General features: G+C 35.8%; 2 long non-coding RNA genes and 1 pseudogene across 3 annotated transcripts; all 3 read right to left on the reverse strand.

Moving 5' to 3' along the window:
• Nucleotides 1–21,452: 21,452 nt before the first annotated feature.
• LOC149219788 (protein TOPLESS-RELATED PROTEIN 2-like) lies at nucleotides 21,453–36,874 on the reverse strand (annotated as a pseudogene). Its single transcript, XR_016249604.1, has 15 exons — nucleotides 36,812–36,874; nucleotides 36,080–36,156; nucleotides 35,737–35,975; nucleotides 35,163–35,655; nucleotides 34,941–35,022; nucleotides 24,218–24,291; nucleotides 24,016–24,114; nucleotides 23,812–23,907; nucleotides 23,522–23,630; nucleotides 22,934–23,136; nucleotides 22,648–22,815; nucleotides 22,447–22,554; nucleotides 22,022–22,162; nucleotides 21,791–21,906; nucleotides 21,453–21,699 (listed from the first exon to the last, which is right to left on the reverse strand). The product of XR_016249604.1 is annotated as a protein TOPLESS-RELATED PROTEIN 2-like (transcript).
• Nucleotides 36,875–37,456: 582 nt separating this feature from the next.
• On the reverse strand, nucleotides 37,457–38,450 carry LOC149219789 (uncharacterized). Its single transcript, XR_016248721.1, has 3 exons — nucleotides 38,372–38,450; nucleotides 38,035–38,268; nucleotides 37,457–37,947 (listed from the first exon to the last, which is right to left on the reverse strand). It is a non-coding gene; the product is annotated as an uncharacterized LOC149219789 (long non-coding RNA).
• A 1,885-nt stretch (nucleotides 38,451–40,335) lies between these two features.
• Nucleotides 40,336–40,909, reverse strand: LOC149219790 (uncharacterized). The gene is made up of 3 exons (XR_016248722.1): nucleotides 40,831–40,909; nucleotides 40,664–40,740; nucleotides 40,336–40,558 (listed from the first exon to the last, which is right to left on the reverse strand). It is a non-coding gene; the product is annotated as an uncharacterized LOC149219790 (long non-coding RNA).
• Nucleotides 40,910–72,089: the final 31,180 nt, after the last annotated feature.

Raw genomic sequence — 72,089 nt, forward strand, 5'->3', positions numbered from 1 at the left:
ATCTACTCCTGGTGATTCCTCTTATACCAAGTCTCCTCACATCAGTGAAAGTCCATAAAGAGTAGGGAGCCTTCGCTGAAGTGATAGTGGGTTATTGCTCCATCATTGCCCCTTGACCTAGTAGTTGCTCTATAAGATCCCCTCCTAGTTTTAGCAGTAACACTCCCTACAGGGTAATATTGTTCCTTGATGGCGTCTCGAAAAGAATTCTTCCAAGTGTTTGTGGCTGAAAATAGTGAGGGTTCTATCTTGTCTCTTTGTTCACAGTAGGTTTTCCACCCGTCCTTGACATGGGGGGCAACTTTGAGGAGTGTAAAAGTAATCTTTTCCCTATTGGAAAAATCATGAACTAAAAAATATCCTTCTAACATATTTAACCATCTATCTATGACGTCTACATCTATCCAGCCTTCAAATATGAGAATGTCAAAGTTGACTTCTACCTTTAAGGGAGCGACGCCTCCAAAGTGGCTTCTAGGGGAAGATTCATCGCATGTGGGCATCCATCGAAGGATCTCATCAAAGGTGTCCATCATCGCGTTCCTTTGTAGCGAGAGGGCTTCTTCGAGCAATATTTTGAAAGGGTCTCATGCTCTTTCATCTTTCTTTTCTTTCACCATGGGAGGCCGTCAGGGTTTGCGAGGCCAGTCCTGCAAAGGTTCAACCAGTTCGAGCCCTAACGCCTTATACCTCGACCTCGTTGGGGACATGCAAAGAAAAACAGAGAAAGATCAAAGCACTCTGATACCATTGATCCAGACTTATACATGAACGAAACATAATACAAATATAAACATAAATTCGTCTTCATAATGGTCGTTGTACTTATATCAATGTGTATTTTATGGAAAAAAAAATTATTATTATTTTCTATCATGTTCTTCATGCTTTGTTTTGGTCAAAAGAAAATGAAAAAGGGCATGTTCTTCATGACCCTTGTAAAAGAAGCACATTTGAGTTTTTGAAAGGTGTCATTTGTCCCTCCATTTTGTGAAGTCCGCCCTCTAGAAAGACAAGTTGGCCTGCCCAAAGGAACTATCTCTTCACATGAACGAACAACTATATATTGACATCTATTCTCCATCTTTTGGCAATCAATTTGGGTCTTTTCTGTGGAAGACAATTCAAGTCTGTGGAATATAAATCTAAGGCACAATCTTTTGGTTAATGCGAGTCTTTTATGGCACCTTCTCTCTATGATGATCTGAGCTTCTTATGGCAGATCCCGAGGCACATAACCAAGCTTCTGTAGCAGATCCTGAGGCACATCACTAAGCTTCTATGGCAGATTTCTATGTACATAATCGAGCTTTTGTGGCAGATCTCAAGGTACATAATCGAGCATCCTGTAGGAGATCTTAAGGCACATAACTGAGTTTCCTGTGGCATATCTTGAGGCACATAATGGAGCTTCCTGTGGCAGATCTTGGGGCACATATGAAAGCATTTTAAGGACAAATTTGTGGAATAGTGTTGTGAACAATATTATGGATAGATGGAGGGTTGACTTGCCATTTGAATCACTAGTTAGTTTAACTTGGATTTCTCTTGTTGACGAAGAATGTATAAGGAAAGGATTGTTGGGTTTTCCCCTTATGGGTTTTGCTGTAGCCTCTAGCCTAATCTCTAGTGTCTCTTGTCTCTTATGCAAACCAAATAATAGTTGGGTGGACCCAAGGATGAGGGGCAGACCCAAAGATGATGGACGGACCTACCCATGGTTTTGGGCATGATGGTTTTCTGTCCATGGTATTTTGTAGATCCGGTCAAGGGAACTATGGTTATGTTCTAATCCAAGGTTAATGGATTGGGGTTTATGAATGCTTCGACATGTATATATATGTGTTGTAACATTGAAAGGAATATAATGAAAAATCAATCTGGTAGTCCTGGTTTTGGGATCCAGGGGAAAATCTCTGTGTATATTTGTTTTATGTTCTCGCCATTGTATATTTTCTGGTTTAAGAATTCGTTTGCAGGTAATTTCTGTACATGGTTAAAACCTACAGTATAATTGTTTGATGACACAAGTAAATGAAGTAAATGCTAAAGGAAAAACATATATAAACAAGTCACAAATAATTGTCTTGATTAGAAATTCATCTTTCAATCGAATTTCAACATGGTATTAGAGCTAGGATTGAAGATCTGGAAGACCGAATTAAAGAAATCATCACCGATTTCAATGTGAGTTTCTCAGTGGCACATTTCCCCTATATTATTTGTGGACCTATGGTGTTTACCTTCTGTGGAAATATGCTGACTTGGAAAGACATGTAAGGTATTTAATTCTCTACAAAAACCGTACGAATCAGAGGCATCTATCTGTGATACGAATCTAAGGGAGCTATGCAAAGTTGAGACAGTTATCTAATGCGAAGTTTTTGATGTTGACACAAAATTATGTGGTTGGTATAGAGGGATAAATTCGTGTTAGTCCTATCTTGAAGACTCTGATATGAGCATTAAGGAATCCGAGCTCCAAACTCTCTAAGGTTTTATGAAGTTCTTAAGATTGAAACTAAGTCCAAATCCACATTACAATCTATACTATTCAAATCAAGTGTTAGTCAATCTGGTCTATGAAAATCTGAGCATAATCTCTATGGTATGGTAGTTTAATTGCATCTGATTTTGTCAACTATGTCGAACTATTTCTAATTTAATCCGAACTAAGGAAGAAGTGGTCCGAGCTTTGTAAACGATCCTGGTTTTCTCTCTGAGCAAAAAAAATAGATATAGCCTCCTAATGGACTACAATGATTTGAACTTCTTTGGAACAGTGACATGATTGAATTTCTCCTTGAATCAAAGCCAAGTCTACATGTTTATGATCCCTGTGTAAAGACAAGTCCCTATGGTAGATCAATGGTATATAGCTAAAATGACATTGTTGCATCTTGGTATTGTAAAAGGACAAGTCTCCTTCTTACTAAAAAGGTTCAAGCTCTCTCATCCTACAGAATGATCAATTCCGAGAACTCTATCCAAATTATAAAACAATAACATGTCCTATGACATAACATCCATGAAATTCGAATTATGACACAAGATATGTTATGTTCAAATAACCATAAAGGCATTTCTTTTTCACAAAAATTTGAAGTCAAAAGTCTATAACAAAGAGAAGTATAATTGAGGATTTGATCCGTAGAAAACTATCTTGTTCTTGTTGACAAATGAATACTTGTTGTATGTACTCTTGGATCATACGAAGGACTGCGACACTTATGCAAAGTATTGAAGAGTTGAGCTATCATGATGAGAAGTCTAGGTTTGTTGTGATCTTTTCTCTTTGAAGTAGCCCAAGGAAGTTATAATATGGTACCACATTTGAAGGCAAAAATGGAGAATAGGTAAAGTTGAAGGGGTATGTATAATTTCTTGTTATCTTATCTCAAGAACTATGCATAGACCTAGATTAAGTTCTCTTGCAACTATTTTTTCAACTAGTATTTTAAATTTATATACCTAAGATTTTACTCAAATTTCAAGTGGGAGTACTCGTTGGATGCAAAATTTAATTCCTCATCCTAGGAGCACCCATGTTGCATACTTTCGATGGACCTTGTTACACGAAAAATGAGAAATACATGAAAAAACGTGATTGCAATAACATTTTTTTATGTATTTCTCATTTTTTGTGTAACAAGGTCCATCGAAAGTATGCAACATGGGTACTACTTGAATGATGAATAAAATTCATCCAATGAGTGTTTCCACTCTAAATTTGAGTAAACCCATAGGGAGATAAGTTGAAAATATGAGTTGAAAAAATAAATTTTCTTTTCTTCCCTCTAAAATTTGATGATGTAATAGAATCTTATTTTATTATTTCCACTATTATTTTATAATTTCCTTAGGAGGCCCATTTTAGACCTCAAAATTCCCCTAATGGTTGACAGGTCTTAAATACCTTAAATATTGAAGCATCCAGGGTTTGTAAACCCTAGCAAAAGTTTTAAAACTATAAGAATAAAACCCTAGGGCCAATTGTTTCTACTGAAAGAAGAAGCCCTAGCTCTTGAGAATGACATAAATGACATCTTGAGGACTAGGGTGATTACAGAAGTACAAGATTAAGATGGAGTTGATTTACTTCTCAAAAGACAAGTACTCTATATCCCCTTTCTTTAATTTCTATTGTTGATATTGTCATTTTGCTTAATTGTATTTGTTCTTTCTTAACCTCCTAATAAGGCTTATAGGTTAATGATAAGAATTGCCCAAACATTGGTAGAAAATGAAAGAGTTGAAGCAAAGAGGACTTTCTAGTGGTGGACATGAAGAAGAACCAAAGAGCTAACAACTTAAAGCATGCCTTGATTGATTGTAGATGAAATAGATGACAACATGGAAGCAAGAAGGTTCTCCCATTAAGAGGGAGATGATCATGTTAGGATGATTGCCTCAAGTTAGAAAAATTATCCCAGCATCTTGACAAAGGAGCCTCATAACTAAAAAATATTTTGCATTTTGGGAAAGAAGGATTCAAGTGTCAAAGGAAGAAATATGGACTTCAGAGGGTGCTAGAAGCATAATTTGACATGAAGTATGTTATGCTACAACTTAGGACTTGAGGATACATCGATTGGGTTAGCAGTGTTGATAAATACATATACCACTGATGGTTTGGATCTACTATGGTTTCTTGGAAAAGCATGAAGCAAGATTTTGTTGCACAAAGGTAGAAGATATGGCAGTTTGTACAATTAGCTTTGAAGCAGTTTGGCTTTGTAAAATGTTTGATGGACTATTTGACAATGTGTTGGATTCAATTGTAATACCCTATAAATATTGTTAGAGAACCTGGTTTTTCATGGAAGGTCGAAGCACTTTATGATTCAAGAGTATGGTGCATATAGGAGCCAAAAAGCTACAATAGATCTCCACAAATAAACAAGTAGTTGATGTAAGGGAAGTATGAATACTTCCAAGACAAGCTTGGGCTTGTGGATTACTCCTCTCAGGTTGAGAGGGAGTGAGGATGGACACCTTTGTTCTCCATGTGTCATGTACTATGGCCAGGACTAACAACCATAAGTCTAGTACATGAACACAGATAGGGAGAATGGTGGATTGGATAAGCATCATGAATCGACATCCTTGAGATATGTATTGTGACTAGGAATAACATTCGTAAGTCGAGTACATTGATCTGATATAAGAATGGTCTGGGGGTCAAGTTTTCCTTGTGTCAAGTATTGTGAAAATGGATTAGGAAATGATCTTGTGAGGACATACTTTGGTGAACCTAGGTGGAGTATGTGCTTTGAGAGGCGGTGGTGTCCTATTTGAATGACTCCCACCATTGTGCTCTGATCTAGTGGAGAGATAGAGCTTACTTGTCAAGACCTTGTTATTTTGACAATGTTGTTATGATGATGTCATCATCATTGATGCTTATCAATCTTTATCCTTTCTTATAAAAGTTTTCAACTTGAGAATATTCTGATGAGTCATTATGAATACCTCCCTAGTTAAGAGGGAGTGTTGAAATTGTAACTAGGTTCAGTCTTGATAACTGCCATTATACTTATATCAATATGTATTTTATGTAAAAACAAAAGAAGACAAATATTATTATTTTCTAGGATGTTCTTCATGCTTTGTTTTGGTCAAAAGAAAATGAAAAAGGGCATGTTCTTCATAACCCTTGTAAAAGAAGAAAATTTGAATTTTTGAAAAGTGTCATTTGTCACTGCATTTTTCCAACTCGACCCTCCAAAAAGACAAGTCGGCTTGCCCAAAGGATCCGTCTCTTCACATGAACAAACCATAGTTTTAAAAACCGGAACCTGTGACTGGACCGGTCCACCTAATAAACCAGGTTTCAAACTGGAAACGGTCAAATCGAGACAATCAGATCTCAATGAACCGGTTTTTAAAAAATGCATGAAATAATTAATTTTTAATGGAAACAACTTTTTTTAATACTTAAACCATGATTCCATACCAATAGGGACAAAATATGCAAATTTTTCTCATTTATATACCATATAAAGATGAATATATCAAAATAGAACTAACTGCAATAAATATCAACGAAAAAATACATAATCAATGAGGCTCTAAATGGATTATAAAGTTAAAAACAATGCTATAAGCTATGGTGCCATTAGCCTACTACAAGACTACAAGTCTACATATCAATGATAAACATGATCACTCCTCATCATGATAAAACTACTAGACACGAGATCATCAACAAGAGCTACATAAACATAATTTGGATCAGAGTTTGAGGATGCCTTGGCCTCATCTGCAACCTCACTAGTAGCACCAATAGCAATAAAGCTAGACATCCAACCCCTAGACATCCAATAGCTCTTTTTGCCTACTAGGGTTTACAAACCCTGGACACACAAGTGTCCAAAACCCTTGAATCGCAATGCCCTTTTATACAAGAGATGAAATACATCATTGTCATCAATCAATCAAGAAATTTTGTCCAATAATTTGTGTCTACCAAACTAAGTAGTTCGACTTCTTCAAAACATTGTAGCAACACCAACAACAAATGGAGCTCGAAAGAAAGGATTGCCATTTTAATGCTCTTTTATGCATTGTGTATACTAACCCATAAATCAATTAAGATGACTCTTGAGGACATTAATTTCTACTTTGTACCGTTGTGATTATTTATGCTTCATGACTTCAACATGGGAGAATTTATCACTTGAATTCATTCTACCTCAAAGAATTTTAAGACTTTAGAACTATGAAATTTATAAAACCATTAAAAACACTATGCAAGGATTGAATAACACTTGGCATTTCAAGCTCTAGAAGGATAGGATTTATGTTGCCTTCAAGTGTTCCTTGGGATAGGTTCCGCCAAAATTCTCCACAACAAAAAGTTCATTTATGAGATAACTTATGTTGTTGCCTTCTCCTAGAGGCTAGAATGACTCGTATTTAAGAAATGAACTTGACAGTGAGGTGATCATTACTGGACACTCAAAGGATCTTTGATCATATGGATAAGTGTTCTCCAAAAAATGTTGGACAACCACAAAGCAATGGCAATAAACCTTTCTTTTGAGTGCAGTGGCAATAAACCGGTTGGTTTATGACAGAACCGGCCGGTTTATGGGAAAATCAGTTGGTTCCTTCATAAACCAACCAGTTAAGCCCGATTTTTCTAAAACAAGGTGAAAGAGGGGGTCTAACCGAGTTTTTTTTGGCATTTTGGATGGTTTACCCAGTGAACCAACCGGTTTGACCGGTTTTCGGTTCAGACCGACCAATTTTTAAAACTATGGAACAAACAACTATATATTGGCATCTATTCTCCATCTTTTGGCAATCAATTCAAGTCTCTTCTATTGCAGACAATTTGGGTATGTGGCATACACATATGAGGCACATTCTTCTGATTAATGTGAGTCTTTTATGGCACCTTCTCTCTATGGTGATTTGAGCCTCTTGTGGAAGATCCCAAGGTACATAACCAAGCTTCTGTGGTAGATCTCGAGGCACATCACTGAGCTTCTTGTGGTAGATTCAAAGGCACATAACCAAGCTTCATGTGGTAGATCCTGAGGCACATAACATAACATTCAAAGGAAATATTTGTGGAACAATCTTGTGAACAATATTATGGACAGATGGAGGGTTGACTTGGCATTTGGATCACTGGTTAATTTGAATTGGATTTCTCTTGTTGAAGAAGCATCTATAAGGAAAGGATTGTTGGTTTTTCCGCTTGTGGGTTTTTCCCTGGCCTCTGGCCTAATCTTTGGTGTCTCTTGTCTCTTGTGCACTTTATTTATATCTCTCAAATGTGTAATTGCTTGATGCCATAAGTAAATGCTAAAGGAAAAACATATATAAACAAGTCACAAATAATTATCATGATTAGAAATTCATCTTTCAATCAAATTTAAACAACCAAGAATAATTGGATTCTCATTTCCTATCTTCAAGGCAATCGAAGAGGATAGCCCCAAAAAGGAGTCCATAAGACCTTTCTAGATGATAGAGCCTTTCTGAGAGGAAATAGAAAAGGATGATCTAAGCCATGTAGTGACAAATCTATTCTTTAAACACTTAGCCTTTATAATTTGTTGCCACAAACCAAATCCATTTTTTTTAACATAAAATTTCGATAGGGAACTAGCAACCTCCCCAAATATATGCAACAAACTGCAAACCACATATTTCATAAACTCATTGTTTAGCCTAGGGCCAAGATGTTCGGAGACCACTGGAACCGGAGTCTAGATCCCAAACTCCAACAGGATGCCTATCATTCCAGACTTACTATGACAGAAATGTCTCCAGGGACTTGAACCCAGGTGGATAGTATGACAAACCACCATCCCTACCATTCGACCCAAGCACCCCTTGATGACAGAAGCCATTTATTACTCTCCACAAAGTCTTCATAGATAGGGAAGTTCCAAACAAAAATAGATTCTTAAATGCCCAACCTCCAAAATATTTAGGCGGAGAAAGGGACACTCACAACTAACTAGATGTACTCCCTTCTCCTTTTTGCCAGTACACAAAAAACTAATGATAAATTTAGGGATTTTGAAAGTGCCATCCAATAAACATAGATACTTTCAAGGACAATTTACAAGTATCATACTTCCCCCCATAGAGAGTCACCTGAAATGCTAGTTAGAATTCTATGATCAACCTTTTTAAGGAGCCAAGTCTAATCCTCCTTTAAGTAACATTTCAATTTCAAGAAAAATCCCAGGTATTTAAGACCCTTGGAAATAAGCTCCACTACAAGGTAGTATGGACTTTATGAGATCGAGATTGTCGTCCCGAACTTTGTTATGGAAAAATGTAGATTTTTGCAGGCTAACCTCCATATCAGAGGCTTGACAAAAGAGAGATAATTCTGGCATAACATTCCCATTCAACAAAAGATCCATTTTTGAAAATTAAGATATTATCAACAAAAAGGAAATGAGTTATGTGCATTGATCTAGTCACTTTGGCCCCTTTTAAATTCCCAACACATTTGTCTTGAAGGATTAGTGTGCTTAATCCTTCAACTATTAAAAAAAAGTAGAGGAGAAAGGGGACAACCTTGTCTCAATCCCCTAATGCTTCGAAAAAAGTTGGAAGGGGAAAATCAACTTTGCGAAATTTGTTGAGGTTACACACCCCATGATCCAGTTGGTCACTTCCAGATTAAGGCCAATTTGAAGCAAAATCAAGTCTTAAAAAATTCCAATTGACTTTATCATATGCTTTGACCAGATCCATTTTCAAAATTAATGCATTTAGTTTTTTTAATTTAATAGAGTGGAGGGTTTCTTAAGCAACTCTAATAACATCGTGCATTTTCCTATTTGGAAAGAAACAAAATTGTTCTGAAGAAATCATCTTAGAAAGTTTTTCTCTAAGTCAAATGTATACAATATTTGCAATAATATTATATATCAAGTTACACAATGAAATCGGCCTAAAGTTATTAAAATTCTCAGGTTTTGAACATTTTGGAATTAGAGTAATAAATGTGGCATTAATAGCACCTTTAATTGATCCTTTCCTTCTAGCCTCCTCCACCATCTGTAAAATCTCATTCCCCATTAGAGCAAAGAAAGCTAGGTATAGCTCTATTGGCCACCCATATGGTCCGTGACTTTTATCTTTTGCAAACTATTTTAACACCCACTTGACTTCTTCCAAAGTTACATACCTGCGAACTCTAGCGAAATCATCCTCTGAAAAGAGCTTCGGAAAATTTTGAGTACTTGCAAGTGGGCAAAAATATTATTAATCTTAGGATCCGTAAAAAGATCCATGAAATGCTCCTTTGTTCTTAATCTCCCAAATAGAGTTGTGATTTCTTCTATATTTTGTGAACTCATGGAAAATAATTGTATTTCCATCCCTTGCCTTAATCCAAATAGCTCTACTTTTCATCCTCCATTCCTCTTCTCTCTATTTTAAGATTTGTGATTTTTTCTCTTGGTATTGTTTTACCTCTTCAGGGAAAATTATATTCACATAAGCCTGAAAAATTCTTTCAAATTTAGATTCATTATGTATAAGCTCCGCTTTCTGATCTTGTTTTAAGCTTATTCCATTCCTTCACTTAAGTTTTTAAAATTTCATCTTATACACCCAACTTTCCATGGCTAAGTCAAAAGCTTTGTTTGAAATCTCTTGCCAACTCTTTCTAATCAGGGCAACCAAAGACTCATCTTCTTGCCATGTGGGATTGGATTTGAAAGGATAATGTATCTTATAAGTATCAAAGTCTAATTGGAGGAAGATTGGGGAGTGATCAAAATTGTTTTTTGGACAAGTCCAAGTTCAAGACCTACCAAGACTTTTCAAGAGGGACTCAACTACAGGGAATATGTCTAATCTTTTAGCTATCCACTCTCATCCACCCTGCCATTTGTCTAGGTCAGTCTCATAGGGGAAGGCCTGACATCAATAAGGTTAGAATCCTGAATCAATGGAGAGAAATAAGGAGCTAAGGGGTCAACCGGGGCCTAGCTCCCCAAATTTTAGAAACCAAGATGGTGAAATTGAGGTCCCTAGCAAGAATGATGCGCTGATCAAGTAGAAGACCACTCTCTTGCAATATGTTCCAAAAATTGTCTATTATCATAAGGTGCATAAAGTTAAGTAGCTTTATGGAGGTGTTCAGTCAGGTAGCCTTCCAAGATATGAACCCATGAAAAGAAAGACTTAAGATCAACAACATTAGGATTCCATGTAGTCAACAAATCCCCTGATAAACCCACAACATCAATAGCATAAGCATTCTAGCCAGACAAAGCTTAAAAAAATAACCACAAGCTTTGCCCCCTACCACCATTGCTTCCTGAATAAGGAGGATAAATGAAATCTTTGAGGGATTTTTCCTTACGATATACCCCCACTCCCCTAATATTGAGCGACATCACTATCACTTGTGAAGCATCCATTTCAAACTTTTCTACCAATGAAAGGAGTGAGGTTTAAACTTTCTTTAAAGGAGGGGGATTGAGGAATTCAAGCAGAGTCTGAAGAGAACCACATGCCAACACCAGGGGAGGAGGAGTCTAAGGGAGTAGAAACAGACCCCAGATGAACAAGCAAAGTTCGAAAAAGGCAAACCAGATGAAGAATTAGTGAAACCGCTGGTGAAAAGAGAGTACAATGGAACATCCGACTTCCTTAGCATAGGGTTAACAAATATTTCAGGACTAGAGAGTGTCGCAGGAGCCCTAAGTTGTGGAACAAATTTTTGATTAGTCTTCGAAATTGGTTTTGACAGATTGCTAAAAGATATGTTGCATTGGTTTTGGGGACGAGGGAACAACAAGGGGTTGGACTAAACATAATAGGCATCCCCTTCTCAATAGATTTTGCAAATATTTACAATTTGGTTTTTTAAAGGTATTAAATTCTTATTTCAAATTAAGAAGGGGATTGAATAAGAATTTGGTTAAACATTTAGTGCTCAATCTAGTAATTTCTCTCTAACAGTTTGGGATGGTGGAAACACTTCCGAATGATGACTGTGTTAAACATAATATGCACCCCCTTCTCAATAGAATTTTCCAACATTTACAATTTGGTTTTTTAAAGGTATTAAAGTCTTATTTCAAATTAAGAAGGGGATTGAATAAGAATTTGGTTAAACATTTAGTGCCCAATCTAGTAATTTCTCTCTAACAGGTTGGGATGGTGGAAACACTAAACTTGAATGACTCCTTGAAAGAACAAGAGCAATAAAGACAAACATAAGCATTTTAAAATGTTGTATTTTTTGAATGACTCCTTGAAAGAACAAGAGCAATAAACACAAACATAAGCATTTTAAAATGTCGTATTTTGGTGGAAACACTAAACTTGAATGACTCATTAAAAAAACAAGAGCAATAAACACAAACATAAGCATTTTAAAATGTTGTATTTTGGTGGAAACACTAAACTTGAATGACTCCTTGAAAAAACAAGAGCAATAAACACAAACATAAGCGTTTTAAAATTTTGTATTTTGAAAAAACAAAAGCAATAAACACAAGGATTAGCCTTTTAAAATTTTACATTGAAAAACACAAAATCCGTTTACAAACACACCGCTGAACTCTGTTTGGAACTTCCCTGAAATTTGTTTGAATTTCCCAAACAGTTTGGAAAAGTTTCCCAAAAGTTCCAAAAGTCTCCGGAACACAAGGCCGCAGGCTATAGGTTAAAAATCTTGGAACCAACACTACCCCTAGAGTTAACCTGTATCTGCCAAAAAAACCCAAGCCCAAAATCCTCTACGGGTCATGACGTACACTTTTCTGTTGACAGAGCATATCGACCAGCTGCACACATGTTAAACCTGTATGTGCCAAAACCCAAGCGGGCCAAAATCAAAAAAATTCTGGCACCAACAGAGCTAGGGTTGGGCAGCGGCCATCACCTTGGTTTTCAACGAAGCTCTCTATACCAAAAGACTGAACTAGGGTTCTCACAGCCTGTAGCGGATTTGAGGTAGGATTTGCACAAACCAGCCGTGGGCCAAAAACCCAGACGCCAAAATCCAAAAAACTCTGACACCAACGGAAGTAGGGATCACCGGCTCGGAACAAATGGTTCACTATGGCTGAGCTAGGGATCGTCATGATAAAGCAATGGTTTCGCAGAGGCAGAGAAAAACTCGGAGCGAAGGTTGCTCAGATCTAGGGTTTCGTGAGTGAGTTAGGGAAAAGTCGGAGCATAGAGCAATGGTTTCGCAGAGGTAGGGAAAAGTCGGAGCTAAGGTTGCTCAGAGCTAGGTTTTCCAGAGCTTCATAGCGGTTTGCACAGAAAAATCGATAGCTTCTTCTGGAAAACCAATCTAAAAATGATAGGCTATCTAAAAATCGATAGCTCATTCTGGAAAACCTATCTAAAACTGATAACCTATCAAAAAGCCAATAGGCTATCTAGAAAACCGATAGCTTATTTCGGAGAACCTATCAAAAAGCAGATAGGCTATCTAGAAAACCGATAGCTTATTGTGGAAACTTATCTAAAACCGATAGGCTATTTGAAAAGTTGATAGCTTATTGTGGATAACCTATCTAAAAACCGATAGGCTATTTGAAAAGCTGATAGCTTATTGTGGATACCCTATCTAAAAACCAATAGGCTATCTGAAAAGCAGAGAGCTTATTTCTGATGACCTATCTAAAAACTGATAGGCTTAGATAATCTATTGATGATAACTAAACCAACAGATAATTTATCGCAGATAATTTATTTGCAATTGCTGAGAACTTATCTTAACAGACTTATCTGCTGAAAAGGAGCTGCCATTATCTTCTGGCTTTGGAGCATCTGTGAGAGCTCCATTCCAGCGTGCAATTTAATCATGGTTTCCTCTGAGCCTACAGATATCTAAAGAGAAACTCTGCTGCTCTCCGTCTATGGCGGGATTTGTAGATGGCTGCAAAAGGGCAAACGGAATGTGTCTATTGCTTTTACTATGTCAAAGCATAATACCTCCTGGTAGATCGTAGAAGTCAACTTGCAGTGATGTTAGAAACCCTCGCATCACTGAGAGAGAGAGATCAGCTTAACCCTTGATCCTTCCGGGATGGCAAGAGCTCTGCTGCTGCCGAAGGCTTTCATTTGGATGTGGATGGTAGCCGCCGCAGTGAAATTGATTCCAGCTCGTATTACCACTGCCATGCTTGGAGCTATTCCTTAAGACATTTATTTTTCCATGGCCCGAAGAAACGCCATGGTGTCTGCAATGAAGATGACCAAGTGGTTTGATCCAGAAATCTCATTTTCTTATAATACAAATTGCAAGTTTCATTGAAAATTAATTTTAATATTAAAATTATTAAAATAAAAATGAGAATCGATAATTTATATAATCATAAATATGTGCAAACGGCCTACACCACATCCTTCCTTCCACCCTACACATTCACTTTTAACTTTAATTTGAATTTTTTATAGCAATATTGACATATATTAACAACTTTAATATTAATACAGTGATATAGGGTTTAACGGTAAGTTTCGCGGGGTGAAACCCACGAGATGAGGGTTCAAATCTCATTGAGTATATATATGCCCTGTTGTGTCTCCCTATAACGGACGTCCCCTAGGTTTATAGTGGCAGCGAGTTAGGATATTTGTTATTAAATTAATAAAAATTAACATAATTTTAATATTAAAATTATTAAAAAAAATGAATTGATAATTTATATAATCACAAATATCTAACAAAAATTTGAATTGAAACCATACATAAATTCACTTTAATTTGAATTTTTTATAACAATATTAACATATTTATTCTTAATTTTTTTACAATAACAATGATTACTTATTAACCGAGATTAATTTTAATATTAACAAAAAAGTAAATTGAAACAATACATAATTTATAGTGAATTGAAACAATACATATAGTTTATAAAATCATAAAATAAGTACAAAATTTATAACAAAAATCATAGAATAAGTACAAAATTTATAACAAAAATCACAAAAAAGTAAATTGAAACTATAGTGAATTGAAACAATACATATAGTTTATAAAATCATAAAATGAGTACAAAATTTATAGCAATTTTTCTCTCATGTTTTTAAAAGTTTCCTAAATTGAATAAATGTAGAAAAGGATACTACACACTCTCCTCTCCTATCATGTGTTGTTTCTATGATGCCTATTTTGTCTGATTAATAGCCTCAAAAAAATAAGAATATTAGGGATTAGGGCTACATCTTGTTTTGAAGCTCTTTAATAAGATTAAAAAGTTAAAAAGTGCATCCATTTAATATTAAGTCATTAATCATTAATAGCCTCGAAAAAATAAGAATATTAGGGATGAGGGTTACAACTTTGTTCTAAATCTCTTTAATAAGATTAAAAAGTGCATCCATTTAATAAAACTTTTGAAAAGAATGCAAGAATGTTTTCCAAGGACAATGCAATAATTTTTTTCCAATTAGAAGTTTGGAACCACATATTTAAATGAAATTATAGAGAATATTTTCATGGGCCATTCGTACATTTTAATTAGAAGTTTGGAATCACATATTTAAATGAATTTTATAGTACAAAGTACATGAGAGTAATTACTTGAAACAATTTGTAGCGGTAATGATTCATTGACTCTTTACTTTCTTGAATGGAGTACTTGAGTTATCCAAAATGGAAAAAAATAGTAATGTTTGTAGTGAGTTGTTTTTAATATTGGATATATTGCTAGTATTTCTCATCATATTGTGCTAAATTTCTTGCACATAATATTAAAATAATATGCTTAAAACTATTAAGTAATTTATTAAAGAGAAATATTAAGATAACGTTTCTCTTTTTTTTTTTTTCCCTCGAGACTACAAAAGTATTTTTTTCCTCTAAGACTACAAAAGAGAAGGATAGGAAAAGGCCCAATGCAAATTCAACCATTTAATCATTATTAATAATAACATTCATTTTATGTTCTTTGTTTTTATTATAAAATAAAATAAAGTTTAGAGAAACAATTACAATTACTTATAATGAAGTTATAAAGTATGGGTCTTAGTTTTCATTTTACAACAAGTTACAATTTGCCCAAAATGGACATGGTATTTACAATGAGAACACATGCTAATCACATTTTCCAACGTATTATTCATTATTAGAAATAACATTCATTTTATGCTCTTTTGATTTTATTATTATAATTAAGATGAAGTTGAGAGGAACAATGGAATTGCACCAATAAAGCATTAACTTGGTCAATACTTTGTCACTATTATCAATCAACATGCACCTTGAAAATCTAGTTGATTAATGGTCTAACAATGACACCTAAAAGAACATGGTAAGGCATTACAATAGTGACCCAACAAACAAATTGATAGGTTGTGGTTGGCTAAACACAATCATTTTGAAAATAACACAGTGCAATAATGTGACCAAGCATGGTGAGGTATTAAAAGACTAAACTTATTTAAAATAAAAAATGGCAATGGATCTGAGGATAAACCAATACTAGGGAGAAATGAAATTCACGCACATGAAATGAAATATTTGTAATTTCAATATTTTAATAAATAAAAAACCAATAAAACCATATAATACTCAAACCGTCATAATTTTGATATTTAGCTATTTGACACAATTATTTTCAATAATGTCATTTTAATGAGTTAGTAATAAATAGTTTTCATTTAGTTATATCAAACATTTTCCAATTAGTGATAAATTTTAGCTTTTCCATTTATGATTAAAGTTGAAATGACATTTTTGAAATGCATTTATAAATTTAACATGTTGATTACAAAACATCAATATGCATACTTACTATCAAAATATTATTTATTTTTTTTTCCTTTATAAAGATGAAATGTTTATATAACCCTACTTCAATTTAAGCATAATAATAATAATAATAATAATGTACAATGTTGACTTGATAACCCAATTCAACAAGTATTCTAACCAGACTATACAACCCAAATCAAACCAACTATAAAAATTTATAAAATGCGGCAATTTAAGGACTAATGTTCACTTAATCATTCATCTTAAATCATATTTTAATTCACATAAGAGGTTTTTCGTTATATACCAAATATTACAACAAATAAAAACATGTCAATTGAATGCTTAATTTCTAAGTATCAAGTGATTCTAAGTAATAAAAGAAGATAAAAGAACTAATATCATGTGTCAATTACAATCTTATTGCTGGATTTTAGGATGTGAGCGATGAGTACTTGTTTAAAAAATAAAAAATTGGAATATAATAATTGATACTTGTATGTTGTGTTTTTTTAATAAATTTTTGGGCATTAATCATTGCTAACTCTTATTGCTAGAATTTAGGATGCGAGATAAGTACTTATTTAAAAAATAAAAAATTGGAATATAATTGATACTTGTATGTTGTGCGATAATTATTTCTCTACTTGTTTTAATAAATTTTTGGGCATTAATCATTGCTAACTCACCACGTTTCAACTTGGATAAGAAAGTTAACCATACTTATTTAAAAAATAAAAAATTGGAATATAATAATTAATACATGTATGATGTATGATAATTATTTCTCTTATTTCTTTAAATAATTTTTTGGGCATTAATAATTGCTAACTCATAACATTTCAACTTGGATAAGAAAGTTAACAAATTTTTCCAACTACTTAGGCTAAACCTAAACCTAAACCCAATAGTAATATGATATAGTTTTTGTTTCAAATATTTTATACAGTGTTTCAAATTAATATCAACATTTTTATTATAAATAAAGTTAATGACTTTAATTTATTTTATATTGATTTATAAATTTAAAAATATATTTTTAAGATTTAAATTATAATAAAGAGAAATAAAGTGCGGATGTGAGATTGTTGATATTAGACCAACTCACAAATATATTTATGTTCACAAGGCACAAATCCAATACAATAATATTCATAGGCACAAAACCATTACAACAAATGCTTATCATATTACCAACAATGACTTGAATTTTGGATGGAAAATATTAAAACCATATCCTCAACTACCTAAATCATAATTAACCCCAATTATTAAACTTTCAAACTTCATTACAAAACCCTAATTAACCTCAATTATTAAACTTTCAAACTTCATTACATTTGTATTGTTTGCGAACTAAAGTGACATATATTTATGTTCACAAGGCACAAATCCAATACAATAATATTAATAAGCAGAAAACCATTACAACAAATGTTCATCATATGTTACAAGCGAGGATTTGAATTTTAGACTTATTGTTTGAGAACTAAAGTGACAAATATATTTATGTTCACAAGGCAAAAATCCAATACAATAATATTCATAAGCACAAAACCATTACAACAAATGGTCATCATATATTACAAGCGAGGATTTGAATTTTGGATGAAGAAAATTATAACCATTTTTCTTAACCACCCAAACCCTAATTAACCTCGATTATTAAATTTTAAAACTTCATTCATTTATATTTGTATTGTTTGAGAACTAAAGTGAGGTTGCTGATACTACCAATCCACAAATATATTTATATTCACAAGGCACAAATCTGATACAACAAATGCTCATCATGTTACGAGCGATGATTTGAATATTTGTATTGTTTGAGAACTAAAGTGAGGTTGTTGATACTAGACCAATCCACAAATATATTTATATTCACAAAGCACAAATCTGATACAACAAATGCTCATCATTTTAGGAGCAATGACTTGAATTTTAGATCAAGAAAAGCATAACCATTTCCCTCAACCACCCCAACCCTAATTAACCCAATTATTAAACTTTCAACCACCCCAACCCTAATTAACCCAATTATCCCTCAACCACCCCAACCCTAATTAACCAAATTATTAAACTTTCAGACTTCATTCCCTAATTAACCCAATTATTGAACTTTCAGACTTCATTCCCTAATTAACCCAATTATTGAACTTTCAAACTTCATTCCATTTGTATGGTTTGAAATGACTTTTACTTTTTATTTGTATTTTTTTGAAAATAATTTTATTATTTAAAATATGGAAAAAAGACATCGCACATTTGAAACACTTTATATATTATCAAATTTCATTCCATTTATACTTTTCAAACCCTTTATATATTATCAAATTTCATTCCATTTGTATTGTTTGAAAACAGTAGAGTTTGAGAACTAAAATGAGGTTGTATATGGTATCAACACAACAACATTATTTCGATATTATTAAAAATACCGAATGACAAATGACATGACATTATTTCAACATTATTATTAATACAAACACTATTCCAAACATTTTGAAATTGGTTGGAATCTCTCCATCTTGTAAATAGCATAAAAATATTTGCAACTACCAAAGCCTCCCATGAAGCTGATATCCAAAATTTGTGATATTACAACTTCAGAAGGTAAGGATCTCATCTCTCCCCTCAGCAAGGGGATAAAAACAAATCACAAAGGCTGCAGCGATATGAGCACTATCAAATCAACTGAAAGTTTTTTGCTTTCTGTAAATATTTGTATCAATATGTTCAACTTGTAAATAGCATAAAAACATCTGCAACTACCAATGGCATAAATGAAGACTCTTATTAAGGAGATATAACTACCAATGGCATAAATGAAGACTCTTATTAAGGAGATATAACTACCAATGGCATAAATGAAGACTCTTATTAAAGAGATATCAGTCAGATATTACAACTACAACTTCAAAATCTGATACCCAAAATTTGTGATATTACAACTTTACAAGGAAAGGATCTCATCTCTCCATCTCTCCCCTCAGCGAGGCCGAGAAAACAAAACACAAAGGTTACAGCGATGTGAGCATTATCACATCAACTGAAAGTTTTTTGCTCTCTGTAAATATCTGTATCAATATGTTTAAACCAATAATCTCATCAAACAAGAAAGTTCATTGAGTCAATGGCAGAAACAATATGTTTACCCTAAATAGTGATGACTTAGCCACAAAGTAGACGTTGAGTCAATTGCAGAAACAATATGCTTACCATAAATAGTGATGATTTAGCCGCAAATTAAACGTTGAGTCAATTGTAGAAACAATATGTTTACCATAAAAAGTGATGATTTAGCCCAAAAAAAATTAAAACACATGCCAAATAAGCCATCCTTGACTCAGCCAAAAAAGCCATTGTTGAGTCAATTGTAGAAACTCATGTATAATTAATGTTTTCTCAATTGAAATATTTCAATATCATTCGGTATTTTTAATAATATCGAAATAATGTTGCCTGAATGCACATGAACATATGAAAAAAAACTCATGTGGTAAAAAGAACAGTTTCGAATACAGACACTGAGAAACCCGAATGAACATTCATAAATTATGCTCCTATGACCGACTTTCAATTTTTACATGACCCAGAAAAATCAATGGCCAGGATTGTGCCTAGATACTCATTTTTCATTTACATTGGCTGAACAATATCTGATGAAAATTACAATCTTGATAGAATTCCAACACAAGCGAGGTATTTCATTGACAAGACGCTACCATTATTCATGTTATTCTTGTAAATAAAGAGTACACTTCAAATTGTTCTTATGTTTCCAATGAACTAATAAAGGTATTCTCGTAAATAAAGAGTGCACTTAATTATTCTTATGTTTCCATTGAACTACCTTGAGGGTGGTTCCCAACCTTGGTTACTTAATGTCGGACAACCTTGAGGGCTGGGATCCTTGAGGGTGGTTCCCAACCTTGCTTACTTAATGTCGGATTTGATCCGACAGTTCCATTATCTGGGGAAGTCCAAACATAAAATAATATCATAATATGCCTGGTCAAAATCCAAATCTAAAAAATTGATGTATCAACCATGACAGAATGAAAGAGCCCATTTACCTGTTCATTCCTGATGGTAAATATGTAGAAGGAGCAATGCGACATTAAGGCCTCAAGTTTTCTATATCAAACACTCCAACTGCACTATGATAGAAGCTCAGAAGCTCGCATAAACTAGGACGTTGTCACATGAGTATATGGCACTTGAAATGGGAGCAGATAGGGAATCATGAGGAGACCACTGCAATGCAACCATGTAACAAGGTCATCCAATCAGATACAGAAGGTAAGTAGCATTGTCTATGTTTGAATTCAACAATGCTTACACGTGCTTACATAGAAACCAGCGCTCCAACTTGGAAGCATCATATATTATTATATAGTAAAGCTGGCTTTCATGCACAACCAAGAAGTGAATTTGATCATTATGAAATTGTACTCTTGTATCCCCATTGGTGGTGACGATCTTGGAAGCATCATATATAGCAAAGCTGGCTCTCATGCACAACCAACAGGTGAATTTGATCATTGTGAAACTGTACTCTTGTATCCCCCACTGGTGGTGACGGTCTTCCTGGTTGTACTGGTACAACTTTTGACTTTCGCTTGTCCCACCCATCTATGCCCCAGGGACATAACTGCCAAAAGACGTGGTTGTGAGTATATGAACATTTCCACTCCATAAATTTATGTAAACTTTAAAGTGAACATCACGGAGTTAGACTATATTTAATAAGAAAAGAAACCATTCGCTTGTCCCACCCATCTATGCCCCATGGACATAACTGCCAAAAGACGTGGTTGTGAGTATATGAACATTTCCACTCCATAAATTTATGTAAACTTTAAAGTGAACATCACGGAGTCAGACTATATTTAATAAGAAAAGAAACCATATACCTGGGCATCAGCTCTAGAAGATACCAACACATTCAAAACATGTGAAAAAGCCAGGCCTGTGTTTTATTTTTGGTGGCCCTTGAGCTTTTCTTTTACCTATAAAAATGGCCAGTTCAGAGCATGCCACAGGCAGCACCTCATCAACTGTATATTTGAATTGATGAATTCTCTATGCCAATTGCAATGATGTTATTGTCCTAAGGGTGGAAACCCAGAAAAGTGGCTGCCAGAGAAGGTGGCATGAAAGTTGTCATGACCTGGAAATATATCACTAATTAACATCCCATGAAACCACTGATTTAGATAAATTGGGAGCCTTTGAATTAGATAAGGAACATTACATTCAAATTGAACAAGGAGACCTTGCCACTGGAAGCAGACATTACATAGGAATCATTCTTAGACAAAGCTAGACAAGTAGCAACTTCTTCTGGATTTGTATCACCAACGTCATTATTAATAACAATCCCGCTAGCTGGCTGCCACATCTGTGTTGGAATACTCGCTGCAGACGGTGGAACAAAATACGAACTCTTAGTTACTCGTCGATTATTACTACATAAAATACAGCTGCAAATTATATATCCAAAAGTATAACAAACAAACAAATAAATAAAACAAGCTAAAATAAAAAGGAAGCAAACAACAAATACGAAAGAACCCCACCTTTCCGGATGGATTTCGGTCACTCCGCAGCCATTTGCATAGCTTATGGAGAGCACTGGATGTCAGTGCTAAGACAACAACACCGGAATTGGTGTATATCAGTTTTACCACCTGCAAGAAATAGCACATTACTTGTTTGGACCAATATCGACAAAATTTGTAGCACAAAAAATTGTAAAGTATGTCAACCTTTGGTGTTTTCTGTAATAGAGGGATGATTGCATACCTTGCTAGCATGCATTCTGTCAGGAAACTTGAGAGACCTACACTGACCTGAATCAGTGATCTCAGTCAATTTCCAGTTCTTGCTCTTGTCTGTGACCTCATCTAGAAGCCTTCGTTTAACATCTGGGGTCCCACTGTCTGTCTATACTACTCTGCACATATGTTGTCTCGAGTGTCAGATAATTGTTAGACATCATTGATAATATCATCCTATTCCTATAAAAGATATGCCAAAATAATGGCTAATAGAGCATGTGAACGCGGAAAAGAACAAAATCCTATGCTATATGGAAACTCGAAAGCAACAATATCTGGACTCTGAGTGAAAGTTTAGAAAATGATAAGATATATGTAACAAACTAAACTGAATAATGCTGGACAAATATGCTAGATTCTAAAGAAATCACTCTAAGAGAAAGCTCTTACAAAATTGGTCATTGACAATGCAGGTGGAAGTCTGTCCGAACGTTCTACAACACTGCGAAGGGAACCAGGAGCAGTGACTGCAGGAGGCATGGCATTCGCAATTGAAGTCTGCATAGTAAAAATGAACTAGTTAGAGTTTAAACTTTACCATTAATTAGTAGTGCATGTACACAGTAAATGTGCATGGAAGAAGCAATTTACCTTTGTTGCCATTGTCTCTGGTGGCACCCTCGTTCCTTCAAAGGATCTACTCTCCAGCATGCGAATTAAGTGAAATCCGTCTGCGTTGGGTAAGATCTTTATGCCATTGTCATTCGTTGTGACTGCCAACAGGGAACCATTTTCGCTGAAACGAAAGCGAGGACTAGCCTGGGTTATTTCGCAAATAACACGAGGATTATACATTGAGATGTGATCAAGAAAACTTGAAATAATGTTTTGAAACTCTAAAAATAAACCATTCTCATTTCCAAAAATAACTTCTTACCGAACTACCATCAACATCAATTGTTGTCAGGATGTTGGTGTTATCCATGTCCCATAACTTTATTTGAAATTCATCACCAGCTGCCAAGAACCTATTCCTGGTTGTCTCAAATTGCAGAATATGTCCGCTTGATTGTTCCCTCACTTTCATTCCACTCAACCAGGTACGAATCACCATCTTTACTTGTTCCACAGGAGAAGAGCCTAACAGAAAATACAAATGATTATATACTTCAGAAAGGACATGGACTTGACACAGCAAATAGAAAATTGGAGAAAATAAAACTCAGATCCACATGAAGACACTTATACTTATCATCTCTTTTAACACCGGTCCTAATACCATCCATCTTGACTTCCTACATCCATTGCTTATTTTAACTACAGAAAGGTCAAGGATACAATTTGATCATTTACCTCACCACCCGACAACACCTACATCTCAACTTCTTCAAGCATGAAGTAGTGCCCATAGCTCCAGGCTAGGGGTTCAAGGCAGAAGGAAGAAAATGCGTGCATCCAACTGCTTCATCTCTCTCTCTCTCTCCAGCTGGTACAAACAAAACACCATTCCAAGTTAACATTTTACCTTGTTCCATCAGCACAATAAGGCCCGGAGCATTATAGTCCACCCTAGATCCCGCAAGATCATACAAGCAGGCTTTGATCTTTCCATAAAGAGCTGTACAAAAAATAAACTGCATACAAACAAAGAATCATAATCCATCTATCTTTAGTGCAATAAAGTATTTTTCATATGGCCAAAAATTCACAGAAATTCAAACATCAAACAAAAATAGAATATGCAATGTAACTTCAAAACAACTAGTCCTCAATTGAAATTCACATAAATTCTTCAGGACTCAAGGAACAAAGTACCTGAATATTTTCTTACTGGTAAGGACAAACAGAACATACAGCTGCTTCATGACCTTCAAATGTGTACTGCTTTCGACTAGTGACTGCATCCCACACCTACAAGCACAGACAATATTTTTTTTTCTTCTTTTTTTTAATTTTCATATACAGATAAGTAAACGACAACTATTAGAATGAGTCTTGACACATGATAAAGCAGATTACCTTGATGGTCTTATCATCCCCACATGTAATTATTATGAAGAGATAGTAGCTAGGGTGTGAAAAAGCAATATCATTCACACCACCAGCATGTGCGTCAATCTGTTTAAATTATATCAATGTTAATAAATTATATTTTCAATACAAACTTAATTTTACAGACCTACAAGAATGTACAGATTGGCCTTTAAGCATGTAAGCAAACCTCTAGATGTTGTCTCAAATCACCTGCCTCAGTATAAGAATATATGTGAACTATACGCTTGGAAAACACAACTCCTATAACACAAATGCAGGCATGTCAGTATCTGAATAGAGGGCGTAGCACACCATTATATTGGTGCGCAACCAACCAAAAGGAGACCAGAGGCATTTGTAGATGGCATTATTACAAATCACTCACATTGATGTATAAAGAAGGAAATGATATCAAAGCAAATTATTAATGAATAAGAGTATATATATTAAGTTACTAAGGACTGCCCCATCTGGGTTCCAAATACAACGATTCACTGATACAGTTGGATTTTTCACAAGAGCAGACTAAGAAAACATAACAAAACATGTATAACAGTTTACCTAAGGCTAGCGCTAATGATCAACTCCAGTAAAGAACTCTAAAACCTTTTCAAGATCAATTCATACATGTATATTTTTCCAACTTAAATTACATAACTAATTTATGAAAAAATCATCTACCTGCAAACGTTAAAGTTCCTGAAAGCTAATTTTTTTTCGAGATTCCACTTCCCAAATTGCAATGTCACCAACATTTGTTCCAACTGATCGATAAATTCAGCAATCCAAATTTGAACCACTAGCCAGTGTGAACATATTTATAAATATAAAAAGTACATCTTCCAAATTGACTTGAGGAATTTATTTAAATGAAGAACTGTATTGAATGGAATTTGAAATCACCTAGCAGAATTGTTTGCTGCTGAGGATGGAAATCCATACTCATAACATTTAAACCTTGATTGAGAGTTCTTGCCTCGTTCCAAAATGAAGAGGGCAATATGTAACAATGCCAACTAGTGAATAACAATGTGATACCTAAAAACGAGGGCAATATGTAACAATGCCAACTAATGAATAACAATGCGATACCTAAAAACATTAAACATTCCCAGTTACTCAAAGATGTAAGGCCTTGTTAATTCTCTTTCATCATATAACATTTATTCAAGTGGCCCAAGGTTATAATGTTGGAAGTTAATAAATTAGAAAATTACTTTGTATTATTAGGAGATGGAAAAGTATCAATTACTAATTATGAGATGATCAAACTTAATTGCTTCGCGCAACTCAGCACCCATAACAAGAGATGAGCAATAAATTGACTAGTTCAGACTATCATGAAGGATGATGGCCTTCATCCAAGATGTTTTCCATGTATCACACACAACGAAATATCTTCAAGCACCTTTTAACTTTGATAATGGAAATTAGCAAATTACTTTGTATTATCAGGAGATGGAAAATATCAATTACTAATTATGAGATGATCAAACCTAACTGCTTAGGGCATCTGAGCACTCATAACAAGACATCATCTTAAACTTAATTGCTTGGGCATCTGAGCACTCATAACAAGAAGAGCAATAAATTGACTAGTTTAGATGATCTTGGCCACCATGAAGGATGATGGCCTTCAAAGTTCATTCAAGATGTTTTCCATATATCACACACAACAAAATATCTTCAATCACCTTTTAACTTTGATAAGGGATGACCCTATATCAACATGTATTTGCTAATCTTACTCTTTAGCTCTTTTCTCTTTCCTTTTTATCTTGCTAGGATGTATTAGAAATTTTCCTTTGATTCTACATGAATAAAGGGACACTTCCCACCACAAATGCCTTTGTCAACATTCTCTAGTCCAGCTTTGATTTTGGCCCATTTTCCTTGGTGTTTGAAAAAATTTCTTTCCACTTCAACACTTGTGCCTCCAAAAATGCTATCAACACATTTAGCCCTCCATTAGGAGGATGTCCAGAACCTCAAGACTCGGGAGTTGTGGAAGAACTATGGGTCTACTCAGATGCTAATATAGGGGAGTACTACAAGGGAATTTAATAAGTTGAAAGAAGCCATTAAAGAAACCGACATTGAACATGATTGACTTCGCTAAAACTCAAGAATTGAATAAAATGTAGTAACTCTCAGCATCCACCACCAATTGCTGACAGATTAAATCAAGCATAAAATAGATGGACAATAGGATGGAAAGGGTATTTCGAGCAACGCAATCCACGTAGGAAGATGTTACAATCATAAGCTTCTCAATGGATTTGCACTAGATGTATTTCGAGTAGAGCAATCCACGCAGGAAGATGTTACAGCCAAGGAGATCAAAGCATTGCTGCTGCAAACTGCAGACAATCAAGATGGATTGTAGTAAATATAACTTATTACACACCAACAAATGCCCTTTAATGATTTCGGTCAGAATTTAGACAAGAACATATTGAATTCCCATGGTGGGAGACCCCTCTCTAGAAATATTTTGACATAAAAAATCAAGCAGACTTACTCTGAGAACTTGTGATAGGGGTTAGCTGAGATAGCTTGTGAAATTATTTGATAAGAAAGAGATTTTGTTGGGCATGAGAGTTATCAGTCTTCCCATTTTTTTGTCTACGAATTCAATTCATATTTTTGCAACATCACACAGGTTGGTAGTTATATACAATAGCTTTGCCAATCTGTTGAAAATGTAGCGAGCAAGGTCTTCCAGCTTGTGCGTTAGCCAGAGAAGACCTCAAATCGTCCTCATGAGTAAGACTTCAGTTAGGATGAATTATTTCCAATTTACTAGAATGATCATCAAGTTAGCATGCATAGAGTTGGAGCTTCAATTATAGAGGAGTCTTTATCTCTAGTATTGATTGGAGAGAGCACGAGTTAAGAACTCTAGTGATGATTGGAAGGAAAGCAAGTAACACTCTCAGTTAATTAGCTATCATAGCTCAAGTTCTAAATTAAGTTGGGCCTCCTTGAATGGATTGAAGTTCACCTACAAAGAGAGGACGAAGGCACAAGTAAATCACAAAGGTTTGTGACAAGACATAGCTCACAAGTTAATGTGAGAGAGCCTTGATTATGGAGCGTAGGAATTGTCCTAAAGAATAGGAGGCACAAGTGCGCTAGAATTTAGGAGAATTGGTTGTGCGCAGGTTGAATGGCGCTAGGTCCTAAAAAATAGGAGCTCAAGTGCGCTAGGAAATAGGAGATCAATGCAAGGAATAAGAGGCTCAAGTGTGCAAGGATGGAGCAACAGAATTGAAGCAAGACAACAAGGTTTGCAGAGCAAGTCAAGGAGGCAACAAAGGAACAATTGTGTGCAGGAACCGATATTAGGTAGTGATCAAGGCAGGCTAAGATCAGTTGCATCAGTTGAGAATTGTGTGAGAAGCAGAATGATTTCTCAAGAGAAACAAATTGGTTTGTAATAAAATAGCCACATCAAGCAAGCCGATTTTCCCTCTTGGGTTTCCTGAGAAAAATAAGTGTGTCAATTTGTGTGATGTGCTTTTATCTCTATGTTTTTATTATGCTGCTTATAAGTTGTTAAGAGGCTTTGTATCTAAGTAGTTGCAGAGTTTCATGGAAATTTAACATGGTATCAAAGCAGAGATCAGTATAAAAACCAGCACCAGATTGACCAGTTAGTGGACAACGCAGATCATGAAGAAGGCTTGTGCAAGAGTTTGAAAAGAAGAGTAGTTCTTTGGATAACAATATGGTGTTCCAAGCACTGAGGTCAGATCACAATTTAGAAGGAGCCTCGAATTTTTGTGCATGGAAGGAGCGGATGTTGGAAGATAATAGGGTGCTCAAGTATGTGAAGCAGGCAATACCTCCGCCTCAAGATGACCAATAGTTGATCCAACATAACAAGAATGACACCAAGGCAAGGATGATCATTCTTGAGGGGATCAAAGATCATATTATCCCTCATCTCCATGAGAAGAAGACAACATATCATATGTTTAAAGCCATCTTAGATATGTATCAGGGTTGCAGTGATGCCAGGATGCTTGCTCTCAAAGAGAAGCTAAGAAGTATCTAGATGACCAAAGGAGAGCCCATCATCACATATATTTCAAAGTTCACTCACATTCAAGAAACTGGCTAGCTTCAAATAAGGCTGGAAATAGGGCTTTAAATTGTATAAATCACTGTGTTTTCCAATCTTTTGTTTTATGTTGTTAGTGGGCGTCTTATTCTGACTCGATCTTCTTCACTTCATTCGATTCCTCAGTCAACGAGGCCATCCTGGGCGCAACCACTGTGCCAGTGTGCGTTTGAGCTATTGCGAGCTGGAAATAGAAACTGGATTTTCTAGACATGGGTGGTACTACATTGAATGTATTAATGCATCAATCCTAGAACCAGTTGTTGACTTTGTTTACCTTGTGGACACAACGACAGTTCGATAGCCAATTCAAGAGCGAATTGACCGAGTAAAAGGAGGCCCCAAAACCTGTCAATAATGAGACCGTTTAGGGAGAAAGTCTCTCTAGCCGGAGGGAGGTGGAACCAGGCTGAGAGTGTCATGGGAGCTATCTGGAAATAGACAACTAGATCAACGCCTAGCCTACCGTCTTATAGTCGAGGATCGCCCCCTTTTTTAATAGAGAGGATCCCTTTCAAAAGAGAGAGCAACCGCTGTCATTGATAAGCTAGTAAAAAAGCTAGAATCACTTGAAACCCCTTGAAAATAGAGAGGGCGATTTATTCGCTTAGGAGGTATCACTTCCCTATGAACCCTTCTCTTTGAAGGAACTGATGGATGCTGGGATAGCCCACAGAAAATTAATCTTTAGTAGATCAGGTAATGTATTCAGGGAGGCCATGCCCATATAGCTCCAAATAAGCCGCCACATAACCCGGTATGTTAATCGGTCCATCCATTTCGACTTTATCTCTCTCGAGCCTCAAACGGGTTTGACCAACTTCGTGGGTTTCTTTCTGCCAAGCCTAACGTTTGCACACCACTGACTCTAGATTCACTGGGTACCAGCTTCTTAATCGGGTGATTTCAGCCAGCCCTTGGTTTTGACCAGCTTTGTTTGAGCTAGATGCAAGCCAATTATCTCTAGCCACTACCTCCACGTTCACCATGCCTAACGATTTCAACCAACCCCGATTTCTTTGACCAACCTAGATTCTCCCAGCAAGCAAGAAGTAAGCCTCGGTTCTTTTATTAGGCAGCTTTTGTGTTCGACCAACCCCCTAGCTAGCTTGATTTCTTTGTCAAGCCATGTTCTTTTGTCGAGCCTCAACGAGCAATCGACGATGTCCCACCAATCATAGGGAAACTTCCAGAAATTATCTAGCTTAAATGGTATAGTTTATTAAGAATCAAATTCACTTTAAGTGCCTCGATGAGGAATAATATATCTTTTTCTTCCCAGAGCAAATTTATTATATGAAACTAGAGAATGCAGATGTTTTCTATCACTAGGATCCGAGCCAATCCAAGTATCCAAGCCGATCATCCCAGGTAGGAGCCCTGTGTTCCATGGGGGGGACAACTACAACAACTAAAATGGTAGCTACAACAGATTAGGAGTCTTTGTTTTATGAGTCTTTCTGGGGTTGACCTACCGGCATTCTGGCAGACAAACTGCCAATGTAGTGTGAAGTGAGTCGGTTCAACGGACAGATAATGTTGTCGTGTGAGGTGCAATAATTGATGAGAAAATGTTTCTTATACACTTGTAGGGTTCTTAAGATGCTGGCTAGGATCAATCACTCGATAGAGGAGGTGTATGCAAAAGTGTGCTACTTGGTGGTTTGCTTAAGCTTTAGGAAAGAAGAATTCCCCTGGCAATTACCCTGCTTTAACTGGATAGAAGATCTACCCATGAGGGTTGGTTGGATAGAATTGTTACCCTTGCTATTTACCCAATGAAACTGGACAGACGCATATACCCTTGTCTTGTATGGGACGGGACTTGGCTTCATAACACTTCTCTTATGGGTTAGACCCAACCGAACCTTAGAGGAGTAGTAGATTCATGATGATGCATCTCCATTCAATAAGCCCATATCGAATGAAGCACAAATGTTGAAGGAGTGGAGTGGGTGTGACTATAGCAGACAGTGACCTTGTGAGTCTTACGCTTCTGGGACTTCATAAGTCTTTATATAGTTTCCAGAATGCAGTAAGTGGCAAAGAGAATATTCCTAGTTGGGAAAGGTTATGGAGTGATTATGTTTAAGAAGAAACCTAGAGAGGGATGAGAGCTGGTAGAGAAGCTCCAGCAGAAGATGAGGAGAACTTTGCCTTGGTTGGCAAAGGTAGCATAGCCAAGGGAAAGAAGGGCCAAGGAGAGGTCGAGTCTTGTCAGAAGGGTGAGAAGAAGAAGGATCTAAGCAAGATCAACTTCCATTTCCATGACTTCGGACACCATGCCACTAAGTGTCTTAATTGGAATGAGTCTAGTAAGGATCATGTGGTTGTAGAAACTAAGGTAGATGAGGTCGAGTCTTGTCAAAAGGGTGAGAAGAAGAAGGATCTAAGCAAGATCAAGTGCTTCCATTTCCATGAGTTCAGACATCATGCCACTAAATGTCTTAATTGGAAGGAGTCTAGTAAGGATCATGTGGTTGTAGCAACTGAGGTAGATGTGTTTTCTTCTCAGCTCGAGAAATATTTCTCATTGATAGCTTGCATGGCAAGCTCAACAAACAACAGTGTATGGTATATTGATTCAAGAGCATCCTTCCACATGACCGGGAACAAGGAGTATTTCAGCCACTTGAAGGATAGGGACATGCAATTTCAGATTGAGCTAGGAGATGATGGAAAGTACGCAACTAAGGGAGTTGGTAATTGTCAGTTTTGAGAGGGAGTCAGGTAGCTCTCTCCATCTCAAAGATTTCCTCTATGTTCCAAGCCTAAAGCAGAACCTTGTTGCAGTAGCTACCTTGAGGACAAGGGTTATGATGTCATCTTCAACAGAGGTAAGGCTCACCTCCATAACTTAGCTTCTAGATGTAAGAAGCAAATAGGTGTAAGGAAGAGACAGGCACAACCTTGAGCAACAAGGCGAGAAGTGCGTAGAATAGAGACATGAGGGTTGAGGAGAGCATAGATTTGAGGGAGTCCTAAGAGCACGAGCATATTAGAGCTCAAAAGGAGCCTCATCCAGTATCACAGTTTGAGTCTCGGCTAGTCGGATAGTGGGCTGGCCAACAAGATCATGAGTTTGACTTTAGTTAGGATGAGTTATTTCCATTTTATTGGAATAATCATCAAGTTAGAATGCATACAGTTGGAGTTTGAGTTAAAGAGGAGTCTTCATCAATTTGACTACAAAATGAGGTGGTAGTTAGCAGTTCAGTTAGAACAAGTTAGTCTTCAGTCTTGATTGAAGGAAGAGTGAGTTAGATATCCATTGTTGATTGGAAAGAGCATGAATTAACAACTCCAATGATGATTGGAAGGAGACCAAGTAACACTCTCATTGAACTCATCATCAGAGCTCGAGTTCTAAATTAGGCTGGACCTCCTTGCATGGATCGAAGTTCACCTATAAAGAGAGGACAAAGGCACAAGTAAATCACACTGTTTTGTGCACAAAAGTTTGTGACAAGGTAGAGCTCACGAGTTAGTGTGAGAGAGCCTTGATTGTGGAGTGCAGGAATTGTGTCCTAAAGAATAGGAGGCACAAGTGCGCTAGAATTTAGGAGAATTGGTTGTGTGCAAGTTGTATGGAGCTGCAAGGTCCTAAAAAATAGGAGCTCAAGTGCGCTAAGAAATAGGGCTAGAAGTGAGCTATGAAATAGGATACAACACAAGGAATAAGGGGCTCAAGTGCGCAAGGAAGGAGGTAACAGAGGAGGAATTGTGTGCAGGAACCAAGATCAAGTGGTGATCAAGGCAAGCCAAGATCAGTTGTATCAGCTAGGAAATGTGTGAGAAGCATAACACTTTCTCAAGAGAGACAAATTTCTTTGTAATAGATTCAGTTGCTCCAAGAACAATTAATAAAATAGCTACATCAAGCAAGCAGTTTTCCCTATTGGGTTTCTTGAGAAAAATAATTGTGTCAATTTGTGTGATGTGTTTTTATCTCTATGTTTTTATTCTACTGCTTATAGGTTATTAAGAGGCTCTGTATCTTAGTGAAAATTAACTAGTTTCAGTTTTCAGTTATTCATCTAATAAGTTACAGAGTTTCATGGAAATTTAATACAACCATGGTAGCTTACGATTTGTTGCGTCTAATGAAAACAAAAGGGCCATGGAGCAATGCACATGTTGGGTGATGATTTCAGAAATATTTGGAACCTGCAACAAGATTAGGCCACCCATGCATGTGAGGAGAATCACTACAAAAAATGTTGGTTTCTTTATGTTTATGGACAATATAACTCTCGTACACCTTGCCAGTTACCAAATCCGACATAATGAATCTCATAAAATAGGACTTTGGTGCACAGTTTTGGTCAATGAGTTGCCATACAAGAAAATGGTTATCTTCCACACAGGTTTTTCCCTAAAGCTAATGCCGCTTATACAAACTTTGGGTCTGTGATTATTTTTGGCTAGAGATTGCTTTTAGCTTAAAGAACTCCAATACAACGATGGTATTTTCATACCTATTGTGACTTCTTCCTTTGTTTGTTCCATGGCTATAAATATCATTCCGTTTTATATTTGTATGTAGACATTGACCTCCCATCTCTTCCATTGTGCTAGTGGGGACAATTGATTCAAACACCCAACCATGTATAAAGTCACAAAGTAATGTTAGATGCTTTGGCGGTATCAAGCTCAATAGTAATAAGGAAGATACCCTTAGAGGGAGAGGACTACAATGAGATCCTAGCACCATTGTTGGATGCACTATTATCAGATTTATGAAAAGTTTGCTTTCTCCATGACATTTAAAAAGAAGCATTCTTGGAGCTCCCTCAAGGCTTTGAGGCACATAAGAAGAGTCTCATGATTTCAGACTGAAGCAAGTCCCATATGGACTCAAGCAAGTCCCTTATGGACTCAAGCAAGTCCCTTGGACATGGCATGTCTAGTTTGATAAATATCTAATGCAGACTCCGACCTCTCTTCAAGGTTGAAGGTATGTCCTTAATGTTTGGTTTGATATATCCTAACAGTTTATTTCTGACAGGATCAAATCATCTCTGTGTTCAATACCAGAGGGATTGATCTCTGAGCCCTAATGGATTATAAGTGTAATAGAGAGATGATGAGGACTTCCTTGTTAAGGGAAGTACGCTGTCAGAGACTTTGGCATGATGATTTACACTAAAGAAGTTGAGAGAGACTCCTCTTCATATTCAGATTTGATCGATCCCATGATGAGCTAGAAGTCAAATGAATTCTTGCTTTGTAGTATGAACCAAATAGAGCTTGGATATGTATATTGGGTTGATGCTAACCATGTGCTGAGATATCTACATGAAACAATTAATCATGGAATGAGACACACTATCCGAAACTTGCTGGATACATCGATGCTAACTGAGATTGAAAATGTCGTTGACAAGAAAAGCACATTCGGGTGCTACTATAGCTTGGGGTCTACCATGATTTCCTGGATGAGACTGAAAATGTTGTTGGCAAGAAAAGCACATCCGAGTGCTGCTATAGCTTGGGGTCTGCCATAAGTCTGTTGATTTGAGTACGATTGAGTCAGAGAAAATTGTTGATAGCATGGCTAGCTACGAGGACGCGTGATTGAAAAAGTTCTTTCGAGAGTTGTTTGAGCATGCGTTAGTATACTGCGATAATATGAGTGTGATCTAACTTTCAGAGAATCTCTTGTTTTAGGACCAATCCAAGCATTCCAAGATTAGATATCATTATATATGGGATATGGTGTAGAGGGAGCAATGAGGCTTCAGTAAATGCGCTAGTCGCTGACATTCTCACCAAGACTTTGTCGAAAGGGAAGTTCTTGGTCTTCAGAGAGCAGCTTGGATTGGTGTATCTGACCCTCTTGGGAAAGGGTCATAATTGATCGAAAACACTGAGCTATGCTCTTCCCCACTATTTGAGATCCCAAGGCAGGAATGGAGCCAGAGAGCTCCTAGGGTTGAGGGAATTCTAGAAAATAGGACAGTGTGTAATCCTTACCTTTCATGGTAAGTGGTATCTCATTCTTGTCACTTATGACAAGTGGGTATCTCCCTCCACCATCAAGTCTGAGACTTGATAGAGTACACCCTAATATGCATCCTACCCACAAGCTAGGCTTGTTGGGACTACCATTCATTTGGACAATGGGTGAAGAGACTTGAGATAGTGTGTGATCCTTACCATTCATGATAAGTGGTATCTCGCTCAAGTGATGGGATGCAAGTGTTCCACCACTCGACTATTGAGGGTCAAGGTGGGAAGATCAACGAACAATAGGATAGTGTGGGATCCTTACCTCTCACATTATAATTTTTCTATGGATTGATTACATCTGTGGCATCACGACATCGCATAGAAACTACGTGACTCACATATTTTCCTATGGTCCTCTCTATATACTCCATGGCTCGCTAAGTGTTTCTATGACTCACACAGTAACTCTATGGTTGGAAAATATCTAAGATGGCTCGCTTCTTTATCAAAAGCATATTTGTTGTGGCAAACATACTCTAGGTTGGATCATTTGTGTTATGGTTCGCTATTCTATTGTACAATGGCTCTTTGTTCCTATAGCTCGCTACCCATGACATGATTCCTGTGTGGCTCGTACACATATGTCTTGTGGCTCTCATAAGTCCACAGTGGAATCATACATAACAGTGGAAACATTAATCTCAAGGGCATCACTCTATCATCACAACTTTTAAAGTAGTACCCTGACAAAATGATAAATCATTGTGCAACTAACAAATATTTCAGTGTATTAAAGGACAATAGTATTGTGTAGGAGAAAAGTATGCCTCACCCATCCTCTATGCTATGTTTGTAGACTGTCTAGTGCATCTTCACCACTTGACCTGTGCAGACCATACAATTGTAGTTGTTCGCTACATAAAAAAGATCAATATAGTTGACTATGAGAGTATATATAAAACATATAATAATTTGAATAACAAACAAATGGAGCTACAAATTAGTGAAAGATACTTTTAAGTGAAGTGCATTGCATATAGAAATGTAGACTCACCTTCATTTATGAACGGTAACCTCAATTTTTTTTGTCTTCTTCCTTCATTTCCGTTTCCGCACCCAACAAACAAAACCAAGCCCAAACTACAAAAAACATTAAAAAAAACAAAACAAAGGAAGAGTACAACACACCCAACAAACGAAACCAAGACCAAACTACAAAAAAGGAGAAAAAAATGCAAACAAAGGAAAACGAGTACAACACAGCATGGCCATGCTCAAGCTCAACAAAACAAAACATGCAGACAATAACAAAGAAAAATTGCAAACATCCCCTCTGCACATCATCTCTCCTGCGATGTGTTGTCCTCCACTGAAAGGGAAAAACAAGTGGGTTGAATAAGCTTAAAATAAACAAACAATTAGTAATGCTAAACATATTTCAAAACCAATAATTATTCATAATAAAAAACACAACTCCCCTAGAGTTTGTTTTATAACAATGGACACTATTTGTATTCCACTTGCCCGTGCTCATCAAAACAAACCATCTACAAAAGATAAACCATAAGATATTAGAATCGTTATATAAGTTAAACTAGATAGTACACAATAATTAATAAAAAACACACCTTTCTTTGAGATCGTTATATAAAAGGGGATAGTCCACTTCAAATTTCATGTATTCTTGCTCATTGGAACAAGCCATCTGCAATAGATACACAATAAAATATTAGATTTCTAATAAAAGTCAAACTAGAGAGTTTGAAGGCGTGAACTTAAAAAAAAAAAAAAAAACATGTAGACAACAACAAACAAAAAACTGCAGACTTCCCCTTTTCAGATTATCTTTACTGTAGTGTCCTCTCCTCTATTGAAAGGAAAAAAAGGTGGGGTGAATAAGGTTAAAATACAGACATATAGTAATATCAAGCATAATTCAAAACGAATAATTATTTATTATACCAAACATACCTCATCTAGAGTTTGGCATATAAAGATAGACATTCCCTTTTGTATTCCACTTAATTGTGCTCACCAGAACAATCCTTCTACAACAGATACATAATAAGATATTAGAATCATTATACAAGTTAAATTGAAGAGTTGAATGCAACAATCAATCATAATGTGAAATATACTGGTCTTTGAGCTTTGTTATATAAAGGAGGATAATCCATTTTGTATTTTACATATATGTGGTCACTGAAATCAGCCATCTATAGTAGATACAAAATAAAATATTAGAATTCTAATAAAAGCTAAACTAGAGAGTTGAAGGCATGAACTTGTGATGTCCATTTATATTCCATGCTAAATCTCAAAATATATAAGTTTTCTATACTAGACATAATTCTATTAAGAATAATGCAATCAATGTTATCGTAAGAGAAATAATCCATTCTGTAAGAGGTATCTAAGCATATTTAAACATATTGAACAACAAGAATCCTAGCAGTGTCTACTAGCACAATGGTTGATTAGTCGAAAGCTCAAGATGCTTGCTTGCTCGACCTTACCATTCTCCTCTCTAGGGCACGTTGTCTAAGGATGTGCGTGTGATGTGGACCCAAAACACATATAAATTTAAACATACCATTTTATGTATATCATCTGAGTGGTACTACTTGAGAACCATGCTAGAAGGAGAAAACATTGAGCTCACAAATAATAATAACACTATTGTTGGAAAAAAATATGACTCACCCATCCACTGTGCTGCATCTAAATTTCCTAAGATATCATCTCCACTCGACCCTCCCAGAAACTACAATTGTATCGTTCCATGCACAAAGTATTATTATATATGAGATCATGAATAAACGATGAGAGGTTAAAGAATAAATATACAGAGCGATGAATTAACCATACACATAACTACCTTCCCTTGGCTAATATTCTAACATTGGCAATCATGAACAATATTCCCTAAACATGTGAACCCCAGTGTAACATTTCCATTTCTTTCATATAAAAGTTCTATGAAAAAGCTTGAATCTCACACCCATGAACAAGATCATACTACCTCGAAAACATGACAAAATGATGAATCATTGTGCAACTAACAAATATTTCAGTGTATTAAAGGACAATAGTATTGTGTAGGAGAAAAATATGCCTCATCCATCCTCTGTGCCATGTTTGTGGAATGTCTAGTGCATCTTCACCACTTGACCTGTGTAGACCGTACAATTGTAGTTGTTCACTACATAAAAAAGATCAATACAGTTGACTATGAGAGCATATATAAAACATATAATAATTTGAATAGCAAACAAATGGAGCTACAAATTAATGAAAGATACTTTTAAGTGAAGTGTATTGCATATAGAAATGTTGACTCACCTTCATTTATGAACAATAACCTCAATTTTCTTTGTCAACTTCCTTCATTTCTGTTTCCGCACCCAACAAACAAAACCAAGACCAAACTACAAAAAAAATTAAAAAAACTAAAAAACAAAACAAAGGAAGAATACAACACACCCAACAAACGAAACCAAGACAAAACTACAAAAAATGAGAAAAAAATGCAAACAAAGGAAAACGAGTACAACACAACATGGCCATGCTCAAGCTCAACAAAACAAAACATGCAGACAAGAACAAAGAAAAATTGCAAACATCCCCTCTGCACATCTTCTCTCCTGCAATGTGTTCTCCACCGAAAGGGAAAAAAAGGTGGGTTGAGTAAGCTTAAAATACACACATAATTAGTAATGCTAAACATATTTCAAAACCAATAATTATTCATAATAGAAAACAAAACTCCCATAGATTTTGTTTTATAACGATGGACACTATTTGTACTTCACTTGCCCGTGCTCATCAAAACAAACCATCTACAAAAGATACACCATAAGATATTAGAATTGTTATATAAGTTAAACTAGAGAGTACACAATAATTAATCGTAATAAGAAACACACCTTTCTTTGAGATTGTTATATAAAAGGGGATAGTCCATTTCGTATTTCACATATTCTTGCTCACTAGAACAAGCCATCTACAATAGATACACAATAAAATATTATATTTCTAATAAAAGTCAAACTAGAGAGTTTGAAGGCGCGAACTTAAAAAAAAAAATGTAGACAACAACAAACAAAAAATTGCAAACTTCCCCTTTTCACATTATCTTTACTGTAGTGTCCTCTCCTCCGCTAAAAGGAAAAAAAGGTGGGGTGAATAAGGTTAAAATACAGACACAGATAGTAATGGAAATCATAATTCAAAACGAATAATTATTTATTATACCAAACATACCTCGTCTAGCGTTTTCCATATAAAGATAGACATTCCCTTTTGTATTCCACTTGTGCTCACCAGAACAAACCATCTACCACAGATACATAAAAAGATATTAGAATCATTATACAGGTTAAATTGGAGAGTTGAATGCAACAATCAACCATAATGTGAAACATACTCGTCTTTGAGCTTTGTTATTAAAGGAGGATAATCTATTTTGTATTTTACATATATGTGGTCATTGAAATCAAACATTGGTAGTAGATAAAAAATAAAATATTAGAATTCTAATAAAGGCTAAACTAGATAGTTGAAGGCATGAAGTTGTGATCCAACTTAATTCTAGTCCATTTATATTCGATGCTAAATCTCAAAATATATAAGTTTTCTAAACTAGACGTAATTCTACTAGGAATAACACAATCAATGTTATCATAAGAGAAATAATCCATTTTGTAAAAGGGATCTAACAGTATTTAAACATATTGAACACCTAGAATCCGAGCATTGGCTACAAGCACAATGGTTGATTGGTCGAAAGCTCAGGATGCTTGCTTGCTCGACCTTACCATCCTCCTCTCTAGGGCACATTGTGTGGGGGTGTGCATGTGATGTGGACCAAAAAAAACACATAAATTTAAGCATATACCCTTTTATGTATTTCATCTAAGTGGTACTACCCGAGCACCATGCTAGATGGAGAAAACATTGAGTGCACAAATAATAATAACAGTATTTTGTTGGAAAAAAATCCATGACTTACCTATCCTCTGCGCTACATTCCTAAGATATCATCTCCACTTGACACTCCCAGACACTACAATTATAGTCGTTTCCTGCACAAAGTAATATTAGATATAAGATCACGAATAAACCACAAGAGGTTAAAGAAGTAATATACAGAGTGATGAATTAACCACACACATAACTACCTTCCCTTGGCTAATATTATAACAACGACAATCATGAACAATAATCCCTGAACATGTGAATCCCAGTGTAACATTTCCATTTCTTTCATATCAAAGTTCTAGAAAAAATCTCGAATCTCACACCCATGAACGAGATCATACTACCTCGAAACAATGATGAAATAATAAATCATCGTGCAACTAACAAATATTTCAGTATATTAAAAGGCAATAGTATTGTGTAGGAGAAAATTATGCCTCACCCATCCTCTCTGCAATGTTTGTAGAATGTCTTGTGCATCTTCAACACTTGACTTGTGTAGACCATACAATTGTAGTTGTTCGCTACATAAAAAAGATCAATATAGTTGACTATGAGAGCTTAAATAAAACATATAATAATTTGAATAGAAAACAAATGGAACTACAAATTAGAAAAAGACACTTTTAAGTGAAGTGCATTGCATATAAAAATGTTGACTCGCCTTCATTTATGAACAATAACCTCAATTTTCTTTGTTTGCTTCCTTCATTTCCATTTTCGCACCCAATGAACAAAACCAAGACCAAACTACAAAAAAACATTAAAAAAACAAAACAAAGGAAGCATACAACACATCCAATAGACAAAACCTAGCCCAAACTGCAAAAATGAGAAAATAATGCAAAAAAAGGAAAACAAGTACAACACAACATGGCCATGCTTAAACTCAACAAAACAAAACATGCAGACAAGAACAAAGAAAAAATTGCAAACATCCCCTCTGCACATCTTCTCTCCAGCGATGTGTTCTGCATTGAAAGGGAAAAAAAAGTGGGTTGAGTAAGCTTAAAATACACACAAAATTAGTAATGCTAAACATATTTCAAAACCAATAATCATTCATAATAGAAAACACAACTCCCCTAGAGTTTGTTTTATAACGATGGACACTGTTTGTATTCCACTTGCCCGTGCTCATCAAAACAAACCAAATACACAAGATACACAATAAGATATTAGAATCGTTATATAAGTTAAACTAGAGAGTACACAATAATTAATCGTAATAAGAAACACACCTTTCTTTGAGATTGTTATATAAAAGGGGATAGTCCATTTTGTATTTTAAGTATTCTTGCTCACTAGAACAAGCCATCTACAATAGATACACAATAAATATTAGATTTCTAATAAAAGTCAAACTAGAGAGTTTGAAGGCATGAACTTAAAAAAAACATGTAGAAAACAACAAATAAAATATTGAAAACTTCCCCTTTTCACATTATCTTTATTGTAGTGTCCTCTCCTCTGCTGAAATGAAAAAGGGTGGGGTGAATAAGGTTAAAATAAAGACACAGATAGTAATGGCAAGCATAATTCAAAATGAATAATTATTCGTTATACCAAACATACCTCGTCTAGAGTTTGCTATATAAAGATAGCCATTCCATTTTGTATTCCACTTACTTGTGCTCACCAGAACAAGCCATCTACAACAGATACATAACAAGATATTAGAATCATTATACAAGTTAAATTGGAGAGTTGAATGCAACAATCAATCATAATGTGAAACATACTCTTCTTTGAGCTTTGTTATATAAAGGAGGATAATCCATTTTGTATTTTACGTATATGTGGTCGCTGAAATCAACCATCTGCAGTAGATACAATATAAAATATTAGAATTCTAATAAAAGCTAAACTAGAGATTTGAAGGCATGAACTTGTGATCAAACTTGATTTCAGTCCATTTACATTCCATGCTAAATCTCAAAATATATAAGTTTCCTAACTAGACGTAATTCTACTAGGAATAATACAATCAATGTTATCGTAAGAGAAATAATCCATTTTGTAAGAGGGATCTAAGCATATTTAAACATATTGAGCACCCAAAATCATATCGTTGTCTATTAGCACAATGGTTGATTGGTCAAAAGCTCAAAACGCTTGCTTGCTCGACCTTACCATCCTCCTCTCTAGGGCACGTTGTGTGGGGGTCTGCGTGTGATGTGGACCAAAAAAGCATATAAATTTAAACATACCATTTTATGTATATCATCTGAGTGGTACTATTCGAGAACCATGCTAGGAGAAAACATTGAGCACACAAATAATAATAACACTATTTTGTTGGAAAACAACATTACTCACCCATCCTCTGCGTTGCATCTACATTTCATAAGATATCATCTCCACTCGACCCTCCCAGACACTACAATTCTAGTTGTTCGCTGCACAAAGTAATATTATATATGAGATCACGAATAAACCACGAGAGGTTAAAGAATAAATATACAAAGTGATGAATTAACCATACACATACCTACCTTCCCTTGGCTAATATTATAGCAGCAACAATCATAAACAATAATCATTGAACATGTGAACCCCAGTGTAACATTTCCATTTCTTTCATATCAATGTTCTAGGAAAACTCTTGAATCTCACACCCATGAACAAGATCATACTACCTCGAAACCATGACAAAATGATAAATCATTGTGTAACTAACAAATATTCCATTGCATTAAAGGACAATAGTATTGTGTAGGATAAAAGTATGCCTCACCCATCCTATGTGCCATGTTTGTAGAATGTCTAGTGCATCTTCACCACTTAACCTGTGTCGACCATACAATTGTAGTTGTTCACTACATAAAAAAGATATATATAGTTGACTATGAGAGCATATATAAAACATATAATAATTTGAATAGAAAACAAATCGAGCCACAAATTAGCAAAATATACTTTTAAGTGAAGTGCTTTGCATATAGAAATGTTGACTCACCTTCATTTATGAAGGTGAACCTCAATTTTCTTTGTCTGCTTCTTTCATTTCCATTTCCGCACCCAACAAACGAAACCAAGACCAAATTACAAAAAACATTAAAAGAACAAAAAAACAAAACAAAGGAAAAGTACAACACACACAACAAACGAAACCAAGACCAAACTACAAAAAACGAGAAAAAAATGCAAAAGAAAGGAAAACGAGTACAACACAGCATGGCCATGCTCAACCTCAACAAAACAAAACATGTAGACAAAACAAAGGAAAAATTGCAAACACCCCCTCTGCACATCATCTCTCCTGCAATGTGTTGTCCTCTGCTGAAAGGGAGAAAAAGTGGGTTGAATAAGCTTAAAATACACACACAATTAGTAATGTTAAACATATTTCAAAACCAATAATTATTCATAATAGGAAACACAACTCCCCTAGAGTTTGTTTTATAACGATGGACACTTTTTGTATTCCACTTGCTCGTGCTCATCAAAACAAACCATCTACAGAAGATACACAATAAGATATTAGAATCGTTATAAAAGTTAAACTAGAGAGTACACAATAATTAATCGTAATAAGAAACACACATTTCTTTGAGATGGTTATATAAAAGGGGAAAGGACATTTTGTATTTCATGTATTCTTGCTCACTGGAACAAGCCATCTGCAATAGTTAACCAATAAAATATTAGATTTCTAATAAAAGTCAAACTACAGATTTTGAAGGCATGAACTTAAAAAAAAACATATAGACATCAACAACAAAAAAATGTTGCAAACTTCCCCTTTGCACATTATCTCTACTGTAGTGTCCTCTCCTTCGCAGAAAGGAAAAAATGTGAGGTGAATAAGGTTAAAATAAAAAAAAGATAGATAGGAATGGCATGCATAATTCAAAAAGAATAATTATTCATTATACCAAACATACCTCGTCTAGATTTTTCTATATAAAGATAGACATTCCATTTTGTATTCCACTTACTCATGCTCACCAGAACATGCCATCTACAATATATACATAATAATATATTAGAATCATTATAAAAGTTAAATTGGAGAGTTGGATGCAACAATCAATCATAATGTGAAACATACTTGTCTTTGAGTTTTGTTATATAAGAGGATAATTAATTTTGTATTTTACGTATATTTGATCACTAAAGTCAACCATCAGATACAAAATAAAATATTAGAATTCTAATAAAATCTAAACTAGAGAGTTGAGTCATGAACTTGTGATCCAACTTAATTCCATGCCATTTCTATTGCATGCTTAATCTCAAAATATATAAGTTTTCTAAACTAGACATAATTCTACTAGGAATAATGCAATCAATGTTATCATAAGAGAAATAATCCATTTTGTAAGAGTGATCTAAGCATATTTAAACATATTGAACACCCATAATCCTAGCATTGTCTACTAGCACAATGGTTGATTGGTCGAATTCTCAAGATGCTTGCTTGCTCGACCTTACTATCCTCCTCTCTAGGGCACATTGTGTGGGGGTGTGTGTGGAAGGAAAAAGCATATAAATTTAAACATACCATTTTATGTATATCATCTAAGTAGTACTACCTAGGAACCATGCTAGAAGGAGAAAACATTGAGCACACAAATAATAATAACACTATTTTGTTGGGAGAAAACATGACTCACCCATCCACTATGTTGAATCTACATTTCCTAAGATATCATCTCCACTCGACCCTCCAAGGCATTACAACTGTAGTCGTTTGCCACACAAAGTAATATTATATATGAGATCACTAATAAACCACGAGAGGTTAAAGAATAAATAAACATAGTGATGAATTAACCATACACATAACTAGCTTCCCTTGGATAATATTATAACAACGACAATCATGAACAATAATCCCTGAACATGTGAACCCCAGTGTAACATTTCCATTTCTTTCATATCAAAGTTCTAGGAAAAATCTCGAATCTCAAAACCACGAACAAGATCATACTACCTGAAACTATGAGAAAATGATAAATCATTGTGCAACTAACAAATATTTCAGTGTATTAAAAGACAATAGTATTGTGTAGGAGAAAAGTATGAGTCACCCATCCATTGTGCCATTTTGTAGAATATCTAGTGCATCTTCACCACTTGACTTGTGTGGACCACACAATTGTTGTTGTTCACTACATAAAAAATATCAATATAGTTGACTATGAGAGCATAGATAAAATATAAAATAATTTGAATAGCAAACAAATGGAGCCACAAATTATCGAAATATACTTTTAAGTGAAGTGTATTGCATATAGAAATGTTGACCTCACCTTCATTTATTAACAATAACCTCAATTTTCTTTGTTTGCTTCCTTCATTTCTGATTCTGCAGCCAACAAACGAAACCAAGACCAAACTACAAAAAAAACATTGAAAGAACAAAAAAACAAAACAAAGGAAGAGTAGAACATAACCAACAAATGAAACCTAGACCAAACTGAAAAACGACAAAAAAATGAAAAAAAAGGCAAACAAGTACAACACAGCATGGCCATGCTCAAACTCAACAAAACAAAACATATAGACAAGAACACAGAAAAAATTGCAAACATCGCCTCTGCATATCATCTCTCCTGCAATGTGTTTTCCTCTGCTGAAAGGGAAAAAAAAGTGGGTTGAATAAGCTTAAAATATACATACATTTAGTAATGTTAAAAATATTTCAAAACCAATAATTATTCATAATAGGAAACACAACTCCCATAGAGTTTGTTTTAAAACAATAGACACTGTTTGTATTCCACTTGCTCGTGCTCATCAAAACAATCCATCTACACAAGATAACCAATAACATATTAGAATCGTTATACAAGTTAAACTAGATAGTACACAATAGTTAATCGTAATAAGAAACACACCTTTCTTTGAGATTGTTATAAAGAAGGGGAGAGTCCATTTTGTATTTCACAAATTCTTGCTCACTGGAACAAGCCATCTGCAATAGATACACAATAAAATATTAGATTTCTAATAAAATTCAATCTAAAGAGTTTGAAGGCATGAACTTCAAAAAAAAACATGTAGACAACAACAAACAAAAAATTGCAAACTTCCCCTTTGCACATTATCTCTATTCTAGTGTCTTATCCCGTGTCGAAAGAAAAAAAGGTGGGGTGTGTTAGTGTCAGTCTTTCCAGCCTTCCTCCAGTGATCAAATATGCTCTTACAAAGTGGTCTCAGAGTGTCAAGGCCAAATTTTGTCATTTCAGTGAGTCTTCAAGCAAAATTTGGTCACTAGGCATTAGGTCTAGGGTTTGCTTTCACTCCTTCTAAAGTTGTCCAAATGGCGGTCCATGTCATCATTCAGCTGAGTCTATCATCATTCATAGGGTTTTCATTATCATCTCAGTGTCTAATGAGTCTTTTTACACCTTGTCCATGCTTCAGTTGCGCCTAGGTAAGGTCATTTTCCTCTCCTAGGGTTTTGAGGGCAATTTCTCTTGGACGGTCAAATCATCGGCAAAACTTGTATCCTGATGTTCATACACCTTCCCCTATCCTTAAAGTACCTTACCAAATGCTTCCCATCACTGAGATCCCCCAAATTCCTCATTTTTGCACAAACCCTAGTTTCTAGCTACAACCTGGCAATTTTCTAGGTTGGGCCTGTGTTTTGCCCTTTTGGACCCCTTCCCCTCACTCAATCCCTGAGATTCCACTTTCCCCTGATTCCTAACATCCCTCCCTACTTCCAAAAATTTCCCCAAGAATTTAGAAGCCCCTTATCCCCTTCATTTCGCTTCATTTCGACAAAATTCCTTGTTTCACACATCGGGGCAAGTTTCACTCAAATGATGTTTCAGAGCAATCAAAGATGAATTTTACAAAACTGAGAGAGGTTTTTGTCCACAACATGCCAAAGAAGAAAAACCTCCTTCACTTTTTGCACAGATGTCATGGTTTTAGAGAAATGTCAAAATTACAATCGTCGGATCCAAGGAGGTTGGCCAAGGCACTAAAACGATGGAAAAGGCCCGATCCACTCCAAATTTTGGCCAAATCCTTTTTGACTGAGCATGGTACTTGATTGGGGACTCTCGGCCCAAATTTCAAGAAATTTGGAGAAAATTTTGTCATTTGTGAATTTTTTGTGCCAAACACAGGTTTTTCTCCCTGACGGGTCTCACCCTCCGCGCGACCCTTTCATTTGGCAACTCTGTTCCGGGAAAACTCAGCATTTCTGGATTTGTCATGAAAATTTACACATGCTCACCCATTGCCAAGAGATTTTATGAAGTTTTGGGCCTCCTAAAAGTCAAAAAACAAGCAAAAAATGACTTTCTGCCACATTTTTGACACACAGAAAGCAGTCTTGGGAGATTGCAATTTTGGAGGGGCAAATGACCACCAAATTCAGAAATTCCACTTGGGTTGGAAAGTAGACATCCAGACCTTTCCAAAAAGCCTACTATTGCCTCATTTGGACACCTGGAAGTGCCCCAAAAGTGCTCTCAAAGGCGCGCGACCCGTCAGGATTTGGCGCACGACCCATCAGGCAAATTTCACAATTTTTCACCTACAGCTCATGGATTCGCCCAGCTTTTACTAGTTTTGACTTTTGATGGGATTTTTCACCCTCTTTGATGTAATTTATGTATTTTTATGTTGATGTGACACTTATTTACCTATTCTAGAAGATTCATTCATGAAATAGCAAACATTTAATGAATGAATTGGTTTCCTAGCTTATAGAGGCAAGTTGTTTTGACTGCCTAGATTTTAGTGCTCAGTTTAGAATTGGTTGAAACAGCTCCTAGAAGGATGAGCTCGACCCCTAGAGGCAAGGAAAGATGTTAGATTGCCTATATTATGTACTTTCTTGGTCATTTTCATGGTTGGACTCTTGAGGGAGAAGCTCTTATTGTATTACTCACTATATCTCTGCAATTTTTGGCAAAGGAAGACCAGGGTTTTGCAGTCCTTTTTGGGATTCTTGTGGTCACATGTATTGATGATGTATTTCTCTTTGTACTTGTAAGTGTGTTATGTGAAATCATTTCCTTACTTTTCCTTCTGCACATTAGGCAAATGAAGTGTTAAAGTAGAACTCATGACTGTCATGCTCTGCTTTTAAGTTTGCTTAATATCAATGTTTTCGACTGTTTAAAGGGAATTCAAGGTTATTGCTTGCTCTCTTTAACTCCTCACCGGTCATTCTCATCCATCCATCTCTATTAAAGGCATCAATACTGTCTCCTACCTCGCCCCAAAGAACCCCCTGCAGAAACTGTGTCCAATCCCCGCACCTAAAATTGCCATTTCCCCAATTTTCCACCAAAAACCCTAAAAATCCCAAATCAACCCTTTTGATCAGTTTACTAGCCTAAAATCAGTGTTACCCTATTGGTTATCTCGCCCATTGAAGATCTTTATCGAGATAGACCGGAGAGAGCCCTCTCCTGCCCCGTAGGGCTAGCTACGAGGCTAAGTGGTTTGATGTTGCCTTGAGGTTTACCTTTCTCAGCCTGAGGTGAAATTTCAAGCACTAACAGGGTGAATAAGGTTAAAACAAAGACACAGATAGTAATGGCAAGCATAATTCAAAATGAATAATTATTCATTATACCAAACATACCTCGTCTAGAGTTTGCTATATAAACATAGACATTCCATTTTGTATTCCACTTACTCACACTCACCAGAGCAAGCCATCTACAACAGATACATAATAACATATTAGAATCATTATACAAGTTAAATTGGAGAGTTGAATGCAACAATCAATCATAATGTCAAACATACTTGTCTTTGAGCTTTGTTATATAAAGGAGGATAATCCATTTTGTATTTTACGTATATGTGGTCACTGAAATCAACAAAGTAGAGTAGATACAAAATAAACTATTAGAATTCTAATCAAAGCTAAACTAGAGAGTCGAAGTCATGAACTTGTGATTCAACTTAATTCAAGTCCATTTATATTCCATGCTATATCTCAAAATTTATAAATTTTCAAAACTAGACATCATTCTACTAGGAATAATACAATCAATGTTATCGTAAGACAAATAATCCATTTTGTAAGAGGAATCTAAGCATATTTAAACATATTGAACACCCAAAATCCTAACATTGTCTACTAGCACAATGGTTGATTGGTCGAAAGCTCAAGATGCTTGCTTGCTCAACCTTACCATCTTCCTCTCTAAGGCACCTTGTGTGGTGGTGTGTGTGTGATGTGGACCAAAAAAGCATATAAATTTAAACATACCATTTTACATATATCATCTGAGTGGTACTACCCGGGAACCATGCTAGAAGGAGAAAACATTGAGCACACAAAGAATAATAACACTATTTTGTTGGAAAACAACATCACACACCCATCCTCTACGCTGCATCTACATTTCCTAAGATATCATCTCCACTTGACCCTCCTAGACACTACAATTGTAGTCGTTCGCTGCACAAAGTAATATTATATATGAGATCATGAATAAACCAAGAGAGGTTAAAGAATAAATATACAGTGATGAATTAATCATACACATAACTAACTTGCCTTGGCTAATATTATAACATCGACAATCATGAACAATAATCCCTGAACAAGTGAACCCCAGTGTAACATTTCCATTTCTTTCATATCAAAATTCTAGGAAAAATCTCAAATCTCAAACTCATGAACAACATCATAATACCTCGAAACCATAACAAAATGATATAATCATTCTGCAACTAACAAATATTTCAGTGTATTAAAGGAAAATATTATTGTGTAGGAGAAAAGTGTGCCTCACCCATCCTCTACGCCATGTTTGTAGAATGTCTAGTGCATCTTCACCACTTGACCTGTGTAGACCATACAATTGTATTTGTTCACTACATCAAAAAGATCAATATAGTTGACTATGAGAGCATAGATAAAACATATAATAATTTGAATAGCAAACAAATGGAGCCACAAATTAATGAAAGATACTTTTAAGTGAAGTGCATCGCATATAGAAATGTTGACTCACCTTCATTTATGAAAAATAACCTCAATTTTCTTTCTCTGCCTCCTTTATTTCCATTTCTGCACCCAACAAACGAAAGCAAGACCAAACTACAAAAAAATTGAATAAAGGAAGAGTACAACACACCCAACAAACTAATCCAAGACCAAACTACAAAAAACGAGAAAAAATGCAAGACAAAGGAAAAAAGTACAACGTAGCATGGTCATGCTCAAACTAAACAAAACAAAACATGCAGGCAAGAACAAAGAAAAAATTGTGAACATCCCCTTTGCACGTCATCTCTCCTGCAATGTTTTGTCCTCCACTGAAAGGGAGAAAAAATGGCTTATATAAGCTTAAAATACACACACAATTAGTAATGTTAAACATATTTCAAAACCAATAATTATTCATAATAGGAAACACGACTCCCCTAGAGTTTGTTTTATAACAATGGACATTGTTTGTGTTACACTTGCTCGTGCTCATCAAAACAAACCATCTACAGAGGATACACTGGAAGATATTAAAATCGTTGTATAAGTTAAATTAGAGAGTATGGAATAATTAATCCTAATAAGAAACACACCTTTCTTTGAGATCGTTATTTAAAAGGGGGCAACCCATGTTGTATTTCCCGTATTCTTGCTCACTAGAACAAGCCATCTACAATAGATACACAATAAAATATTAGATTTCTAATAAAAGTCAAACTAGAGATTTTTAAGGCATGAACTTACAAAAAAAAAAAAAAAAAAACATGTAGACAACAACAAAAAAACAATTGCAAACTTCCCATTTGCACATTATCTCTATTTTCGTGTCCTCTCCTTGACTAAAAAGAAAAAAGTTGGGGTGAAGAAGGTTAAAATAAAGACATAGATAGTAATGGCATGCATAATTCAAAACTAATAATTATTCATTTTGTATTCCACTTACTCATGCTCACCAGAACAAGCCATCTACAACATATATACAATAAGGTATTAGAATCATTATACAAGTTAAATTGGAGAGTTGAATGCAACAATCAATCATAATGTGAAACATACTCGTCTTTGACCTTTTTTATATAATGGAGGATAATCCATTTTGTATTTTGCATATATGTGGTCACTGAAATCAACCATCTGCAGTGGATACAAAATAAAATATTAGAATTCTAATAAAGCTAAACTAGAGAGTTGAAGGCATGAACTTGTGATCTAACTTAATTCCATTCCATTTATATTCCATGCAAAATCTCAAAATATATAAGTTTTATAAACTAGACGTAATTCTACTAGGAATAATGCAATCAATGTTATCGTAAGAGAAATAATCCATTTTGTAAGAGGGATCTAGGCATATTTAAACATATTGAACACCCAAAATCCTAGCATTGTCTACTAGCACAATGAATGATCAGTCGAAAGCTCAAGATGCTTGCATGCTCGACCTTACCATCCTCCTCTCTAGGGCACGTTGCGTGGGTGTCTATGTGTGATGCAGACCAAAAAGCATATAAATTTAAACATAACATTTTATGTATGTTATCTAAGTGGTACTACCTAAGAACAACGCTAGAAGGAGAAAACATTGAGCACACAAATAACAATAACACTATTTTGTTGGAAAACAACATGACTCACCCATCCTCTGCACTGCATCTACATTTCCTAAAATATATCATCTCCACTAAACCCTCCCAAACACTACAATTGTAGTCATTCGTTGCACAAAGCAATATTATATATGAGATCACTAATAAACAACAAGAGGTTAAAGAATAAATATACAGAGTGATGAATTAACCATACACATAACTACCTTCCCTTGCCTAATATTATAACAACGACAATCATGAACAATAATCCTTGAACATGTGAACCCCAGTGTAACATTTCCATTTCTTTCATATCAAAGTTCTAGGAAAAATCTCGAATTTCACACCCATGAACAAGATCATACTACCTCGAAACAATGACAAAATGATAAATCATCGTGCAACTAACAAATATTTTAGTGTATTCAAAGACAATAGTATTGTGTAGGAGAAAAATATGCCTCACCCATCCTCTGTGCCATGTTTGTATAATGTCTAGTGCATCTTCACCACTTGACCTGTGTGGACCATACAATTGTAGTTGTTCACTACATAAAAAAGATCAATATAGTTGACTATGAGAGCATAGATAAAACATATAATAATTTGAATAACAAGCAAATGGAGCCACAAATTAGCGAAAGATACTTTTAAGTGAAGCACATTGCATATATAAATGTTGACTAACCTTAATTTATGAACAAAAACCTCAATTTTCTTTGTCTGCTTCCTTCATTTCCATTTACGCACCCAACAAACGAAACCAAGACCAAACTACAAAAAAATTAAAAGAACAAAAAAACAAAACAAAGGAAGAGTACAAAACACCCAACAAACGAAACCAAGACCAAACTACAAAAAACGTGAAAAAAATGCAAAACAAAGGAAAACAAGTACAACATAGCATGGCCATGCTCAAATTAAACAAAACAAAACATGCAGACAAGAACAAAGAAAAAATTGCAAACATCCCCTCTGCACATCATCACTCCTGCAATGTGTTGTCCTCCGTTGAAAGGAAGAAAAAGTGGGTTGAATAAGATTAAAATACATACACAATTAGTAATGTTAAACATATTTCAAAACCAAATAATTATTCATAATTAGAAACATAACTCCCCTAGATTTTGTTTTATAATGATGGACATTGTTTGTATTACACTTGCTCTTGGTCATCCAAACAAACCATCTACAGAAGATACACTATAAGATAGTAAAATCGTTATATAAGTTAAACTAGAGAGTACGAAATAATTAATCCTAATAAGAAACACGCCTTTCTTTGAGATCGTTATATAAAAGGTGACAACCCACTTTATATTTCACGTATTCTTGCTCACTAGAACAAGGCATCTACAATAGATACACAATAAAATATTAGATTTCTAATAAAATTCAAACTAGATATTTTGAAGGCATGGACTTCAAAAAAAATCATGTACACAACAACAAACAAAAATTCTAAACTTCCCCTTTGCTCATTATCTCTACTGTCGTGTCCTCTCCTCGACTGAAAATAAGAAAGGTGGGCAGAATAAGGTTAAAATAAAGATAGAGATAGTAATGGCAAGCATAATTCAAAACGTATAATTATTCATTATACCGAACGTACCTCGTCTAGAGTTTGCAATATAAATATAGACATTCCATTTTGTAATCCACTTATTGTGCTCACCAGAACAAGCCATCTACAACCAATACATAATACGATATTAGAATCATTATACAAGTTAAATTGGAGAGTTGAATGCAACAATCAATCATAATTTGAAACATACTCGTCATTGAAATCAACCATCTGCAGTAGATAAAATATAAAATATTAGAATCGTAATAAAGCTACACTAGATAGTTGAAGGCATAAACTTTTGGTCCAACTTAACTCCATTCCATTTATATTCCATGCAAAATCTCGAAATATGTAAGTTTTCTAAACTAGACGTAATTCTACTAGGAATAATGCAATCAATGTTATCATAAGAGAAATAATCCATTTTGTAAGAGGGAGTTAAGCATATTTAAACATATTGAACACCCAAAATCCTAGCATTGTCTACTAGCACAATGGTTGATTGGTCGAAAGCTCAGGATGCTTTCTTGCTCAACCTTACCTTCCTCCTTTCTAGGGCACATTGTGTGGGTGTGGGTGTGTGTGTGATGCAGACCAAAAAAGCATATAACTTTAAACATACCATTTAATGTATATTATCTAAGTGGTACTACCCGAGAACCATGCTAGAAGGAGAAAACATTGAGCACACAAATAATAGTAACACTATTTTGTTTGAAAACAACATGACTCACCCATCCTCTGCACTCCATCTACATTACCTAAGATATCATCTCCACTAGACCCCTCCCAGACACTACATTTGTAATGCTAATGGAAAAACCTGTGAGCAATTTATGAAACCAATGTTTTTCCATTAGCATAAAAAATTCTGCCAGCCTGTATGGAATCTCTCTTTAACACTACATTTGTAGTCATTTTTTGCACAAAGTAATATTATATATGAGATCACTAATAAACCACGACACTAAAGAATAAATATACAAAGTGATGAATTAACCATACACACAACTACCTCCCCTTGGCTAATATTATAAGAGTGACAATCATGAACAATAATCCCTGAACATGTGAACCGCAGTGTAACATTTCCATTTCTTTCATATCAAAGTTCTACGAAAAATCTTGAATCTCACACCCATGAACAAGATCATACTACCTCAAAACCATGACAAAATAATAAACCATTGTGAAACTAACAAATATTTTAGTATATGAAAGGACAGTAGTATTGTGTAGGAGAAAAATATGCCTCACCCATTCTTTGTGCCATGTTTGTAGTATGTCTAGTGCATCTTCACCAATACCTGTGTAGACAATACAATAGTAGTTGTTCACTACATAAAAAAGATGAATATAGTTGACTATGAGAGCATACATAAAATATATAATAATTTTAATAGCAAACAAATGCAGCCAAAAATTAGCAAAAGATACTTTTAAGTGAAGTGCATTGCATATAGAAATGTTGACTCACCTTCATTTATGAACAATAACCTCAATTTTCTTTTTTGCTTCCTTCATTTTCGTTTCCGCACTCAACAAACGAAACCAAAACCAAACTACAAAAAACATTAAAATAACAAAAAAAAAAAAACAAAGGAAGAGTACAACACACCCAACAAACAAAACCAAGGCAAACTACAAAAAAAATAAAAATTGCAAAACAAAGAAAACGAGTACAACGTAACATGGCCATGCTCAAACTCAACAAAATAGATACATAAGAAAATATTAGATTTCTAATAAAATTCAAACTAGAGAGTTTGAAGGCATGAACTTAAAAAAAAAAACACATAGACAACAACAACAAAAAAAATTGCAAACGTCCTCTTTACACATTACCTCAACTGTAGTGTCCCCTCCTCCACTAAAAGTAAAAAAGGTGGGGTGAGTCTTAAGGTTAAAGACACAGATAGTAATGGCAAGCATAATTCAAAACAAATAATTATTCATTATACCGAACATACCTCGTCTAGAGTTTGCTATATAAATATAGACATTCCATTTTGTATTCCACTTACTCGTGCTCAATAAAACAAGCCATCTACAACAAATACATAATAAGATATTAAAATCATTATACAAGTTAAATTGGAGAGTTGAATGCAACAATCAATCATAAGGTGAAACATAGTCGCCTTTGAGCTTTATTATATAAAGGAGGATAATCCATTTTGTAATTTACGTATATGTGGTCATTGAAGTCAACCATCTACTTCAAATACAAAATAAAATATTAGAATTCTAATAAAAGCTAAACTAGAGAGTTGAAGGCATGAACTTGTGACCCAACTTAATTCCAGTCCATTTATATTCCATGCTAAATCTCAGAATATATAAGTTTTCTAAACTAGATGTAATTCTACTAGGAATAATGCAATCAATTTTATCGTAAGAGAAATAATCCATTTTGTAAAAGGGATCTAAGCATATGTAAACATATTGAACACCCAAAATCCTAGCGTTTTCTACTAGCACAATGGTTGATTGTTCGAAATCTCAAGATGCTTGCTTGCTCGACCTTACCATCCTCCTTTCTAAGGCACTTTGTGTGGGGGTGTGAGTGTGATGTGGACTAAAAAAAGCATATAAATTTAAACATACCATTTTATGTATATCATCTGAGCAGTACTACTCGAGAACCATGCTAGAAGGAGAAAACATTGAGCACACAAATAATAATAACAGTATTTTGTTGGAAAAAAACATGACTCGCCCATCCTTTGCATTAAATCTAAATTTCCTAAGATATCATCTCCACTCAACCCTCTTAGACACTACAATTGCAGTCGTTCAATGCACAAGGTAATATTATATATGAGATCACGAATAAACGACGAGAGGTTAAAGAATAAATATACAGAGCGATGAATTAACCATACACATAACTACCTTCCCTTCGCTAATATTATAACATCGACAATCATGAACAATAATCCCTGAACATGTGAACCCCCGCGTAAAATGTCCATTTCTTTCATATCAAAGTTCTAGGAAAAATCTCTAATCTCACACGCATGGACAAGATCATACCACCTCGAAACCATGACAATATGATAAATCATCGTGCAACTAACAAATATTTAAGTGTATTAAAGGACAATAGTATTGTGTAGGAGAAAAGTATGCCTCACCCATCCTCTATGCCATGTTTGTAAAATGTATAGTGCATCTTCACCACTTGACCTGTGTAGAACATACAATTGTAGTTGTTCGCTACATAGAAACGATCAATATAGTTGACTATGAGAGCATAGATAAAACATATAATAATTTGAATAGCAAACAAAGGGAGCCATAAATCAGTGAAGGATACTTTTAAGTGAATTTCATTGCATATAGAAATGTTGACTCACCTTCATTTATGAACAATAACCTCAATTTTCTTTGTCTTCTTCCTTCATTTCCATTTCCGCACCCAAAAATTGAAACCAAGACCAAAGTACAAAAAATATTAAAAGAACAAAAAACGAAACAAAGGAAGAGTACATCACACCCAACAAATGAAACCAAGAACAAACTACAAAAAATCAGAAAAAAAATGCAAAACAAAGGAAAATGAATACAACATAGCATGGCCATGCTAAAACTCAACAAAACAAAACATGAAGACAAGAACAAAGAATAAATTGCAAACATCCCCTCTACACATCATCTCACCTGCAATGTGTTGTTATGCACTAGAAGGGAAAAAAAGTTGGTTGAATAAACTTAAAATACACACAAAATTAGTAATGTTAAACATATTTCAAAACCAATAATTATTCATAATAGGAAACACAACTCACCTAGAGTTTGTTTTATAATGATGGACACACTTTGTATTCCACTTGCTCGTGCTAATAAAAACAAACCATCAACAAAAGAAACACATAATATATTAGAATCATTATATAAGTTAAACTAGAGAATACTCAATAATTAATCGTAAAAAGAAACACATTTCTTTGAGTTATGTAAAAGGGGAGAGTCGATTTTGTCTTTCACGTATTCTTGCTCATTGGAACAAGCCATCTACAATAGATACACAATAAAAGATTAGATTTCTACTAAAAGTCAAACTAGAGAGTTTGAAGGAATGAACTTAAAAAAAAAACATGTAGACAACAACAAACAAAAAATTGAAAACTTCGCCTTTGCACAATATCTCTACTGTAGTGTCATCTCCTCCACTAAAAGGAAAAAAGGTGGGGTAAATAAGGTTAAAATAAAGACACAAATAGTAATGGCAGGCATATTTCAAAACTAATAATTATTCATTATACCAAACATACCTCATCTAGAGTTTGTTATATAAAGATAGACATTCTATTTTGTATTCCACTTACTCGTGCTCACCAGAACAACCCATCTACAATAGATACATAATAAGGTATTAGAATCATTATACAAGTTAAATTGAAGAGTTGAATGCAACAATCAATCGTAACGTGAAACATTCTTGTCTTTGAGCTTTGTTATATAAAGGGGGATAATCCATTTCGTATTTTACGTATATGTGATCACTAAAATCAACCATTTGCAGTAGATACAAAATAAAATATTACAATTCTAATAAAAGTTGAACTAGAGAGTTGAAGGCAAGAACTTGTGATCCAACTTGTCCATTTACATTCCATGCTAAATCTCAAAATATATAAGTTTTCTAAACTAGACGTAATTCTATTAGGAATAATGGAATCAATGTTATCATAAGAGAAATAATCCATTTTGTAAGAGGGATCTAAGCACATTTAAACATATTGAACACCCAAAATCCTAGCATTGTCTACTAGCACAATGGTTGATTGGTCGAAAGCTCGATATGCTTGGTTGTTTGTCCTTACCATCCTCCTCTGTGTTGAAATATGTAACTAGGTTCAGTCTTCATAATGACATATGTAATCATGATTTCATATATTTAATGAAAAGAGAAAAATAAATTTATTGTTGTTGTTCTTGAGGCATGGGTTTCATGCTCAAGGGAAATTTATTTTTAGGTCAAGCACCCATTGAGTGCTTCTAGGCTTGTCATAAAGTCAATTGAGTCATTTTCATGTATTAAAGACCCATTTGGGCATGCTACATATTATAAAGAAATATTTATTGAGTCAAATTAAAGTCAAAAGACCCTCCAAGACCTCGTCATGGCACAAAGATCAAGTCGGCCTACATGAAGGGACAAGTCGACCTCAAGATAGCAATTTGTATCCCTCAAAAGCAGGGTTGTGGGGGAGTGGCTCCCCCCTCCCCTTCGAATTGCTCCCAGAGCGTGCTCCTGAAATTCGCTCTTGCTCCCGAAATTTGGTCCCGTCGCAGTCCCACAAAAAAAAAAATCGCTCCTTGGTTTTTCTCACAAAATGTTTTTCACAAAGATGTTCCAAACACACTTTTTTTTCAAAGAAACAATATTTTTGCAGTATGGCAACCTAATATTCAATCTTATGGCCCTAGTATTGATATGCAATTCATGATAATGTTAAATTCTTAAAGTAAAAGTGACATTCTCCTTTATCTTTCATTTTCATCCTTTTACTTAAATTTTTAACATTACCATGAAATCACTAAAGATGTTTGAGAGTGGTTTCAACTTCATTGGATTTCACATGGAGAAAGTAGAATTTTAGATCTCTGTCAAAATCCAGGAGACTTGTCATCTTTTCAGGATTTCAGGATTGGGGGGATTGCAACGTTTCCATTGGATTTTGTCATGTACTAGGGTATGAGACTCGTATTTAATCAAGAGAACGAAGCCCTCTATGTATCTTCATGTTAGTGGCATTGGTTGTCGAACTCCTCTATCACGACCCTACTAAAACTGTACCCATCACTCAAACAAAATCTTGACTTGACATGCTACATTTTTTCTATCTTACGTTAATTGCTTAGAGGGTGATATTAATGACAAAGATCCCAAGATAGGCAATGATTTTGATGATATGTAGCTATTTGTTGTAGCATGATTTTTTTGGATGCTAGAGGCCATATAGTGCCTATTTGTTGATGTATTTTCAGTTCAAAGATGGATTACACATGATGATATTTTGGTTATGTGCACCCTTGCATGCTATATAAATGAAAACTTGTAACGTGTGGATGTGGTTGATGAAGATTATAACTTCTAGATGGTTGATATTATATGGTGTAATCCATGTTTTTTTTCTTTTTATATCTAATTCATTATTCTACATGCTTTTGTTGACATATATGCATCAAAATATATAAAAGTATATATTATATAAAAAATCACTCTCAATTCGCTACCAAACCGGGAGCTTTTGAAAACGTTGCTCCCTGCTCCCACTTCCGCACCTGCTTCCAAGTAACCTTGCTCAAAAGGTTATATATAAAAAGGAACTCGACCTCCTAAAGGAAGTAGCTAGAAAAGATGAAGCAGAAGAAGAAACAAAGTTTTGGGCCTCTCTCTCTTTTGTTAGGGTTTCTACAGTCACTGGGCTAGACGAAATTCTGAAGCTGCATTCTAGCTGTGAAGCTGCAAGGTCGAAGCTATGAAGTTGCAAGTTCGAAGTTATGAACCTGCAAGGTCAAAGTTGTGAAGCTGCAAGGTCAAAGTTGTGAAGTTGCTTCTAGGTCGAAGTTGTGAAGTTGCTAGGTCGAAGCTACTGAAGTTGCATCAAGGTTGTGTGAAGCTCGCAGTTTGAAGTAGTTGAAGCTGGTAGGTCGAAGTTGTAGAAATTGTTGTTGGGGTCAAAGTTGCTGGAAGGTCGATGTTTGTTGATGGAAGTTGTGTAAGAAAAGCTCATCAAAAGGGAAGATTGACTTGGTCTTGAAGGGTCTTGGTCAAGGGTCATAGGTCTTGGAATTCGTCAATTGAAGTTTTATAAGAAGAGAAGAATTCTTGTGGGTTTTCCTCTCAGTTGGAGAGGTTTTGGCCCTGGTTAAATGCCTACATTGTCTTGTTGTCTCATTGTTCTTTATGATTTGGTAGTTGTTTGATGATAGAGAACTCTAATAATAATAAAGGAAAGAAGAAGTTGATTAACTAAAGTAAAAATACATCACAAGCACTTATCAAAGTAAGAGAAATCACCTACACTTGTTGCCCTTAGATTTCTCAACATGGAATCAGAGCTAAGGTGACTACATCAAGGAAGGGTAGCTTAAAGAAGGATACTCAAGGGCCGAAGCACAAGAAGATCATTCAACATCAAGGACATCGAATCATCAAGAAAGGATTCATAAAGGCCGAACAAACTAAGAAGCATTAAGAAGGACTACTCAAAGCAACAAGAAGGAGAAGACCTCAAAACCCTAGCTCACTCAAAGATAGGGTTCTTGGGAAGCTTACAATCTCCATTACAAGGAAAAGTAGACCTTAAAGATCCTACATCAACTCAAAGAAGGATTACACACTAAAGCATCTTGAAGTCTCCAATTCAAGGAAGCGAGAAGAAGGCATTATCATCATCATCAAGGATTCAAGGTGATCTCCCTCTCTTTGAGTCAAGGATCACTTTTGAAGGAAGACATCTTCATCAAGAAGACATCTTCTATTATCAACATCATCATCAAAAACCAAGAAGGCATCAAAATGAAGTTATTGTCATGAAGAAGTATCTTCACAAGAAGTATCTTTAAATCTATGTCTAAATCTATCAAAATGACTTCATTTGGCAAGGAGAGCAACAAATTGGTTGGCTCAACAAACTATCTTAAATGGAAAAAGAGGACAGATTTGATCCTCATAAAAAATGAAGTCATTGGTCATGTTATGGGTTTAATTGTCGAACCACCAAAAGAAGAAGCTCAAGCTCTACAAGATGAAGATATCAAAGGAAGAAGGAATAGCCTCATACTTCATGAGGGTGTCAAAAATACGAGACCAACTGAAAGAGTTGGGGAAAATCATAGAGAAATGACCACTGTGGTACTCAATGCACTACCTAATGAATGGGGCAACCTCATATCAAGTATTTTTGGAAAGAAGGAAGCCACCTCATTCAGTGAACTCTGGTCATTATTGAAGAAACCAGGTTAAAAGCAAAGAGTGATGTGGGAACGGGTGAACAAGTTCAAGCATTCGCTGCCATGACTAAGAGAAAAGGAAGGTTTGGAAAATTTGGTCCTCAGAAAAAGAAGAAGGATATGTCGAAGATCCAATGCTATGGTTGTCAGGAATATGGGCATCACAACAAAGATTGTCTGAAATTCAAGAACGACAACAAAAGGAAAGAAAGAAATGAAGCCCATATCACTGAAAAAGTGGAAGAACCCGATGAGAAGAAATATAAAGGGATAGATCTTCACTATTAGGGTTCCTCTAACGCATAGCAAGGAAAAATAGGAGGTGAAAAGACCTCTAACATGGCAGTCAAGATGAGAAGCATTATGACTAGATGCATCTTAGTAGAAGATGGCATCATATTAGAAGCATATTGTTAAAACAAGAGCTCATTAGAAAAGATTGAAACGATAGATGATGTAGAAGTCTACATGATTGTAACAGTCATCATAGAAAGGAAGTAGCTCTTGGTAAGTTCATTCAAAGCATAAGTAGTACTTATGGGAAAATAAAATTCATTTAGCATAGAAGGAGCTCATCATGTATCATCAACATTAGGCAGGAGCATTTGCAGGATGAGGATAAGCAAGATCCTCCATTGGAATATTCATTAGAAGGTTCACCTCTCTTGGAAGAAGCAAGTGTCTCACTGAGAATTCCATCTTGTATGGGATTCATGGGATGATGGTATGATGACAAAGGAGTGCAACAGGTCAAGATGGTTGAAGTACTTTCAATCAAGGAAGTCTAGATGACCAAAAAGAAGAAATGATGTATGTATGCATGTATTTGATAAGATTGAGTCATGTCATCATATAGTTGCAGATAGCATGGATGAATGCTCTACCTCATGAGCATGATTGAAGAAAAGGGATCTCTTTCGTTGGAAAGATGCATGAAGGCATGGTTCACATATTGACAAGATGAAATCAATTGAGTGCTTCTAGGTTTGTCATAAAATCAATTGAGTCATTGTCATGTATTGAAGACCCATTTGGGCATGTTACATATTGTAAAGAAAAATTTATTGAGACAAAATAGAGTCAAAACTTAAAAGACCCTCCAAGGCCTCGTCATGGCATAAAGATCAAGTCGGCCTACATGAAGGGATAAGTCAACCTCAAGATAGCAATTTGTACCCCTCAAAAGGCTATATATAAGAAGGAACTCCAACCTCATTTGGACACAAACTAAAGCAAGTTCGATCTCCTCAAGGAAGTAGCTGCAAAAGGACGACGAAGAAGAAGAAACTTAGTTTTGGGCCTCTCTCTCTCTCTTTTGTTAGGGTTTCTACAATTAATGAGCTAGACGAAATTCTGAAGTTGCATCGAAGCTGTGAAGTTGCTTCTAGGTCGAAGCTGTGAAGCTGCTTCATCGAAGTTGTTGAAGCTACATGAAAGTCAAAGCTGTGAAGCTAGTAGGTCAAAGTGTTGAAGGAAATGTAACTAGGTTCGAGCTTCATAAATGTACTTTTGATATTTGTATTTATTCAAGAAAAGAAATATTATTTTTATAATATATGTCAATGAGTTTCTTTCTCATTGAAATAGATCTAGCACATGACAAAGTGCTATAGGTGAATCAAAGAGTCAAAAAAATTATATTGAAGACCTTAAGGGTATGTTAAATTATGTATATTTATGTATAAAAGTCAAAGAAGACACCTCCAAGCAAAGTCAAGTCTCCTCCTAGCAAAGACACCATCAAAAGAAGCAATGGCACCATTAAAAGCACCTATCGCAGCAAAGAAAGTCAAGTCGGCCTCAAAGCAACAAGTCGGCCTACAAGTCAACCTAAAGGAGGGACAATCCTCTATATATAGAGGATGTCCACTCCTCTAAAGATAGTGAAGATCATCTATGAAATCAGCGAGCAAGTGCAGGTGGAAAAGTCGAGTTTAAGGGAGCATCTAGAGCAGTGAAGGAGGAAATATAACCAAAGTATAAAGGATTGTTTTAGGGTGAATTGCAGCCACACATGCGAGGAATAGAAGGGCTGACTGCGGTCACTACAACAACAACATTAAAGTTGCTCATCTATCATCGTTTGGGCTTCAAACTAGGCCTACTAGGCCTCCTATACAAGCGAAGAAGGAAGGACCTCAAGCGAAGGAAAAAGGAACCATAGAACATCAACAAGAACTCTCACACGTGCGAGTATTAGGGCTGCAGTGCTGTCACACTAAGCCTACCACCATACATCAAGAAGGAACTTGGATGATCAAGAGAAGGAATGAGTATCCTTAGGTGAAGGATATCACTAAGTAAAAGTATCTCTTCTAGAAGATCTACTAACTGTGGAAGGAAGAATGAAGTGCCAGAAGAAGGACGAAGTGCCAGAAGAAGGTGAACGAAGTGCCGGAAGACATAGTGCAGAGAAAAGGAAGGACTTGACTTGTGCTTGGAGGATCTTCTAATCAAGGGTCTAGGGTTTGGCATTGATCAAGAAAGAAGCTTCAATAAGAGAAAACTTACCGAAGGGTTTTCCTCTCAAGAGAAGAGAGGTTTTGACCCTAGCAAAGAGCCAACATCTTGTGTTCTTGTTTTATGTTTTGATAGCAGTTTGATGAAGCACACACATGCATTAATAAGCAAAGAAGAAGATTAAGCTAACAAAGAAAAATTGGGAAAGGACTTCACAAATTGTTATTTTTTCACGAAGAATCACTCTACACCTAATTGCCCTAGATTCTTCAACATGGTATTAGAGCTAAGGGGGCACATCAAGGAAAAGGGAAACTCAAGAACACTCATCAAAGAAAGGCATCTACAAGGTTGAAGCATCAAGAAAAATCTATTTAAGGAAAAGAAGGCCTACCATCTATCATTCATCAAGAAAGGACCTACACCACAAGCCAAGCCATCAATCAAGTCTACTTGAAGCAAGTCCACTTGGAGAAGGCAACTTGAAGAACATCAAGATCCTAGAAAGGCAAGCCATCAAGTCTTCAAGGAAAAAGCAAATTCACTACATCTCAAAATCTATCAAGTAAGTATATGTCCCCTTCTAACTATACATCAATGCCTTTTTGCAAGAAAAACAACAAATTGGTAGGACCAATAACTTTCTTTCATGGAAGAAGAGGAATGATTTACTTCTCAAGGAGAATGAACTCCTAGAACATGTCAAAGGGAATATCACTATCCTTGCTAAGGAACAAACTCAAGCCTTAGCCAAGTATAATAAGGATGAGACAAGAGCTCAAAGGATTCTAATAGAATCAATCAAAAACTCTCTCATTCCTTATGTCTCCAAATTTGAAACATCAAAAGAAATTTATGATAAGCTAGTAGAGATATTCTCGATATCCATAGCCGGAGAAGTGATATTTCTAAGAAATGAGTTGTACAAGATGAAGATATTGAAGGAAGGAATAGCTCCCTACTTCATGAAGATCTCTGAGATGAGGGATCAACTTCAAGAGCTTGGGGAAGTCATGTCTGACAGAGAAATGACAACTGTAGTACTCAATGCTCTACTTGAGGATTGGGGCAACTTCACATCAAGCATATATGCCAAGAAGGAAGCAACCACACTCAGTGAAATGTGGTCTCTATGCAAGACAGAGGAAACTAGACTTAAAGCAAAGGAAGATGTGGGATCAAAGGAGCAAGCATTTGCTACCATGGCCAAGAGAAAGGGAAAATTTGGTAAATTTGGTCCACAAAGAACAACAACAAAGACATGTCCAAAATCCAATGCTATGGATGCCAAGAATATGGACACTACAAAAGGAATTGTCCTAGGCTTAAGAAGGACAACAACAACAAAAGAAAGAGGGAAGAGAAGCTCACATGACTCAAGAGGTGAAAGAATAAGAAAAGAAGCAAAAGAAGGAAGATCCTCCGGATCTCTACTATGACTAAGTCAAACTCTTTACTTCAAGTCTTCTTTCAAGGTTTTGAGTAGGATAGGAGAATGTCGAAATAACATAAAAATTGCATGGCTAGAAACATCTTCTAGAATCTAGAAGGATGAAGTACATAGAGTTCTAGATACTCATGAAGAAGTAGCATTTGTAATGAGAACAAAATGCATGGTTAGAAATATCTTCTAGAATATAAGAGCATGGTAGATATAGCTCAAGATATTCATGTAGAAGGAGCATACCTAGTATAGCACTCATCCACGATGAAAGAAAATTGATCATGATTAAGAATCTTAGAAGACCTCAATCATCAAAGGAAAAGAAACATTTGCAAGGCAAGTGTCTTTAAGATCCTATGATGGAATCTTCAAAAGAAGGTTCATGAACCAAAGCAGATGTCTCATTGGGAGTCCCATTCATGGGGTTCAAGAAAAGGAGGATATGCAGGCAAGCTAAGATGAAGCAAGAAGGGCCACACTAAGGACAACCTAATGAAGCTAAGATGATCAAAGGAGAATCAAGATGAGGTATGTATGCATCAAAATTTAGTCATGTTATCATGTATATTATTGAGTCATGGGAATAGTTCTATAACATGATCAAGTAGGAAAGGATCTCTTTCACCAATGACATGCTCGAAGGCATGTACTATATAATAAAGGTCAACAAAAGGATATGCTCACATAAGGAGTATAGGATTGTTGACTAAGAAGCAAGAAGAAATGCTGACTAGTCCAGGAAGCAAGCAATGAAGAAGTTCTCTCGAGGAGCATGAGATGGTTGACCAATTTATCCAAAGAAAAGAAAATGAAGAAAGAGATCAAGCATGTAAAGAACACCATGATAACCGAGAATCACTATTTGACAAGATACTTTGAAGATATCTCCCGAAAGAAGGCAGGACAAATCTGACAAAGGAAGGAAGGACCCTTGACACCTATGAAGGCCTTGGAGATATGAAAGATGCAGATAATTGATTCTACTCTACAAAGATGTCGTGATGAAGAAGCCATCCAACAAAAGAAAAAGCAATGTTGAAGCAATATCAGGATGAAATCATGATGGGTTACTAGGTCGAGGCATGTAAACAAGCAAGTACGACAAAGAAGAAGAGTATTCTGAAGCATGGACAGATGACAAAGGAGTAGCCAGATGACAAGAAACTTGATGTATGACAAGAAAGCCACTTTCCATGAAGGAAGCAATGACATGACAAACCAAGAAGGAAAGTGATCGATGGATGGTGCCCTACCTAGAAGAAGTTCAAACAAATACTTCATGACATGAAAGAAAGGAAGGAGATCAAGTAGCTAAAGGATGAAGAAGAAGTTGTTGATGAATGAAAGAGTCCCTAGTTAAGAGGGAGCTCTGACTGGTTCCTGATCAAGAGGTAGTTTGGGATCACCCCTGATTGCAAGGGAGTGACAATTGTGTTTTTCCATCTCATGTATCATGCACTAGACCAGGACTAACAGCGGTAAGTCTAAATGAAGGCCATGAATGGAAATGTAGACACAAGATAGACACAACATTCTTGTCTTCACTTGGGAAGAAAGAATGGGAGGATTGGGTAATAATTTGACATTCGATACTCTTTGAGGATGTGTAGGGCATACAAGACAAGAGTAGGCAAGAGGACCCATATTCTTTGAGGGTTGGGAATCCAAGACAAGAATAGTCCTAGAAGGTCATACTCAGTGAACACCCAGGTGGGTAGTGGGTATGTACCTTGAGAGACAATCATTGTGTCTATAAATCATTGGTCTCGCCAGCAGTGTAGCTCATGATCTCATGAAGAGATGGAGTTGTAACTTGTTAGTCAAGGCCTTGCACTATGACAATGATGATTGATATGATGCTATAATAGATGGATTGTAAATCCAGTTTCTCTTATGTGAATTCTTCAAGATTGAAACATAGCCAAACACCTTGTAATGTTGTATGAATACCTCCCTAGTTAAGAGGGAGTGTTGAAGGAAATGTAACTAGGTTCGAGCTTCATAAATGTACTTTTGATATTTGTATTTATTCAAGAAAAGAAATATTATTTTTATAATATATGTCAATGAGTTTCATGCTCATTGAAATAGGTCTAGCACATGACAAAGTGCTATAGGTGAGTCGAAGAGTCAAAAGAATTATGTTGAAGACCTTAAGGGTATGTTACATTATGTATATTTATGTATAAAAGTCAAAGAAGACACCTCCAAGCAAATTCAAGTCTCCTCCTGGCAAAGACACCATCAAAAGAAGTAATGGTTCCATTAACAGCACCTATCGCAGCAATGAAAGTCAAGTCGGCCTCAAAGCAGCAAGTCGGCTTACAAGTCGGCCTAAAGGAGGGACAATCCTCTATATATAGAGGTTGTCCACTCGTCTAAAGATAGTGAAGATCATCTCTGACATCGATGAGCAAGTGCATGTGGAAAAGTCGAGTTTAAGGGAGCCTCTAGAGAAGCGAAGGAGGAAATATAACTTTAGTATAAAGCACTGTTTTAGGGTGAATTGCAGGCACACATGCGAGGAATAGAAGGGCTGACTGTGGTCACTACAGCAGCAACATTAATGTTGCTCATCTATCATCGTTTGGGCATCAAACTAGGGCTATTAGGCCTCCTATACAAGCGAAGAAGGAAGGACCTCAAGCGAAGGAAAAAGAAACCACAAAACATCAACAAGAACTCTCACATGTGCGAGTATTAGGGCTGCAGTTTTGTCACACTAAGCCTACCACCATACATCAAGAAGGAACTCGGATGATCAAGAGAAGGAATGAGTATCCTTAGGTGAAGGATATCACTAAGTAAAAGTATCTCTTCTAAAAGATCTACTAACCGTGGAAGGAAGAATGAAGTGTCGGGCAACAAAGTGCCGCAATAAGATGAACAAAATGTCACGAAGACAAAGTGCAGAGAAAAGGAAGGACTTGACTTGTGCTTGGGGGATCTCCTAGTCAAGGGCCAAGGGTTTGGCATTGATCAAGAAAGAAGCTTCAATAAGAGAAAACTTACCGAAGGGTTTTCCTCTCAAGAGAAGAGAGGTTTTGGCCTTGGCAGAGAGCCAACATCTTGTGTTCTTGTTTTATGTTTTGATAGCAGTTTGATGAAGCACACACACATGCATTAATAAGCAAAGAAGAAGATTAAGCTAACAAAGACAAATTGGAAAAATACTTCACAAATTGTTATCTTGTCACGAAGAATCACTCTACACCTAATTGCCCTAGATTCTTCAACACGAAGTTGTTGAAGCTGCTAGGTCGAAGTTGCATAAATTGTTGTTGGGTTTGAAGTTGTTGCAAGGTCGATGTTTGTTGCTGGAAGCTGTGCAAGGAAAGCTCATCAAGAAGGAAGGTTGAATTAGTCTTGGAGGGTCTTGGTCAAGGGTCATAGGGTCTTGGATTCGTCAATTGAAGTTCTATAAGAAGAGAAGAATTCTGGTGGGTTTTCCTCTCAATTGGAGAGGTTTTGGCCCTGGATAATCACCTACATCTTCTGTCTTGTTGTCTCAACGTTCTTTATGATTTGGTAATTGTTTGATGATAGAGAACTCTAATAATAATAAAGGAAATAAAAAGTTAATCAAGTAAAGTAAAAATACATCACAAGCAATTATAAAAGTAAGAGAAATCACCTACACTTGCTGCCCCTAGATTTCTCAACACTCTCTAGGGCACATTGTGTGGGGGTGTGTGTGTAATGTGGACCAAGAATCCTAGCAAACAAATTTAGCCACAAATTAGTGAAAGATACTTTTAAGTAAATTGCATTGCATATAGAAATGTTAACTCATCTTCCTTTATGAACAATAACCTCAATTTTCTTTGTTTGCTTCCTTCATTTATGTTTTTCACCCAACAAACGAAGCCAAGACCGAACTATAAAAAACATTAAAAGAACAAAAAAACAAAACAAAGGAAGAGTACGACACACCCAAGGAATGAAACTAAGACCAGACTACAAAAACTGAGAAAAAAATGCAAAACAAAGGAAAATGAGTACAACACAGCATGGCCATGCTCAAACTCAACAAAACAAAACATGCAAACAAGAACAAAGAAAAAAATGCAAACATCCCCTCTGCACATCATCTCTTTTGCAATGTGTCATCCTCCGCTGAAAGGGAAAAATGTAAAAATTTCTATTTTCCTACCCCGGTTTTCAGTTTCACCTATTTTCTCCCATGTAGTTAAATGCCCTTTCCCATATCCATACATTCAACAACTGAAAAAATGATTTTTTTTGCTGAAAACACAAATTTTGGAAATTTTACAGAATGCTGGAAAATGTAGAAATAAAAAATCAGCAGGTACAAACATCCATTTAAGACATTTAAACACAATGATTTTTTGTCAATGTGACCCTGGAAAAACCCCCTACAACTCTTGGGGAAAACCAGTTCGAGAGCTCTTTCTTACAATGAGAAAAATTTTCAGCAAAAATTTCAGCAAGTAAACTTTACAACTTATCTCATTTTCAGGCCTCACAGTCAAGTTGGAAAACTGCTATATGGACTGTACGGATGTATAGACTGTATGGATGTACGAACCATACGGACAGACCTCGATTTTTTGCAGAAAATCGCCTCCTTGAAAATCGTGCCCAAAAAATCTGCCTTTTACTGTTTGCTCATTTAGCTGTATGGATTTGCTGAAATGTTGCCTTGGAATGTGTGCCAAGCTGCTGCCTCCTTCTCCTAGAAATCTCCCTTGCTCTCTTTCTCTCTCTCTCAATCTACTCATGAAAGAATGAATGATCTTTTCCTCATTTTCCTCCCTTAATCCAACCTGAAGTGACTTTTGGGTGATCCCTAAATCCAAAGGCTGAAATAGATTGAGATCTAGGGCTGAGATTAAATGCTCATTTAAATCTCACTTTCTATTTTTTAATTCACCCCACTTTAATAAAGACCCACTTAGTCATTTATTTCCAAAGTCACTTTTCCTTTCTAATTTTTCATTGACTTTATAAAAGTCACTTTAAAATTAGACTTTAGTAACTTTATCACTTAAATGTTGGAAATAATACTGAGAGGGGGGGGTGAATCAGTATTATCAAGCCAAATATTCCCTTTTAAAAAATCAGAGGATATATGCTACTTAGTTAGTAAAACCCGCGTATATACGCAACTATGTAGAGGGAAACCCACATATACAAAGCAAACTTATGATTTACTTTATCTTTCAGATGTTGATTATTAATCTGTGTATCTGAGTGAAATAAACAGTAACCAGACCAGTAAAACAGAACAGAAGACAGTCACACACAAGAACAAACGATACAAGGTGGAAACCCAATGTGGGTGAAAACCACCTGCTACAATTCGTCTCTATCTCTCTTTAATTAGAAACTTCCTTTTACAATGTACTGGTGCAGTGCTTTACCAGTACGCAGGCTACAACCTGCAGAGAGCGACAACCCTCTCTCGTTTTCCAGCTTCTCCTGGAAGGGAGCTACAACCCCCTTAGCTCTTGTACTAGCCAAGATACTAGTACGTAGGTGCTGGCCTACTGAAGGCTACAACCTTCTCTTTCTTCCAGGGACCACGTTTCATAAATTTTCAGACTAGATCCATGAACATCAATCAATCATCAAGATTTATGCTTCAACCAATCTCCTTTCCACTGAACAAAACTGATTCACAATAAACACTTCTCTGACAGCTGTACCCAGAACACAGTAACAGTAACCATATACCAAAATCTGAACCCAGAACACTGCAGCAACAAACAGAGGCAGTGAGATCACAATAAAATATGTATACGCTATTTAAACAACCTGAAACCTGCGTGCATACGCTCCTGTGTGTGGAGCAACCTGCGTATATGTTGTTTTCCTTTACTGAACCTGTGTGTATACGCACCTTCGCTTCACTGAACCTGCGTACAGATCTATAAAGGAGAATTTACTCTTTCAAACAGTCAAATGCTAAATAACCCAGATTATCAGATTTATAGATCAAGTGTGCGCCTCACAGAACAGATCAAAATCATACAAAGATACTATCATTCAAGCTTTAAAGATTATGACCCATCAATATATCTTATCCTTCTTTATGCGCTTAGGTTCCTCCTTCATTCAGATCCAGATCTGCACCATAACCCCAATCACAAAAGTTTCAAATCTAGCACATGTTAGATATTCAATTGATTCCAAAGATGCTTTGCCAAATGATCTCCTTCCTCTTTTATAGTCTTAGGCCTTTCTCAATACCACGGTCCAAAACCATAATAACACAATACCACGGGCCCAATACTTGGGATCAACACTTCTGACGAGATACCATGGTCCAAAACCATAGGTTCAAGTACCAAGGACTAACTACCACGGACCAAAGGTAAGTTTTCCAACATGTACGCGCTTTTCCTTGCGTGAAAGTGCGTGTATACGCATACGCGCCTTTGTAACGTCTAACCCGCGTGTATACGCATCTTCGTCTAGATGAACCTGCGTATATGTCTTTTCCTTCATTCTGAAAGCCTGAACTGAGATCTGTTATCAAAGAGAGTTGCCATCAAGGACAACACCTATGCCATAGCTCCAGACCTGTGCCATAATGCCAACAATCTCCCCCTTTGGACTTGATGGTAACCCAAGATCCTCAAAGTCATTCTCCCCCTTTGTCATCAAGGGCAAAGGGTTGTGCTCCCCCTGAGTACATGCTGAAATCTCTGCCCTGTTGTGCTAACCATGCTCCCCCTGACTGTAGGCAAGATCTGCAAAAAGATGTTCTTCAAGAAGAACCATGACTTATACATCATAAAAGACCTTCCTATCACCAAAAGACCCAATACATACATCCATCACCCAACCAAGTGGGGATCATCCACCCAACCAAGTGGGGATACATCAGAAATTTACATATGACAACCAAGTTCATTACATGTTCATCCCAGTCATAGTGGGGAAACCAAAATAGGTCGTTACATAACCTTGACACCATGAAAGAGATACCAAAAAAGAGATACATGACATAGAGACGAAATACTTATGAAAGTCACCAATAACTGATAGCAGCAGCATCTGTCAATCACCATTCAGATCAGCAACCAAGATTTCCTTATGTTCTCCCTCTGCCTTTGTTCCACCTGAACTCAACAACAGCTTAGAACCAAAAGCTTCTAAGATAATGCCAACAATGCATCATTAGAAGTTTATCTGCTCCCCCTGAACCTGTGTCGGATGGTCTCTGTCAGACCCATATCAGAATATCTTCAACCAGAGCATGTCCCTACTGATATTCATCAAACCTCCATATACGCGACTGTCTTTGTACAAACCGGCGTATGTACGCGGATCCTCCTTAGGCAACTCGCGTACACCCATTTTTCTCTGAACCAGACAAGATTTAACAGCAAGATGATGCATCAACTACCCCCAGCTTCTGTCTGAGGTATTCAAAAGTTTCCCTGGGTAGTGGTTTAGTGAGAATATCAGCAACTTGTTCCTTAGAAGGAACATACACCAATTTGACCTTTTGTTCCAACACTTGTTCCCGGAGAAAGTGATACTTGATCGGTATGTGCTTGGTCTTTGAATGCATGACTGGTTCTTTGAAATGCTGATTGCACTTGTATTATCACATAAGATGGAGATAGGTGGTGTACAAGTGATTTGAAAATCCTGCAAGGTCTGCATCATCCAAAGGAGTTGAGTGCAGCAAGATGCAGCAGCCACATATTCCGCTTCAGCTGTAGATAAAGCAATCGAACTCTGTTTCTTGCTGAACCAAGATACTAATCTGGAACCCATGAAGAATGCACCACCACTTGTGCTCTTCCTGTCATCCACGCTTTCGGCCCAATCTGCATCTGTATAAGCATGAAGTGTGAGATCTGTATCTCTAGGATACCATAAGCCATAGTTTTGAGTTCCTTGAAGGTACTTGAAGATTCTCTTAACTGCCTGAAGATGAGTTTCCTTAGGATTTGCTTGAAATCTTCCAACTATTCCCACTGCATGCATGATGTCTGGTCGGGCACCTGTCAAATAAAGTAGACTTCCAATCATAGATCTATAGGTTGGTTGATGCACTGCTGCTGATT

The sequence above is a fragment of the Pinus tabuliformis genome, chromosome Q (assembly GCF_031772625.1).
Source record: "Pinus tabuliformis cultivar Carrire ecotype Pingquan chromosome Q, CPIR1, whole genome shotgun sequence".
NCBI lineage: Eukaryota > Viridiplantae > Streptophyta > Pinopsida > Pinales > Pinaceae > Pinus > Pinus tabuliformis.